Source organism: Sphaerodactylus townsendi, linkage group LG17, assembly GCF_021028975.2.
Source record: "Sphaerodactylus townsendi isolate TG3544 linkage group LG17, MPM_Stown_v2.3, whole genome shotgun sequence".
Lineage (NCBI taxonomy): Eukaryota > Metazoa > Chordata > Lepidosauria > Squamata > Sphaerodactylidae > Sphaerodactylus > Sphaerodactylus townsendi.
Window position 1 is genome coordinate 6,572,680 of NC_059441.1, and position 69,254 is coordinate 6,641,933.

The 69,254-nt window shown below is 60.6% G+C and overlaps 1 protein-coding gene across 1 annotated transcript; it reads right to left on the reverse strand.

Annotated features, from left to right (window-relative positions):
• Window positions 1–21,668: 21,668 nt before the first annotated feature.
• On the reverse strand, window positions 21,669–60,612 carry WDR72 (WD repeat domain 72). The gene is made up of 10 exons (XM_048482110.1): window positions 60,606–60,612; window positions 44,870–45,090; window positions 43,415–43,610; window positions 41,369–41,583; window positions 37,550–38,355; window positions 36,354–36,439; window positions 34,823–34,905; window positions 33,187–33,358; window positions 25,022–25,129; window positions 21,669–21,861 (listed from the first exon to the last, which is right to left on the reverse strand). Exons 1-10 carry the CDS (start codon window positions 60,610–60,612, stop codon window positions 21,806–21,808), a joined length of 1,950 nt encoding a protein of 649 aa, XP_048338067.1. The 3' UTR covers window positions 21,669–21,805.
• Window positions 60,613–69,254: the final 8,642 nt, after the last annotated feature.

The following is a 69,254-nucleotide window of genomic DNA, read 5'->3' on the forward strand; positions in this document are numbered from 1 at the left end:
CCTTATTTGGAATAGCAGGATATTGCAGAGTTGGCAAAAAATACCAAGGAGAGCAACCAAGATGAGTGGGGGTAGAGTCTGGGACCTCACAGTCCAGGGGGCGAAACCCACTAAGAAGAGACATGATAGAGGTTTATAACATGTGTGGGCTGGAGGAGACGGACACCTTTTTCGCCTTGTCCCATGACATTACAGCTCAGGCACACCCAAGGAAATTGTTGGGGAAATAGATTCAAGAGAGACAGATGCTTCTTTACTCAGTGGGTAGGAAAAGCCATCCCCATTCAGGAAGGAGAAGTCCACATGGTGACTGATGGGAACTTCCATCTACAGAGAAAGCAAACCTCTGCTTCCCAGTGCCAGGAGGAGGAGGCGGCAGCAGCAGCAGAGCTGGGCCTTGCCCTTCTGGGCGGCTTCTGTGCAACAGTCTGATCTAGCAGGGTTGGCGTTGCCTATGTTCTCTTATGCCCAGCCAAGATTTGTCCATAGAAGATGCAAGTGGAGCTTGCTGTGGCAAGCCAACTGTCAACACTCTGCCCAGCCCCCACCAAGACCTTTAGAGACGGGGTCACCCAGACACGTGGATCTGACCTGGCCCCACCTCGCAGCACTCTCGGCTAATTGGAGCCCAGCCCAGAAGCCTTTGTTCTGTCTTCTTGACGGATGCCTTTTGCACAAGAAATCGCTGCTTGCAAATGTTTATTAGAAGGTTGAATTCAATCGCTATCCAGTTACAACAAAGTAAACGACAATTTCATTTACAGCCTCAATGGAATTTGTGAACAGAAAATCTGAGTTTGAGAGAGAAAGACTCTGATTCCATCTGATTGAATATAAGAGTTTTCACCACCACAAGATGCAGCCCTTTTTGCATTGGGTCCATGACTGTGTCAGTGCTTAGCCTGTGTAAATGTGTGTGCGTGGGGGGGGGGGAGCGTGAGTCACTATAAATCTCAGCCAGCTTCTGGTGACTTTTGTTCACTTTGGTTGAGGAACATTGAGCCATTCAGCAACATTCGTAGAAAAAGACCAAAATGCAGAGAAATGTCAGTGGGAATTATAGGTGGGAATCCGGGGCTTGGGGGCATTTGGTCCAGGAGTGGGGCTCATACTGAGTCACTCTCAGACCTCTTGCCTTCCCTCAGTGACACATGGGGGCAGTTTTTACAATCAAAGGGGAAATCCTTCAGATACACGGGACTCCAGGTTACGAACGGCAGCAAAGGCAACAGCCGGCAACTCCAGGCTGGACTGCTCCGAGTGCCACCTCGAGGAGGATTATAGAATTAGAAGATCATGCAAAAATTAAACAGTATGATATATAAATAGTGTAATATATACACCAAACAATATATTAAAATATATGTAATAAATACTATATTGATGCAAGCAAAAATACACCATGAAATTATAAAATACAATACATTCAGGAGACTTGCTTTTTACTTTGGGGCTTTCCATGTCTTTAGGACGACTGCTTGGCTACTGGATGATACCTGGAGAGTCCACATAGTCTTGCTCACCCCTTCCAATCTCCACCTGCAGAATGGAGGTAGCTGGTCACCCAGGAAATGGTCTTCTCAGTGGTGGCACCACAATAAAAGTCTACCCAGTAAAATCTTTGTCTGGCACTACAAGGGCATGACGGATGAGTCTGCTGACTCAGCTCCTGCATCTCTCTGACTTGAGGGCAGTCAGTGGCTCTCCAGGACCTCCAGCAGAGTTCTTTCTCATAACGTACTACCTGGACCTTTTAAAAACTGGAGATGCCCAAGTTGAACCTGGGCTTCTATTTCACCTGCATGCACTGAGCCACGACCTTCTCACAAGGCATCCTGAGGCTGTAGAAAAGGTTCGTCGCACTGCAGGAATACCCCCCCCCCCTTCCAATTACATGCTCACTAGTGGCTCCAGTGACACTTGGTCAGGAATGCTGCTGGAGCATATCTAGCTGTATTTCCTCTCTGTTGCCTTTTTGGATCTTGGGGGTGAGATTTCCCATGATGCCCTGTTTCTTTCTCCCCCTGTCAGACTCTCAGAAAGAGGCTGTATTGCTGCTTCCTGAGTGGCTAATGGCTGACCCATCCTTCTCACATTACCACGCTGAGTGGCTATTTTCAAGGGCAAAGGTTATCCCCAACCACATCCCCACGGAGCGTGCGTGTATCAACTCTGCAACCTTTGCCGCAGCAGTTCTTACTTTGCAGATGATCCAGATTTTATAGACGACATCAAAAGGAGGGATGCCGTTTCCTTGGGAACCAAAGATTACTTCACATATATGGATACCCTTGACATCACTCCCATGGAGTAATACCTGTGGTCTCTCTGGACACATTTGCATGTGAGTGATGCACACATGATAGGGGGGAAACCCTCTCTTTGATTTTAATTTGGCCATCAACCAGGCTACCTCCCCCTCCCCCCATGAATACTCAACTCCAGCATTCAGGGTCTTCTGCCTGCGCCTCTGCCAGGGCTTCACAATCTTCTTATGTCGCTAACCTCATTTCCCACCTGATTCACCTCTGCCTTCTGCAGCCGTAGTATTGCAAACACTAGCAATGATGACCTGGTCTCCAGCTCTGCTCAACAGATTTCTAGCTTCACTGGGTTCAGAATGAGGAGCTGAAACAAAAAACGAGTGGAGGGAAATCCTAAGCAGGTCCAGTTTGTATTATATGATTCAGTTGGGCTGACTGATAGTGAGTGGAGACACAATTTACATGGGGCGTGGAGGGAAAGCCCTCAGGAGGCATAAATGCTCCTTGCACTGAGAGAGATGACTCCACGCCGCCCCGGGTGTCAGCCCCAGCCACCAACCACATGACAGGACCCACACTGTGGTGACAAGCATTCTTGCCGCAAAGAGCAGCGGAGACTCTGTTTATTACCTTTGAATGGTGTTAAACTTCAGCACTGATTTCACACATTGTTTAGCATCTGGGTGAACTGCTGGGACTAGTTCAATGTGCAACTGTTTCCCTCTGTACTTGCATCGTTCTTGCTGTGCTGTAATGCAATGCCCTTGGCCCTGCACACATGCCTGTACACATGCCCATTCCAGTTAACACAAGTGGCTGTGGCTGCATCTGACGCCCAGCGCCAGAGCAGCCTTTTGGCATCTGGACTGCTCCTCCCATTCCTGTGCCGGTTGCATGAGGGAGCTCAGCGCACACTGGTTCAGGGGGACATCTGGTTAAGCTTTTCTGTGTTGGCACGCCAGGAAGGACTGGACTCTTCCATGAAAGTACTAGTCCATTTTTAACACTTTGTCATACAATTAGAAAGAGAAACAGACCCACATAAGCAAGCTAGCCAGTCAGTCTCTGTGTTTGGCCCTGGCCTTAAATAACCTGGACAACAAGAGGCCTCTCCATTGGGCCACCGACTGTTCCGGGCCTTCTGATTGAGCCCTGATCCCATGAAGTGCTACCTGCACTCAGGGTGTGACCTGGCTCAGGGGCTAGAGTGTGGACTACCAGCCTGGCATCTCTGAGCTGCCTTCCTGCTAGGCCTGTTGTCTCTCTGGCTCCCGACAGGTGAAGTAGGAGCGTGAGGACTGGCAGTCTGGCCCTGCAAGGCCTGGGAGTCTGGGAAGTTGGCAGCAGGGTCTGCAGTGAAATCTTCAGGCTCCTTCAACTGAGGCCTTGGGGTGCAGGGGCAGTGGGTCCGGTGGGGTTGGGGGTCCCCTGAGCCTCCTGGTCTTTCCTTAGAATGGTCTCTGGCTCCTCCTGGTCTCTGGTCCGGACTGGTGTTTGTGACGGTACAGAAAACATGCAGGGAGTAAACGTTCTCAATGAGTGGCCTCTTGACCCCCGTCTTTGCCAAAACCTGCAGGGGACCAAGGACTCTTGGAAGTTCTTGCTGGTTCCAGAAGATGAGAGCAGGGAGATTTTCTGGGCATCCTTGTGCAGTCTGTGCATGGGTGATTCTGACTTCATGAAGTGCGGGGAAAGAATATATGTGGCCAACCATCGACACAGACGTGCGTTGGCCAACAGCCCAAAGGGCACCAAGGAGCGATGCAAAAGACACATCGGTGACCCTTTCTCCACTGGTGTAATGCCCATTGGGCAAGGTGGGCAGCTACCCAGGGCATCACCTTGGTGGGGGGGCATCAAAATGCTGGGTTCGTTTTTGGGTATTTTAGTGGTTTTCCATTTTTGGCCTGCAGGGGGCGCAGTTTGTAGGCTAGCGGCACCATATTTTCAGCGTATCATCAGGAGACTGTCCTTATGCTACCCCCCAAGTTTGGTGAGGTTTGGTTCAGGGAGTCCAAGACGCCATGGACTCTCCCAAGGAGATTCCCCTATCCCCCATTGAACAGTGGGAGCTGTGGGAGATGGGGGCTACAGTTTGGAGGATGCATAACTTTGGCAGCCCCTGAATGAAACTGCACACCCAAACATGGGGGGTATCGATTAGGGAAAGCTTTGAAGACTGTGCCTTTTAAGTGTGCCCCTCCCCCCCCCACAGCCTGCAGCCCCCATTGGCAGCAAATGCAGAAAACTCAATGCAGAATAAAGGTTAAGGCAGAAGCCTACAGGATAACCTGCAGAATTTTTATTTTCGGATGTATCGGCACCAAAATTTCAGGGTACCATCTGGAGATGATGGCACCCCCCCCCCTTTAAGTTTGGGTTGCCAGTTTGGTTCAGGGGACCAGGTGCCTATGGACCCTCGAAGGGTAAACCATCTCCTTAGCAAAGAATGGTGGGCGGGGCACCCCCTTTATACGAGGGTCTCAACTTTGGACCCCCTAGGCTCCAAAACTGCACCAAACTTGGGGGGTACCATAAGGACAGTTTCCAGATGAAACCCCAAAATTTTGGTGCCGATACATCCAAAAATGCGCCCCCTGCAGGGACATCAAGAAATTTGCCCAAGATGCTTTGTTTCAGGGATCTCTGCTGGAGAGACCTCATCAGGAGACTGCTGTTCTAGTACCCCTTTGGAGTTTGGTGCAGGGGTTGGACCAGGGGAGCCATGGTTATGGACCCTCGAGCTGGCAGCCCCCATCTCCTGTAAACTCCCAGCCAGGAAACCTGGGGGGATGCAGGCACCCCCCAGGAGTCCCTTAACTTGGAACTCCTTGAACCAAACCTCACCAAACGTAGGGAGACAGCATAAGGACAGTCTCCTGATGATATGCTGAAATTGTGGTGCTGATATGTCTAAAAATGCACCCCCTGCAGGCACCAATGTCCTGGTGCCAAAAAAATTGGTCGTGGTGGAGTGGCTGCCCATGGGGGGGGGGGCATCCAACTCAGGTTTTGCCCAGGGCTACAGTTTGCCCAGGTCTGCCTCGTTACGCCCCTGCCTTTCTCACCTGCACCGTCTCGCCAAAGTTCATGTTCAAGAGCAGGCTGCTGGGCTGGATGGTGGCTCTCAAATCCTCCCACTGTCAATCATGGAACGTGTTAGACCTGTCCCCAGGTTGATAGCCTGAAAGCAAATAATGATCAGGCTGCAGCCGCTATGAGGCAAGACGTTCTGCCGTGGGAGAAGATTTCAATCCTACTGCCTCCCCCCCCCCCCCCCCGTTTGCTGTGAGGAGCTCAGGGCAGTAGCAAGGGCCAGCTGGCTGATACTAGGAGTGCCCCCCCCCCCACCAGCATACACATGAGATTTTTTTTAATGGTGTGCTGCCTTTGGTGATGGATGGGGGATAGAAGGTGAGCAGCGTTTCATCAGACAGAAAGCTTTCTGCTGGGTGACACCCAATAAGTCAACAGGCCACAGAAGTGGGGGTTGACAAAGGAGGAAGGTTTGACTTCTTTGGGTCTCTGGTTCTGAGGGGAAGGGCTTGTAAACCAGCCTGATTGTGTGGCCTGCTCTGCTGCACGGTGACACAACACATACCAGATGTTAAACACCCCTACGTGGCCCTCTGTCTTCATGACTCACGTGCAGTGACGCCCCCACTCCCAACAGGCAACTCTCTTCCCACAGCCCAAGATATGCCACCATGATGGCCTGTGTGAGCACAGAAAGGCAGCCAGCTCCAGCTTCTTCGACTGGTAGCTCACAGATGACAGGGGCCCCCCAAGGAAGCCCAAGGAAGCGTGGGCTCCCTCTGCGGCCAAGGGACTTCTGGGACAGCCCATCCAGTCCAAAGGGGGGGGGGTGATTTCTGCTTTTGACAGCAACCTGCTTTTACGAGCCCCCTGAAGTCAGAAAGGGATTAAAGATGGGAAGGAAAGAATCCAACCACAGAAAAGCATTCAATTGACAGAAAGCTATTTTCATGCAAGATCAAATGAAACTTGAAGAATTCCCCACCTGATGTGTTCTTTGCCCCCCCCCCCTCAGATTTCTAGATGGGGAAGTGTTTGTGTCGTAGAAAAGTCTGTAAGCAATCGCCTTCTACTGGGAAGAGCTGACATGCAAATGAACCCACCAGGAAAGTAGCATAAACGCTGAGTGGATTAAGCACCAGAAACGGACAGCAACACATTCCTAAAGTCCACTGCTCATAGCTGGCTTGGATGCCATGTTGGGAAAAGAAAAATCATCCTGTTTGCATGTTTGTATGAAGATGACCATGCTGACTCTGGGCGACACAGGCCCAGTCATACTTCCTTCCTGCCATGCATCTACGACTGAGACAGTTAGGATGAACAAGTGTTTGCATTCTAATCCAAATAAAAACACTCTGCTTGCGTTGATTGGGTAGGGAACGTATAATGTTGGAAAACAGTGCCTGCGGTGGAGCAAATTTCAACCCAGAATTATACTGTGCTTCCAAAACAGTTTGCCAGTCCTTCAAAAGACATGCAGCAGACAAAGAGGCTTTACGCTTATAATCTGGTCAGAAAGGACCTCCTTGCAGCCGACCGGCCAGCGTCCGTTTCCTCCTTTCTCCTGTCCAGTGACACTTCTGTGACTGACTTGGGCTATCTGGCTCTAGTTGCTCAGAAGGGCTTCTGTGTGCTTGTTACCAAAGGGTCAGGATGCCAGGTGCCAGGTATAGGAATGGGGCGGGGTGGCCCATTCTAGGAATACCTGGAAGGTTCACCTATATTCGGTGAAGAGCGGAGTTGATTAGCCCCTCCCTCCAACGATGATTAAGAAGAAATGCCCAGGCGAGTGTGTCATTGCATCGGATAAGTATTTCACAAAGAGCACTTTTGGGAAGCCATGAAGGGACAAGACGATCTTCTGGAGAAGATTTTTCCTTAAAATCTGGCATGTGCAGGTTCGTCGTTTCCATTTGGTGTATTCATTGTGGCCCGAAGCTCCACAGAGGCTCTGGTGCCGTTTTCCCACCTCACGTCTTGCATGATTTACAACAGGAAGTCAGTACATTAATCTCCCCCCCTCCCCAATATTGTGCTGTGGCTTCTAAGTAGGGTGACACTTTCAAATAATTAGATAATCATTATTAATTCATTTGCCTTCATTTCAACGATGGGTAGCGCAGGCTACTTGTGTGGCATTAGGCAGAAATGGTCTATAGGAATTCAAACAGCAGAGAAAGCTCCCGAGACTGGAAGCCAAGACGTGCTGTGGGAACACACACTTCTCTCACCGCTCCCCCACCCCCCCACACACACTTGCCCTCTCCAACAAGGCATTTTAAAACATCCCAGCAGAGGGTCACCAGGTCCTGTTGAGACTCTGAGAGACCTTCAAGGCAGGTGAACCACAATTCTGTCAAGAAACCAAGAGCACACACCAATGATTCTGGCAAATGTTTTGTCGTGTAATTGTGTGTATTGTGTGTAACAGACTTCCCTCTGTGATACACCTCTGAAGATGGCAGCCACAGATGCAGGCGAAACGTTAGGAACAAGATCCACCCGACCACGGCCATCCAGCCCAGAAAACCCACCAGAACCATTCTGGGAAATGTCAGCACATCTTTATAACTATGCAATTTCTGCCCTAACCATGAATTACAAAGAAGACCAGGCATAAAGGAATGAGGGACTCATCCTGCAAAGACCCACCTAGCAAGAGTCAGGGGTTTTCACATCAGAACAAATCACTCTGAGGGTGTGAAGAGTCCCTGTCCAGTATTCTGCACTCTTGTGTATCACACTGGGAAGTGTCATGCTTGGAGCAGCTGTGGCGTAGGAGGTTAAGAGCTCGTGTACCTAATCTGGAGGAACCAGGTTTGATTCCCAGCTCTGCCACCTGAGCTGTGGAGGCTTATCTGGGGAATTCAGATTAGCCTGTGCACTCCCACACACGCCAGCTGGGTGACCTTGGGCTAGTCACAGCTTCTTGGAGCTCTCTCGGCCCCACCCACCTCACGGGGTGTTTGTTGTGAGGGGGGAAGGGCAAGGAGATTATCAACCACTGGAGTCTCCACTGGAGAGAAAGGGGAACAAATCAATATCCTCTTCTTCTTCTTCTTCTGCTTCTTCTTCTTCTTCTTCTGCTTCTGCTTCTGCTTCTTCTTCTGCTGCTGCTGCTGCTGCTGCTGCTGCTTCTTCTTCTTCTTCTTCTTCTTCTTCTTCTGCTTCTGCTTCTGCTTCTGCTTCTGCTTCTTCTGCTTCTTCTGCTTCCTCTGCTGCTGCTGCTGCTGCTGCTTCTTCTTCTTCTTCTTCTGCTTCTTCTTCTTCTTCTTCTTCTTCTTCTTCTTCTTCTTCTTCTTCTTGCTTCTTCTTCTTCTTCTTCCTTTGCTTGAAGCCACTTGGTGTCTTCCCGTTCTTGTCATGCGGAGCCTAGGTCAATCAGGTCTCCTTCAGGATCTGTCCCATTTTTGTTGACGAGGTGGAAGTGTTGAGAAGAGCCACCAGGGCACCTTGTTTCTTGATATGGGGGGGGCATTCTGGAAGGGGGGGTGTTGTCTCCCTCAGGCCCCCTTGGTTCAGGCAGCCACAGCACTAAGGGTTTGTGGTTCTTTCCAGCAGATGGGAGAGAAACACCCACCCAGCTAGGGGTTCACTGTCTTGCAGGCAATTTCATTCACAGATTTTCACTCATCTGTTCACAGCACTTTGGTGACTCAAAGTCAGTTCAGTTGCTTTAAAACCAAAATGAGTAATTTCTGTATTATATTTACGCCACCCGTATAGGGTACAGCCCACCCCCTTTTGTCTGTTTGCTCCTAGGCTCAGGAGGATAGCTTGGAGTGCAAACGGTCCTGTAACCTCGAGACAACCGCTGAACAAGACCACAGGACTGGGATTGCAGAACGAGGGACAATGCCAAGTTGCCACCGACAAACTGCCTAATGTCCGGAATACCCTAAACAAGACTGAACGTGGATGCGTGACAAGAAGACATCACGGCTGCCCTCTATATCTCCAGGGAAATTTTTAGAAGCCTCTTTATACTCAATGTGGGCTTGATACTGTTACCAGCAGGAAAGTAAAATATTTTACAAGGCCCACTTACCGAACTGCTACTGGCTAAGGATCAGGCAAAGGACAGTGTTGTCCAAAGCCTCCCTGGTCTGGAAGAACATGTATATACAAATGTGCTGATATTTCACATGGTTTCATGCTTGCCTTTTCCCCCTTTTTAAGTTGAATTTGTGATGTTTACAGTTTAGGATGTTAGTTTAGTTGGTTCCTTCCAGTTAGTTTAAGGTTTTTTGTTATTGTTAGATTTAAAGAAAGCCATGCCAATAAGTATCTGTAAGGGGGTCTTGCCCATAGGAGTATAAGTACATGTGAACATCGCTGGGTTTCCCTAATGTTTAAGTTTAGAAATGTTATTTTTGAAATTTGTGTCTGATGGCCAAAGCAGTGGCCAGAAAGGTTGATATTAAGGGACAAGGAAACTAGTCCTGGAATTCAGTTTGGACCAACACCCAGGTAATCCCATGCTACCACTTAAAAGATTTTTGACTAACAAGGTCTCACTAAACATTGGACCATTTGAGTTTTACTCTCAGGATCCAGAAGCTCATTGGACTATTGAAGTTTCCAATTCTAGGATCTCAAGACCCATTGGACCATTGAAGTTTCCACTTCCGGGATCTCAAGATTCATTGGCAGCCTTTTCTTTTGGGACTTAATCCCATCAGCAAAAACAGACTGTCTTCCTCCTGCTTTGTTTTAAATTGTCTGTATTATGTGGGGACTGCCCCCCCTTCCTCCCTCTGATTGGGTGAAAAAACTGTATAAAGGGCTGTGTTTCGTTCTACCCAATATCAGTCTCAGTGTCAGTGTCCTCAGTGTGTCTACTGAAATCTGTACCTGAGGGCGTGCCTCCCTTAGCCGCTTCATTCTTCGACGGGACTTGTGGATTCTTTTTTTAGATCCAAGTCAGATTTTTCTACCGCAGCATGAGGTCAGCTTTGTCACGTTGTCTCTTACCTTTGAATGTAACGGGTATGTTTGATGTTCTATATTTGTTTGTATGATATGTGCTTTTTGGGTAAAAGTGCTTTTGGGTAAAATAATTTCAGACTCAAAGGGGCTTACAATCTCCTTGCCCTTCCCCCCTCACAACAAACACCCTGTGGGGTGGGCGGGGCTGAGAGAGCTCCGAGAAGCTGTGACTAGCCCAAGGTCACCCAGCTGGCATGTGTGGGAGTGTACAGGCTAATCTGAATTCCCCAGATAAGCCTCCACAGCTCAGGCGGCAGAGCTGGGAATCAAACCCGGTTCCTCCAGATTAGATACATGAGCTCTTAACCTCCTACGCCACTGCTGCTACTACATGCAGAAGGTCCCAGTTTCGATGCACAGGATCTTCAGGTTGGTGAGTAGGTGATATGAAAAAGTTGTGTCCAACACACTTGAGAGCTGCTGTCAGTCAGAGTACATATGGCCCTTGCTCGACCAATGGTTTGACTCAATAGAAGGGAAACTCATTGGAGGGGCTGAGGCTCATCATCTTAGAAAGCAGAGGTCCCAGGTTCAATCCCGGCATCTCCAGTTAAAACAACCAGATAGGATGATGTGTGAAGGATCTCTACCAGAAACCCTGGAGAATATCTCCACTACTGAGTGAGCAATACTGATTCAGCATAAGTCAGTACCATGTGCTCATGTGTTCAAGACTGATGTGACACTATGAGAAATAAATCTTCTCAAGATGATCCAACACCCCATTTCAGTGATCTAGAGAAGCTAACGACAGCTCTGAGGGTCACAGATGAAGGTCTTTCGCATCACCTGTGACCTTATTCTTTCAACAGGAGAGAACTGGGACCTTCTGTGTGAAAATAATGTGCTCAACCACTGAGCACTGCCCCTTTCCTCCATGCACAACGTGATCCTGGGAATACATGTTCAGTTTCTGCAGTCATACTGCCATATGTTCACTATCTTCATCAAGGCCTGAGGAATGAAACTTACTGTGAAACATTATGCTGTACTAGATAGGCCACTTCTCTGCTATAGCAGGGGTCTTCTTATGTTCTTATCTTTAACACCCACTTTATGGACAAATGTTCTGATTCAGTATAAGGAACCTTTGTGTGTTCAACTCACTCTCTCTCTCTCTCTCTCTCTCTCTCTCTGTGTGTGTGTGTGTGTGTGTGTGTGTGTGTGTGTGTGTGTGTGTGTGTGTGTGTGTGTGTGTGTGTGTGTGTGTGTGTGTGTGTGTGTGTGTGTGTTCATCCTGGTAAGAATTGTCTGAAACTGGGAGCATAATACCCAGTGAGCTGCCCATTGCATGAAAGTCTCAAAACACATCCTTGGAGTTTATCTACCTACGCCAGTGGTGGTGAACCTTTGGCACTCCAGATGTTATGGACTACAATTCCCATCAGCCAATTGGCCATGCTGGAAGGGGCTGATGGGAATTGTAGTCCATAACATCTGGAGTGCCAAAGGTTCGCCACCACGGACCTACGCTGTGCCTTTGTGGTCTCCTGTAGCAGTAAATGAGATGTTCTGTCACAACAAGGTCATCAGAGTAAGCAATGCTCCCCAATCTTAATAAGGCAGTATTGAGGTGCCCTGGCTTCACAGTTGCTGTGCTGCACACAGACACCCACACCACTGAACACTTGTTCTGCGGTGACGCATCCAATTCAGAAAGCAGAGCGTGGCAATTTCCCAGAACCATTTCGCATAATTAAGGATTGGGGGCTATTTGGAAGCAGCTGCTTGTGATTGTTGCTTAACATGGGGCAGAACAACAAAGTTTTAAAGCACAGGGCTTGGGAGAATTTATGGCAGCCCATTTACCAGCCTGGGCAGAGGTCCAGCCAAGAGAACAGCCTGATTCTTGAACGGACATTATTTTCGGCAGTTTTATCTGCTCCCCGAGGGGTAACATGGCTGCACAAAAAAGAGCCTTGTGACATCTTCATGCATCTAACCAGAGCAAGATGCAACTCTTTTCCCTCTGTTTACCTCCAAGGGCGCTTTCTCAATATTCCATACAACGAACGTTGCTGCCGGTACTGTCTCTATACATCGGACTCAATTTCTCATATTTTTGCTGTATTGTTCAAAGTTTAAAAACTTTAGAACTGATTTGTGGGCACTGTTACCAACAGGATTCACACTATTCTCCGATAAAAGAAAAATGTTTAAGCTCCTGAATAGTTCCAATGTAGAAATTTTGGAAGCAGTTGCCGTATTTTTAAGGTGTGTTTTACAATGTAACAAATGAGTGATTTTTTAATGTATCTGGAAATGTTTGACATTTTCTTAGTTATATACCTATTAAAGGTTCTGGACTGGACTGACATCTTCATGCTTAACAAGAGGAATCTAGGGATAGGAGTCTAGATACCAGAACATTTGATGAAATAGGGAGCAGCAGTGGCATAGGAGGTTAAGAACTCGTGAATCTAATCTGGAAGACTTGGGGACTTTGAGATTCACAGCTCTGCCACCCTGAGCTGGGGGGGGGCTTATCTGGGGAATTCGGATTAGCCTGTGCACTCCCACACCCGCCAGCTGGAGGTGACCTTGGAAGTTTAGTCCCAGCTTCTTGGAGCTCTCGGCCCCATTTCCACCTCACAGGGAATTGTTTGTTGTGAGGGGAAGAGCAGGAGGATTATCAGCCACTTTGGAGTCTCCCACTGCAGGAGAGAAAGGGGGGATATAAATCCAAACTCCTCCTCTTCTTCTTCTTCTGCTTCTTCTTCTTCTTCTTCTTCTTCTGCTTCTGCTTCTTCTTCTTCTGCTGCTGCTTCTGCTGCTGCTTCTTCTTCTTCTTCTTCTTCTTCTTCTTCTTCTTCTTCTTCTTCTTCTTCTTCTTCTTCTTCTTCTTCTTCTTGAGAGGCCACCGGAGTGTGTTCCGTTCTTGTGCGGAGCTCGATCCAGTCCAGGTCTATGCAACTTCAGGATCCTCATCATTTTCCTGTTGACAGGTGGAAGTGTTTGGAGAAGACCCACCAGAACACCTTGTTTCTTGATAGGGGGGGGGCATTCTGGAAGGGGGGGTGTTGTCTCCCTCAGGCCCCCTTGGTTCAGGCAGCCACAGCACTAAGGGTTTGTGGTTCTTTCCAGCAGATGGGAGAGAACACCCACCCAGCTAGGGGTTCCACACTACATCTTGCAGACACATTTGTTCACAGATTACCTTCACTCATCTGATATTCCTGACTTTACTTTGGTGACTCAAAGTCAGTTCAGTTGCTTTAAAACCAAAATGAGTAATTTCTGTATTATATTTACGCCACCCGTATAGGGTACAGCCCACCCCCTTTTGTCTGTTTATACTCTGGGGCTCAAGGAGGACAACGGGGTATAAAACAGATCACACCACGCAGCACGAGACAACCGCTGAACAAGACCACAGGACTGGGATTGCAGAACGAGGGACAATGCCAAGTTGCCACCGACAAGCACTGCTGGAACGCGTCCGGAATACTCCTAATGAAAACCGAGGAGACTGGAACGTGGATGCGTGACAAGAAGACATCACGGCTGCCCTCTATATCTCCAGGGAAATTTTTAGAAGCCTCTTTATACTCAATGTGGGCTTGATACTGTTACCAGCAGGAAAATAGGAAAAATATTTTCCTGAGCCTGCCACCGAACTACACTGGCTAAGGATCAGAGCAAAGAGACCAGTGTTGTCCAAAAGCCTCCACAAGTCCTGGAAAGAACATGTATATACAAATGTGCTGATATTTCACATGGTTTCCTTCTTGCCTTTTCCCCCTTTTAAGTTGAATTTGTGATGTGCCTGCAGTTTAGGATGTTAGATTTAGTTAAGGTTCTTCCAGTTAGATTTAAGCTGTTTTGTTATTGTTAGATTTAAGAAAGCCATGCCAATAGAAATTATCTGTAAAGTCTTGCCCATGAAAGTATATAAGTACATGTGTTTATCCTTTAAAGGGTTTCCCTAATGTTTAAGTTTAGGAAATGTTATTCGGACGTTGAAATTTGTGTCCCCGATGCACAAAGCAGTGGCTTCAGAAAGGTTGATATTAAGGGACAAGGAAAAGCTAGTCCTGAATTCAGTTTGGACCAACACCCAGGTAATCCCATCTTCACCAACAAAAGGACCTTTTACGACTAACAAAGGATGTCACCCTGTTTTGCTATTGGACCATTTTCAGAAGTTTTACTCTCCCGTGGATCCAGAAGCTCATTGGACTATTGAAGTTTCCAATTCTAGGATCTCAAGACCCATTGGACTATTAGAAGTTTCCACTTCCAGGATCCTTTCAAGATTCATTGGCAGTGCCTTTTCTTTTGGGACTTAATCCCATCAGCAAAACATAAAAGACTGTCTTCTCTGCCTCTCTTGTTTTAAATTGTTCTGGCTATGTATGCGGCGGGGACTGCCCCCCCTTCCTCCTCTGATTGGGTGAAAAACTGTATAAAAGGGCTGTGTTTCGTTCTGTACTGGGCAGTCTGGCCTGGAAAGAGCTTGAAATCACAATAAAGAACCTCTGCTCTGAAGACAGCCTGCCCCTGCATCCACTCACTGCTGCCAAAGCTGAAATCACTCTGAAATCACTATTGCTCATTGCTGATAAAGCTGAAATCACTCTGAAATCACTTTCTAGTTACCCCTGGCTGTGGGTAACAGTTTTGCAAATCCCCGCATGGGCACACCACAAAACTACTGAAATCTGTACCTGAGACGTACCTCCTTAGCCACACACGCCCTGTTTTGAGACTGTTGCGACAGGACTTGTGCGTTCTTTTTCGTTTAGTATACTTCAAGGATTTTTCTGTGCTTGCCAGATGGCTTGCACATACGTTAATGTCTTCTTGCCTTTGAATGTAACGGGTATGTTTGATGTTCTATATTTGTTGTATGATATGTGCTTTTGGGTAAAGTGCTTTTGGGTAAAGTAATTTCACTAAAAATTCATTATTGACTTTATTGTTTACTTTGTAGCCTGTAGTCTGGCATAGTATGTTTCTGTCTTTTTCTTGCTTTTTTCTGCTACTGCTTTTTTTTGCGGGGGGGGGGGGGTTGGATTTTGGATATACATTTAATGAAATAAAATAAAGAACTGTTGAGAAAGGTATTGCTAGCAAAGTAATAGGCCTGTATCATGGTTCAGGAAGGCACTATACGGACAACAGGACGGTGGATGATTTCACTGAGTAACATGTTTCCTGTGTGTTTTACCCTCTTGCTTCTGCACTATTTCACACTGAGATTGTACCATTTTCCTATATTGTGTGTGCATTCTGTATCATGTTTTAATATTCTATTCCTGTTCCACGTTCCCATAATCCCAGTCCTAGTGCATTGCTCATTAGATATCTCATCCTACTGATTGCATCACACTGTGCAATTGATTTCGAGTCTCAGTGAGAAAGACAGACTATAAATATAATAAAACAATCAATAAATACACTGATTGCCCAGCAGACATTGAAACTCTGACTAGCATGAAATATCCTTCCTAGGAACAAAGAGCAAAGGGTCCAGCGGTGTCCCCTCACCCTTGAACAGAAATGCATACCCTGCCCCTGACTCTCCATTTCCCCCGGAGATGTTTCACTGAGTAGCACCCAGCCGATAAAGACTCCTTCGAGGGAGAAGCAAGCAGCATTAACTCATTAAGTCAATAATTCATGGATTCTTTTATCTAGAGTGGCAACATCACACCATCAATTTGCAAAACAGCCACTTCTCCAAAGTGTGTGATGATCATAATGGATTTCCTAACAGGAGGCTCTCAGAACAAGGTCACCAAATACAGATGTGGCGGACGGGGCAATCTGACCCGGGTAGGCAAAACAAGTGTTATTATTGAACCTAATTATGAACTATCAAGATAATGGCCCTCGTTGAGCTGTTTCCTGGGGGATTATTTAGCAATGCATCAACCCTTGGAGGCTCAAACCTATTGCAAGATCGGGCTCAGGCTTGGGGAACAGGTTATGAGTCTCCAATTAGGGTCCAGGTAAGGAAATGGAGAGTTGTGAAAAACATTAGAAGCACAATTTACAACATGCCAGTGAGACCAGGTGAGACCAGCGAGACCAGGTCAGACAGACCAGGAGACAGCAACAGAAGTCCACGGCCTTTGGAGGAAGTTAGGCAAAGTCATTCTAATCTTCAAGGGACAGGCAGCCATTCCAGCAGGCGCCGGGTCTGCCTCTTCCCCCCCTCTTCTGTGGAGCTTTTGTAAGCTGCCGAGCAAAATACTGGCAAGGAACAAGAGCAGCATTTTTCAGTATTTATACCAAATCTGAGCAACTTGTCTCCTCAAGCAGAAGTTGTTTTGGGGTCTATGTGCCTGGAGCAGATTTTAAAAGGCAGGAGTGCCCTGCAGCCGCCTCTCGGGCACGGGACACGGTCTCGGCCCTGCTGGGCCTCCCGGGGTTGGATCCACTCTGACCCGCTTCTCCAAACAGTGACTGCCTCATGTGGTTTAGAACAGGAAACGTGTTCTTTTGGGCCGAGGCTGCAGTGCCTTTTCAGCCCTACATTTTTGGCCCCCAGTGTGGTGCCCCACATGAAGGTGTTCTGCACCGAACAACACACATTTCCTGTGATCCAAGCAGAGAGAAAGATGTTACATTTTATTTCCATATCTTACATTAGTTTTGTTTCCCTCCTCTGCAGATGCACAGCTATGAACACCTGCCCCATCCCAACCAATCATGGGGCGGGGGAGGGAGGGTCTCCCAAGAGAATAGGCCTCTTTTCTACGGAGTGCACCTTCTATTCCCCCCCCCCCCCCCGCCCACAGAGACCAGCCTGTGAGGAACACTGCGCGTTCAATGCACAGGAGACGAATTGGAATTCCCAATTAGTCACAGATGTTTAATTTAATCACAATTAATGAATTACAGTTCGCCCTAAGGGAAAATTGGCTTTCCTTGCCAAAGGGTGTTTAGTGAAGAGTACTGAAATCCATGACCTATTCCTCCCATGAACAGCCTGCCCATTAAGAATGCATAAGGCTCTTCTCCGTGATGGTCCTTTTAATCGCCTGCAATGCCCGAAAGAAAACCATCAAATGGCAAAATATTACAAATGAAGATTGGAGCCTGTGGCTGTCAAAGGAACATCCCTGTCACAGCAAGGCGACTTCGAGGGCGGCAGCTTCAAAGTGCCAACGGAACAGGGGGGGCACACTGAAATCCAAACAAGAGCCTGCAAAAGCACTTGTAGACTTGGGCCAAGCGGGACTGATGTGCAGACATGCTACACCCAAGGGGTGCTCGACATCTTGTGCTGGGCAGTAGCTGCGCTTGAAATAAACTCTGCCGGCCGGCTGTGCCGTTTAGGGTGAATCGGTCATGGAAGGGCTTTTTAGGTACACGTTTTGCAAAATATGACACATTGCTGAATTGCCCTGGGTAGTTTCTCAACCCCAATTGTGCTACTTTGGGTTGGTTTATTATTTTATCTGATTGCTTTATGTTTTGGAGTGCTACCAACTGAATTACTGCTGATGTATTAAAACTATGCGTATTTTTCCTACCTGGTCTGGCTGGTTTGCATATTTTTGTCTTAGAACCATTGTCTGAGGCTAGCTTTCAATTGAATTGCATTGTTGTCAACTGTCTCCAGCCTTGACAGTGGAAAGGCAGATTACAAAATGCTTTCATGAACATTAATGCCGCCACCTCCCTCCCCCGGCCAGACTTTCTGCTTGGCACCAATTGGTTTTGCATAGGAGGCAGCCCAAACCGTGTCAGCGGCACAGAATTTCCTGGCTGTGTCCAAAACCCAAGCCAGAGGCATGCCTTTCACTCCCATCGGTCGTTCCTCTCTCCTTCCCACAGCGGGCCGAGGTTAGTTCTTCCAGGCTGCTGGTGTACATCAGACCAGAAACTCCTAATGTGGTGCTGTTCATCCAAGCACAGGAAGAAACTAAATTACGTGGTTTAACCCATCAATCTCAGGCCACACCTGGGGCAGATTCATCGCAATCTCGGGTGCCGCTCCGGCACAGTGGCCTTGTGGCCTTCCACTCACAGGCCTAAAACAGAACCCAGAAGAGCCAGGCGCTCGGCTTTGCCAAAAGCTGAAGTTTAGCTTGTCATGTTGCTGCAGCTAAAAAGAGAAAGCAACCAAGAAAATGCCCACGTCCTTTTTTGCCAACTGAATGGTGTGTGAACTAAGAAAACAGGTGGTGTATTTATATCTGATTGAAATCCACAGAATACTTTCCTGGGAGTAGAGTCCCCAGAGAATAGACCTGATCGGGATTCTGAGCAGATCTGCCACCTTCGGCTCCCTGAGAGGTGGAGGTGGAGTCCAGGAGCGCAGCCTGCCAAATCATGGGGAGGTCTACAGGTGCCTGGAAGGGACAGAGGATGCTGCCTGCCTCTTTACCTGTGTCTGTTGATCCTGGACAGGGGGCGGGCGGGCGGGGGGGGGGCTCTTTCTGCCTGTCCTGCCATTGGCTTTGAAGAGCAAAGAGGATCAGAGGATCACCAAGAGGGGAAGTATATGTGGAAAGTGTGCCCAGGTGACAGGTGCTGAGGGGCCAATTTGTGCCCCCTCCCACATGCTGCCTCCCACTGGTCTGGTTCACTGTGATGGTTGAAAACAACCCGATGGCACTGGAGCAGGGAAAGGAGAGGGTGGCTGGCTGGTTTTGGTGCCCCTCTTGGTTCCTACCTCAAGTATATTTTCAAAGGTTTGAAGTCTGACCAGATTCTGCTTCCAGAAACTGCCGGGCGAAAGGGACGGGCGGTCTGGCCAAGTGGCAAGCCGGTGCAATCCAGACCAAAACTGGCACACGGCCTTTCTTCCCTCTTTGGGCCTGACTGACGTGTGCCTGAGGAACTGGCTGAGATGTCAGAAACAGAGGTGGCTCCTTTCAAAATCAAGCGGTCTTTGTTTTCTTCACAAATCAGATCCGCACAACAATTGTGAAAAGAGGAGTTTCCACAATCAGCAGCACATCATCTTTTAGCAGAGATTTCCATTCCGCCGTCTCTTCCGGAAAACAGCCCACTCATTTTGCTGCGGATATAAAATTATGGTCCTGAGAAAACTGACAGCGTCTCTGTTGAGGGAAATCAATGCTCTCACTGCCACATCTGCTCAATATCTTGCAGCCATCACCCAGGTAATGACACCAAACTGCAGGGTAAATGGCCCCAGCACGGAGCAGGGAAACACCTCTCCGATCTGCCGGGAAGACAGGCCGCCTGGGCAAAAAGCTCGCATTTTTACAACGGTTTCCTCTGGTCAAGCATTTCCAAGCACAAAGAGCTGCATTTTTCAAACTGAGCACCAGAAAAGTGACTGATGGGGCTCCAAGATTTGCTCTGAGGCCGTATAGTGGCCACCTCTTCTTCAGCTGCGCGGCAGTGGCGTAGGAGGTTAAGAGCTCCTGTCTCTAATCTGGAGGAACCGGGTTTGATTCCCAGCTCTGCTGCCTGAGCTGTGGAGGCTTATCTGGGGAATTCAGCTTAGCCTGTGCACTCCCACACACACCAGCTGGGTGACCTTGGGCTAGTCACAGCTTCTCGGAGCTCTCTCAGCCCCACCCACCTCACAGGGTGTTTGTTGTGAGGGGGGAAGGGCAAGGAGATTGTCAGCCCCTTTGAGTCTCCTGCAGGAGAGAAAGGGGGATATAAATCCAAACTCTTCTTCTTCTTCTTCTTTATCACAGATCACCATGTTGCAATATTTCCTCAAGTTTTCACCCATCTGCAGTGCTTCATTCCTATAACTGAGATGTCTTTTAAAGGCGAGCAGTAACTTCTTTAAGGACGTGCCGGTGCAGTAGTATTCACAATTCCAGAAGTCTCAAGTCAACATTTAGGCTTATTCTTTCAAAATCCATGCACCTGAGATGCATGTTTAGAATTGGATAAGCAGACCTTATGAACATCCAACACAGCCAGTAAAGACAACTGTCCCTCAATCTTTCATCCTGGTTTTGCACCTTCGATTGCTCCTGACAGTCTGCACAACGTGCACCCACAAATATTTGGCTTTGCTCAGAACAAGAAACCTTCTTGTCTGAAGATGCTTTCCAGCAGGGGGAACAAAGGAAAACTGCTCTCTAGCCTTGAAGGAAATGAGAAAAAGTCTGGGCTTAATGGGAACTATTTTCCTAGCCCAAGTTAAGTCACTGTCACCTAATCAGAAATTAATCTTCCCTAATAAATAAATTTTTTCAGATTAGGAAGAGATTGTTTCCAGGACCATTTACTAACATGTTCATAATGTTATCAAGAATCAAAAAGGAACATTAATCACATATTTACAACTTCCATTAGAACCAAGAACAAACAAGATCCCATTGTCTCATTTTCTTATGTTTTAATAGTTAAAAAAGCGCAAGAATGTTTCACACAGGAGGATCTACACAAAGGCTACAGGAATGCCCCCTTTTCCTGAGAAATTTAGCATATTTAGGGTTATCCACACATTTAAGCTATGATGAAATTTTAGGCATAGTTACAATCTCCCTGATTTTGGCATATCGTTCCAAAATGGTAGCTATTTTTTTATTCTTACTCTTCCTAGCCAATAACAAATAAGAAGCTTTCTGATTAAGTAAATGTTTAATATTATCCATGTATCTCAATAAAACCTTACTTGTAAAGGAAATGATGAATCCATTATATGTGGTATAATTTTGTACTTTTAGATTTAGTACAGCATGTATAGTAAAGGTGTCCCATATGAAGCCTGGTAATAAAACAAGAACTTTACCATATTTGGAGAACGATGTAAATTGCTTTGGACTCCATGAGAGAAAGAGAGGTGGGATACACAGTTAATTAGTAATTTTGGGTATAGTTGTGGTGCAATCAAGAGGCAAACCCCAACACATGACAATGTTACATGAAAGCTGCTGAATGATGTGAACAGAGCAGTGGACAAAGAATGAGACCCGTTATCATGCCAGGTCTGTGTGCCTGGGGCTGCTTGCCCTGTTTTTACCGGGAGAAACAGAAACTCCCTCCTGGTTGTCTGGAGGCCGGACACAGGAACGAGGACAAAGAAGCAGGCAACCTTGTGAGTCTGTGTTTCTGTGTGTGTGTTTGCGCGTGGTGTGTGTGTGTGTGCACGCGCGCGCACGGGGAGGGGGGCTGAGAAAGACTCCTTGGAGCTGAAATAGGTTTTGTATAAAGCTGAAGAGCTTGCTACCATCAGCCAACGAAGGACTTCTATAGCTCCCTTTCTGAGGAGCAGTGGCGTAGTGGCTAAGAGCAGGTGCACCCTGATCTGGAGGAACCGGGTTTGATTCCCAGCTCTGCCGCCTGAGCTGTGGAGGCTTATCTGGGGAATTCAGATTAGCCTGTGCACTCCCACACATGCCAGCTGGGTGACCTTGGGCTAGTCACAGCTTCTCGGAGCTCTCTCAGCCCCACCCACCTCACAGAGTGTTTGTTGTGGGGGGAGGAAGGGAAAGGAGATTGTAAGCCCCTTTGAGTCTCCTATAGGAGAGAAAGGGGGGATATAAATCCAAACTCTTCTTCTTCATCTTCTTCTTCTTCTGTCTTATCTTCACATCTCACTGGCAAAGCAGCACTGTCTGCTAACACACTTTACAGGAACACACCTTGGACATCCAATGATGTGGCTTCTTCTCGTCTGAAAAATAAAAACACACGTTGTGCATTTGACCCCTCTCTGGCCTTCTGGTCACTTTTGCATCTTTTTAAAATGGGTCATCTAATAAGATGCTGGTGACCATCTTGAAGCAAAACGACCAATAAATATTCCACACTTGTGGGCTATCCATCGAGGTCAAGATATGAGTGCACTTTTGCTTAGGTCCTAGTATGCACCATCAACAGCTAGCTACTAAATAACACACCTCTCACATGCACGTAACGGGGAGGGGCGGGGGGACCGGAGGCGGCAGGGGGGAGGGAGGGACAGAAAAGCCTCATTTGTGAACAGTGTTTTTGAGTGACAGGAATGGTTGCTTTCCATTCTGTAGGTCATGACCAGAAATTAGGTCATTCAAAGAGGCAAGAAAAACTCGACATCTGGGTGAGGTGTCGGCTGGAGACGGCACCTTCAGTTGCTTTCCTCTGACTCGTGGGATTGGTGGGAGGCCGGGGGGGGGGGATTGCTACGCTGTGAAGATGTGAAGGGAAGTCTGATCCAAACCCTTATGTCTGAATACTGCCGTCAATTACTGATAATTGATAACTGTGTTTAATTTTTAGAAATCGCTAGAAGCTCCCTGCGTGGCCTGGCAGCTCCAGCCTCCTCAGTGCCCCGCCTTTTGTTCAAGGGGGGGCTGGAGATGGTAGCAGAACCTCCTCCTCCTTGTCCTGGACGACAGTGACCTGGGAGCTGAGCAGCAATCAGGCAGGTCGGTGCACTTCGGACTGGTGCTCCCACAACCAGTTTCGTAGGAGGAGGGATTGTCAGCCCCCGGGGGCTGGAGAGTGGTATGAAGCAGGTGACCCTTCTAGGTTGTGCTTTGTGGCGGGACCAAGCAGACTTGGAGGCAGAGGTTGTGTGCACGGACCTGACCGACCAAAGGCAAGCAGGGAATGACGTGGGAAAGAGGGGATCTGAAAGGCTGTGCAGATCCTTCGCCTGCAGCTGTGCTGGCTTTTGACTGGTGGAAGAGTCCTGAGTGTGTGCCGGAGGTGAGCCCAGCCAGCCAGGGGTTCAAGCGGCCTCTCTAGCTTGCCTGGTCTTGGTGCAGGGAGGCCACCTGACCGCAACCACCGTCGGGCTTCCTCTCTGCCCTTGTGCTGGCCTGCCACGAGGCACTCCAGACCCGCCTGCTCTCCTCCTGTGACTCTTTTCCAAGAAGGGTTTCTGCCAGAGGTGCCTTAGGCTCATTCCGCACATGCAGAATAATGCACTTTCAAACTGCTTTCAGTGCTCTTTGAAGCTGTGCGGAATGGCAAAATCCACTTGCAAACAGTTGTGAAAGTGGTTTGAAAACGCATTATTTTGCGTGTGCGGAAGGGGTCAGAGTGTCTCTACACAGAATCTCCTTCCCCCCACACACACACACAAGCAGCCCTCCCTCACCCATGGCTCTTTGCTGCCGGTGCCCAAACTGCCCAGTCCGGCGAGGCTCGCTGCTCTGCCAGGACAAGCTCAGCAGATCAGATTTTTTCCCCGGTTGCAGAGAGAGAGGACACAAGCCCACAGTGGGGGAAATGAAATCTAGCTCCCCAGTGAAGCCGTTTCTGCCTCTCATGCTTGGAGCTGATGTTCGACCTGTAACCTGGGGTCACATTAGAGTCCACGCCAGCCCGCTTCACTCTTCACACTCGCCTGGCCATTTACGCCTGTCCACGGATCAATATAAGCAATTCTTGCAGAAAAGCGATGTTGCCATGACAACCTGGCCACAAATTCTCAGTGGGAAGATGCGAGATCAGGCAAGGACTCTCTGGAGATTTCCCAGCCGATAAAGGCAGTGAATGGATGGAGGGAAAGCCAGAGGGATTTGTCGTTTGCTGCAAAGATAATGATGGCAGCAAAGACAGATGCTGCTTGGCTCAGATTTCAAGCGTTGAGGACTTATTGATAAGTATTTCCCCCACCACCTTCGTGCTACTTGTGCATTCAAAACCTTCCTGGAATATCTCTGGGTGCATTCGGATTCCACGAAGGGATCTGGATTTCCAAGCCAATATCAGATAAGAGAAGATTCCCTTCAGCTCATCTGAGCTACTTTGGAACAGGCAGGAAATCCTCTTTGCTTCCGTCCAGAAAAGATCAAAAGAGAGAGATGCATTTTTCTCCCAAGGAAACCGGACAGTTGGCCATCATTTGCTTTTTTCAGACAGTGTGAAGCAGGCAAATGAATCTGCCGCAGAAATGACCAAATGGTAATTTCCATTTGGCTCATGCCTGAACACCGGAGAAGCTGCGGCCGCCTCCCTCTCAGGCATTCAGCACAAAGCATGCTGGGCCTCCGTGATCAGGCTGAGAGGGGCACGAGCACGGCTGGAGAAGGTCAGCGACAGCTGTTTCTCACCTCCTCCCCAATCCTCTCAAATCCAGTCAGGCAGCCACAGGCCCAGCTGGGCTCCGAGAGGGCCCTGGGGAGCGGACAAGGATGTTGGGTTGCACCTTTCCCCGGAAAATTAAATCTCAACAGTGTCCCCTGGGAACCATCCAGGAGGCCTTTGTCAGAGCCAGACACGGGAGCAGTTAACTAAGCTGGCAGGACCTAGTCGGGATGAGAAAGCAGCGATATACGCCATTCAGCACACAAAGCTGCAGGAGAAGAAGAAATACCAGGTGAAGACAGCTGGGCAATTTACAGTCCTGGTTCACTGAGAATGTTTCAGCAAATTGCGAACGGGAAGGTTCCGTGGATCTTCCTCCCCACATTCACCGAAGCACGACTGATCAGAAAAACATGGAAATAAACTCATCAAGCCCTCCGTTAGACTTCCTCCGGAGCAACAATCCTGCGCGAGACGGTCCCTCGGCCTTGGCATCATCCTGCTCTCTGCTCAAGGAGTCAGTTGTGGCAGGACTGGTCACAGGGAACTCGCAGGGCATTGCGCTCTTGTTCTGATGGGGGCAGCAACGGGAAGAAAAAAGCAGGAAAGGAAACCCTGCCTGCCTGCCTGCCTTGTACCTGCCTGCCTGCCTTGTGCCTGCCTTGTGCCTGCCTTGTGCCTGCCTGCCTGCCTGCCTGCCTGCCTGCCTGCCTGCCTGCCTGCCTGCCTGCCTGCCTGCCTGCCTGCCTGCCTGCCTGCCTGCCTGCCTGCCTGCCTGCCTGCCTGCCTGCCTGCCTGCCAGGGCACATAGAGCTTACCTTGGTTATCTGCCTCTTCCAAGGTCTTCTGCTCTTCAGAAATGTCCTCTCCTCCTGGTGATATTTCACGGGACAAAGAGCTGTCACACTTGACCACGGAGTCTGCAGCTAGAAAGGAACCCAAGTATTACGCATTATTCTATTCCTTTTCTACACTCAGAATATCGTTTTCATCTGGATTAACATTTATCCTGATTCCACTGGCCCCAGAGGGTTACAAAAAAATGAAGCATACAGACCAAACCCACAAAGTCCTCTAATTCCACCCTCAAATTGAAACCACTTCAGGCAAAAATTGTGCCACAAACCAACATGACACCCAAATCAGTATCAGCTAACAAAAAAGCCAGGCAAGTGGCGGGAGAAACATCAGAGGCAAGCACTTGCTGAATCCAGAAATCTCTCAAAAGAGCCACCGGCACGCAGTAAAAAAACCCCAACATTTCAAGTGTACCAGACCATCGAGGGCACAGCCTGTCAGAAGAAGCTACTCCCCAGAATTTACCCAGCAAAACAGCAGAGGGGGAAACATTTCCTCTTGCCAAAAGAAAAGCCCTCTCTTGTTGCTGTTTTTGACATGATGTCACAGCCAAATTATGGCAACGTCATAGGGTGCTCAAGGCCAGAGACATTCAGAGGTATTTTCATCATTATCTGCCTCTACGTAGCAGCCCTGGCCTTCCTTGTTGGTCTCTCTTCTGTCCAAGTGCCAGCTAGGCCTAATTCTGGATGGTTTCCAAGATTTGATGACATCAAGCTAGCCTATCCAACTTAGAGCCTGAATAGCTGGGGACAGTAAAAAAAAGGAAAAGGAAAAAAAGGAAGTGTAAAGGAAGTGTAATACCCCCAAAAAAGTAGAGAGCAAGCCCTAGCAAGGACCGTCTGATGACCTCAGAGACCATGCTCTGTCAAGGCCAACAGATAATGAAAATGTGAGACACAGCCCCCCAAAATGGAGTTTATATTCAAATTTGAGTCTCCATTGTGAAACGAGGAGGAGACTGAGGAGGAGGAGGAGTTTGGATTTATACCCCACCTAAGAAGTGTGACTAGCCCAAAATCACTCAACAGGAATGTAGGAATAGGGAAACAGATTTGATTCACCAGAGAAGAGTCTGCCGCTCATGTGGAGGAGTGGGGAATTGAACACGGTTCTCCAGATTAGTGCCCACTGCTCTTAACCTCCTCACACTGGCTCTCCCCAGAAAACAGAGCCTAGTTCTGGTAAAGGTGGAAAGCCAGCTTCCAGCTTCACAATGTGGGGTTGTGGGCTACTGTTTTGGAATGTAACTGTTTTAAATTGTTATTTTATGATGTTTTATATTGTTCACCGCCCTGAGCCCTGTTGGGATAGGGCGGTATATTAAATCTAATAAATCATCATCATCATCATCATCATCATCATCATCATCATCATCATCATCATCATCATCATCATCATCATCATCTATGGCCCAATTCCAATCAGAGGCCCATAAAGGCGCAAACTGGCCCATTCAAAGCGGGGCCTTGTCCTTCAGAGCCTTAAATACTTGGGACTGGGGTCTCTGAAGGGCCACTGACCCCTGTATATTCCTGCATGGCAGGCCCTGTTTCATCCCCCAGTTGTAGCAGAGGCCAGTCTGACTGGGCCTCTTCAGGTGTGGAGCTCCAACTTCGGAATGACCTCGGCACAGCCAGCTGCCTGCTGTTGACCCCCTTGACTTTTCAGCTTCGGGTCCAGGTGTCCAAGTTTATCTGAGATTTTAACACATCTATTCTGTGCTCAGTGACGTGGAGTTAAGGTCGGGTGACGGGTTCACCATTGCAGCTGCTGTGCCCTTTGAGCAGCCCCTTGGCCAGTTTGCCGGAAAGAAGAGCGCGTGTGCTTCACTTGTTGCCTTGGCAGGTAGATGCCTGTTAAATTTGAGGGGCAGAGCAAACGTGTTGAGACAAGACGGGTTCTCTTTCCACGCCGGCAAAAGCTGCAAGCTGTTCCAGCAGGTAATGATTGCGCTGGAGCTGCCAGAATTGCGGCAGGGCCCAAGTAGCAGCGGTGCTCTGTCTCTTGCGGTCCTCTTGCAGTGGCTTGCTTGGGAATCGGGAACAGAATCACTTTCTAAATGGGTGTTGAGTGGCATCTTAAAAGCTCTTGGGGAGAGCTGCTCTCATTTCCATGCATGTCTTTGTTGAACCGCTTCTGTTCCCCATTTTCAAAACAACACAGATACACTAGAATACGGGATGTGTAATGACATTGCTGCAATTAGATTAAATGAAGTGGCAAGAATTAAAAACCGCCAGAGGAGCCCACAGAGTAATTTGAAGGCTCGGCAGTAGCTGGTGCACAGCAGCCCCTGCCAAGCAGAGTCGAAACAAACACTGAGACGATCCCTCAGTGTCAACCAGAAGCGTACCAGGGGCAAATGGCGCCCGGAGACAAATTGTCTCCAGGACGCCCCCCAGGCTCTGCCCCCACCACCCTAGCTCCACCCCTGATGCCCCCAGGCTCCACCCCCACTGCACCTCAACCCTGCCCATGTCACCATGGACACGGGCATCTAGGGTGCCCACCTCCCCCCAGACTCCCCCTGCTGGCTGGGTTCCCAGCGGCAGCCTGCAGTCTCTTCTGAAGAGAGGGGGGAGTCCAGGGTGGGGTTGAGGGTACTTGGAGGCAGCAGGAAGTCCTGCTGCCTCGTCATTTTTTGTGTGCCTCGGATGGGGTCGACAGCAGGACAGCAGGACTTCCTGGTCACGTGGGGGGCTGATTTTGCACCCCCATGTGACCAGAAGAGTGGCGCCCGGGGACAAGGGGTATCCCTTGTCCCTAGGCAGATACGCCACTGGTGTCAACTCTGGAGGTCGCAAGTGTGCTGGTAGGGGCAAGAAGACCCCAAACCAGGCCAAAACTAGTCTCGAATTGTATTGGCCAGGTCCTGTTGCTCAGCAATAAAGACTGGCTGTGGACTCCTGAGATACCACCACTGTCTGCCAGACCAGATACAAATCATCTGTGAAATACAGACCCAGTTTGTGTGTATGCCAGCGGGTGAGGAGAAACTAGATCCAGGTAACCCCCCTGTATCCAAGGGCAGACTGGACAGGGAAAGTGGATGTGCCATGAGCCAAGTGGAGAGCCTCCCTGCCCCTGCCATATGGGACTACAAGGGTTAGGGCAGACAAGGACCACGAGCGCACCCCCTGCTCCCTCATGAAAACGGGCAGCGGTTCCCATTGCCAAGGAAGGTTCTGAGCCAAGGGGCACTGTTGCCCATGGAGAACCAACAAGGACAGCGGACGCTTCCCAAGAACACCATTCTGACCCTCCGACTTTTTACAAGTTCCAGTATGGAAAACAGAGAGATTATTTGGGTGACTGCTCTGAAACAAGTTATGGAGAAAGTTTTCTCAATTTAAGCATTGATTTCAAAGGTGAAAATTAATTTAAGCACAAATGAATTTGGAGTCTCCAAAATGTCCTTTACTGCACCTCACCCCGGCTCCTCCACACACACACCCCACACACCCCTCTTGAGTTGCCGGTGGCAGGCAGAGCCTTCTTCCATGTGGCCTGGCCGGCTGAGGCTTCCAGAGGGTTCGGAGCTCCCCCCAGCCTTGGCTGGCGGCACAGCGCACTCCTAGGCAGCAGCCAAAGAAGCAGGTGTGTTTCCTCTGCCACGGACTGTACACCTGCTTGGAAAGAGGTGCTTCCTTTTCAAGGGAAAAGTGACTCATTAATCAGAACAGCCTCTAGAACCTCCCCCACTTGTGCCCTGATATGGCTCCACGGAGTTTCTCGCTCCAGAACCAGAAGGGATACAGACAACCGCCAGCTCCAACACTCCAAAAACGGGGGCTGTGGTGCAGCTTGAGATGAAAAATGGCTCTGTGTGCACGAGAGAGAGAGACAGAGACAGAGACAGAGACTTAGCAACAAGAATCTGACCCATCTCTCTCCCATTAGCCATTCAGGGGGGAACTAGCCTCTTTGGGAAACGGACGGGGAATCTGCATAGAAATGCTCCAGCACTTCCCCTCGTGAGCATAAAGCACTGGAATGGTTGGGCTGAGCCAGCTGAACCGCATCCCTGCTTGTAAAGCACAGAGGGCATTTATCACCTCTCCCAGACAAGTTATTGAACTTGTCTGGGAGGGTTCCCGCAGAGGTAGTGGATGAGCCCTCTATGGAGAGAGCGAGGTGGGGCACAGCAGCCCGACGGCCTCTCTGTGAATTCAGCCAGAGGAACCTCCTAAGGCCTTCTGTGATGCTGGCGGCCACTTCATGGCAGCCCAGAGAAAGGGGGGCCCTCATTCCCGGCTCTCCAGCGGTGCACTCTGCTGAGCTTCTGAGGGTGCAGCAAGATGGCAGACAGGTCTGCCAGAAATGGCAGAGGCCCAAAAAAGGCCAAGCCACCCAGGAATGTCACGACCAGAGTGTTTGAGGAGGGAGGGAGGGAGGGAGGGAGGGAGGGGCCAGGGAAAAGAGCCCCGCCCCAGTCACTGCACAAACTCCTCCAGAAATCCACGTGGCCGGTCGAAATGCAGGGCAAGGCTTTGCCTGGCAACCACTTTCTGACAAGTCCTTGTGTCTGAACGGCACAGAAAGGTGTTGAGCCCCTGTGCGTGAGTTCCACGGAATAATTCTCCAAGTCAGTTTGTCCCCAGAGATTCTGCGAGGAACACAGCCAGGGGCATGCTTGGGCCAGCAGGAAGGGGGTCAAGAGATACCTGCAGCTGGGCTCATCTGATGTTCTCATGTAAACAGAGAAGCACAGAGCACAGCAAAGCCAGCAACTCCAGGGAAATTCTCAAGAGAAAGAGAAAGAATCGCTGTACCCTCCCCACCCGCCCCGCCCCGCTTTGATGTTTTGTTTTCCCAGGCCTTCACATTTCTATGCAAAACCAGTTTTTACAATGGTGAAAGTTCTGCAGTGGAATTCAACATGTTTGGTTTCTTAGCGTGGTTTGAACCACGAGAGCCCTGCAGAACCCTATCCTTTGCGATCTTTGGGATGAAGCTCGTGTGGCTCCTGCACTACTGAATGTTGTGTAAAAATACACAACACATCTGATTTCTGCTGCATTAAGGAGCTCTAGGGTAAAATACATGAACAAAAGAATGAAGTAAGGGGCAGGTTTACAGACTCTTCCAGTTTGCTTCCTTCCGTACTTGACCGCTAATATCAGAATATTTGATCTAAGTGAATGTCTACAAGACGATACAGTAGCCAAGTTAAGCCACAGGTTAGATAGTACGATACAAAATTGAGTTGTATCCCTTTACAGGAAAGAGATATACTATGAGGCATGAATACGTGAGGGTGTCATGAGGTGCAAATCCCACAGGGCCTCCGTCCAAAGTGCGCAACGTTCAGCTGGCCTGCGAAGTGCAGCGGACAGACCTCTCTTCCCCTTGACTTGGAATGCTGTCTAAGAGCCGCACCCTGAAGGGACCTCTGAGCACTCAGGCAAGATTCCAAAAATGTCCATGTCAAACAGGTCTGCAGAAAAGCAGAACTCACAGGGTCTGCTGGAAAGGTTGGAAGAGGGAGGAGGAGGCTGCAGCCAGGTGAGCTGATCTTGCCAGCTAGCTGTCATGTTCCTTAGAGAATTCCCAGGGAAAGAAAGACAGCCCAGCTTTACCTCCCGCTGACTGGATGCAATGAACAATTAAGCATAAGCATAAGCATTTTATTGTCATTGTGCACGCACAACGAAATTTACAGCAGCATTCCTCGATGCACACAATTTCAGACTCATACCCCACCCTCACTTTCCCCTTCCTCCACCCATCCCTACACAGCCCCAAATACATCAATATGAAGCAGCGGAGTTTAGCATAGCCACAGCTCTAGAGTAGAAGCTGTCTCTAAGCCTCTTTGTCCTAGTTCTGAGGGCCCTGTATCGTCTGCCAGATGGTAACAGTTTAAAAAGAGAGTGTGCTGGATGAGACGGGTCCCTCAGAATATTTTGGGCTTTATTTAGGCTTCGGGAATTATAGATTTCTTCCAAGGAGGGAAGAGGGCAGCCGATAATCCTTTGTGCAGTAGTGATCACCCTTTGGAGCGCCTTCCTATTCGCCACTGTGTTCCTCCACTTCTTCCCACACTCAAATATCAGAGACTTTCTGTCCAGCCTGCGATCTGCAGCTGTGTTTGAGAAGATGGCATCTTTATAAGAGTGGAACTCCCAGGATTCCCATGCAGGGTGCCTTACTAGCACTCAAGAGACCAAGGCCATCTCTTTTGGAATCTGAGAAACATCCAAATGCTCCAGCAAACACTGGGTGTAATAATGGCAAGACACAGCACCACGGGCCTCTCCATGCATGCGCAGGCATTCCAACATCCATTCAAAACTAGCCACAGAAATTCCTGAGCCATGTACAGATGTGCCAACAGAATCTCTGAAATGTGAAGCCACTTCGTCCCAAAGGGAACTGAATTAGAAACACACAGAAGCCACAATCCTATTGTGTTTACTTAGCGTCCAATCCGAGTTGCAATCCGCATTGACTTCAAGTAAATGTGTGCAAGAGTGAAGTGGAAGAGAGCAAAAGGGGGGAGGATCCGATGTAAACAAGAGATTGTCACACACAAAGCTTCCAGTCTGGCACCGTGGCAAGCAACAATCTCACTGGCTGATGTCAATGTCGTTTATGGCTTTTAAAAAAGGAACCCTTTTTAGATTCCAGGAAAAAGCAGAGGCTGGAAACCAGTTTTCCTGACAGACATCTATATAGCCACACCACGAGATTATAAATTAGCTGCCACAGAGAAGGCTCTCGACGAAGGGTGAACATAAACCTCAGGTCACTGACTTCCAGGGATCCACTAATGGGCTAAAGAAAACTGGATATCACTTCATAGCATAAATTCAGAATCAGACTTTCTTGCTCATAAACATGAGCCCATTAAAAGTTACAGCAACGTAGTCTGTTGTAAAATGAGACGATCCAACTGTAAAACTCATTTCCACTATGTGGATTTTTTTGACCACGAGCACATGACGGTATAAAACAGGAACAATACAAGTACAAGTGTGATCTCATTTAAAAAATATAAACCTGAGGACACAGGCTCATTTTCATCTGATCTGTAGTTCACTGACGTAGGGCCTTTCCCCACTCCCTTCCATCCCTTTACCTATGCAGCAAGCGCTAACCTGTTCCTCAGTAAAGGGCGGCGGAAAGAGCATCCCAGGCACGCGCCCAGGCGTCCCCACGCCTTCAGCGGCTCGCAATGTGCGAGGAATCGATCAAGACCGCTGCCGCTGCCTCAAGAGCGCCTGGGATGCGCTGGCCAGCTAAGGGGGCGCGACAGCGGCAGCGTCGGGGCGGCTGCACTGTGGCCGCCCCTGCCGTGGGGAGGGAGGAGGAACCCCGCGCTACTCTCCTCAAGTAGCGCGGGGCTTACGGTAAGTGGGGAAAGGCCCATTGTCTATGAAGAGATAGGAAACAGCTGCTTCCAACATGACCCCTGGCATCCAGTAGAGAATGAAGTCCTGGGCCCGTTTTGAACACAGGCAAAGTAACATTGGAGCAACTTCCTTATGAGGAGAGGCTGCAACGTTTGGGACTCTTTAGTTTGGAGAGGAGACGTCTGAGGGGGGATATGATTGAAGTCTATAAAATTATGCATGGGGTAGAAAATGTTGACAGAGAGAAATTTTTCTCTCTTTCTCACAATACTAGAACCAGGGGGCATCCATTGAAAATGCTGGGGGGAAGAATTAGGACTAATCAAAGGAAACACTTCTTCACGCAACGCGTGATTGGTGTTTGGAATATGCTGCCACAGGAGGTGGTGATGGCCACTAACCTGGATAGCTTTAAAAGGGGCTTGGACAGATTGATGGAGGAGACGTCGATCTATGGCTACCAATCTTGATCCTCTTTGATCTGAGATTGCAAATGCCTTAGCAGACCAGGTGCTTGGGAGCAACAGCCGCAGCAGAAGGCCATTGCTTTCACCTCCTGCACGTGAGCTCCCAAAGGCACCTGGTGGGCCACTGCGAGTAGCAGAGTGCTGGACTAGATGGACTCTGGTCTGATCCAGCAGGCTAGTTCTTATGTTCTTATGTTCTTAACATCCCATGATGTGTTCATCTCTTGAATGGGGAGATAATCAACAGCAGCCCCAAAGGATGATTTCAGGAAGGAGGGTGAGAGAGGCGCACGCACTTACCCAGCAACAGGTGGCTCTTGGCCAGCCCCGGCAGCAGGCCTTTGGGGTCCTCCTGGCTAGCCCTTGCTAGAGCGGCTGGCCCCAGCCCACGGCCATTGGCCAGTGCGCTCTGGAGGCTCCTCGTGCTCCGCTGAACTTCAGCCAACAGTACAGCTTGCATGGCCTCCACAACCTGTCAGATCAAGACTGTATTAGTGAGACTAGTGAGCTGCTGCTGGCAGAGAAGTCATAGCATGACAGAGTTGGAATGGGCCATGCAGGACTTCTGGTCCAACCCTCTGATCAACGTGGGGTCAGCCTAGAGCAGCCCTGGCTAGTGTTGTCCAGCAGCCCCTGCTTGAACGTGAGCCCCACACCACCTCCCTCAAACACCGTTCATTTATCTAAAAATGCACAACCTGCTTCCTGGCAGGCTGAGGCAACTGACCATAACCAGGAATGGACAGTCTGGAGGCACCCAGAACACAGAAGCAAAGCGATTCACTAAGACCTCTCAGTGGGAAGAAGAGAAGAACTCCTGCCCTCGGTGTGGGGAACTGCAGCAGCGGTCAAAATGATGCCAGGATGGTGAGGCCACGGAGGTGAGGGGCGCAGACCAGAGGTGGGATCCAACCAGTTCTCACCACTTCTCTAGAAGTGGTTTCTGAGTGCCAAGAAGGGGTTACTAAAGCAACCTCCCTGCCCAATAGGGACTGGAGGTGCGTGTGTGCGGCGGCATCACTGTTTGAATCCCACCACCATCGGAACCTGTTATTAACATTTTTGGATCCCACCACTGGTGCAGACCCAGGATAGGGTGGGAATGGGGGAGGGCTTGTGTTCCCTTTCCTGTCAGACCTTTCAGACACGCACAACAGCCAGGGTCAAAGGTTATCTGCCAGAAACGCTCTCCACACAGCACAGGGATCACACTGGGTGGGGTTTGGGGGAAGGAGACTGAAACCCCCTCCTGCGTGTCTTTGTTGTCTGACTTGGAGCTGCGCCACCTTGGGGCATTTTGTTGCAGCCCCAAAGAAACCCCACTGCTCCCTCCTGTGCCACTGAAGCCATCTACGTCAACCTTGCTGTGCCACCCTGAGCAATCACTTACCGGGAGGGGTGGGGCTGGATGGATGGAAAGCCAACCCCTGTGTCTGCAGTGAAGAAGGTCTGCAAGGGAGCAGTGCGGTGCCCTCAGGGGGGCAGCAGCAAGCCAAGAGCCCCCTGCATCCGCTGAGACAAGAGCCTGGCTCTTTCTGCTCTGCTCCTGCTAAGGGCAGCCAAGTAGAAAGGCTGGCCACGTAACCCATGATCACGCCTGCCGGAGCCTGACTGCCCTTGGAGTCAGGAGAGACAGGGAAACAGGCTTCACTCCTTCACTTCCACACCCCAAGGCCACTGGGAAGGCCCCCGGGGGGGAGGGGGGCTTGATCAGCATTCAACTGCATGGCCCTCCTCCCATCAAGGTGGTGGTGCTGGACACCTTGGCCTCTTTGACTGGAGGAAGGGGAGGGCAGGCAGGCCTTGTCTTCCCAGAGGAGCCTGGCCAGGGCCGTGCAATACAGAGGAGCAACAGGCAACTCTGCAGCCAAGAGCCCTTCCTGCTCGGCACAGCAGTGATGGAGTCCCCAACGGCTGAAATACCTCCATTCCCTACCTCAATGGACTGGTCTCTCCAACAAAAAATCAGCTTTACAAGTGAAATATTCTCAGCATCATGAACGGGAAATCCGAAGGGGCCTGAAAACACACCAAGCAAAGCTGGTAAGAAACCAGATCCAAGCACAAGAAAACCTCCAGCACGGAGCCCCTTCTCCGGAAGGGCCGACCAGAAAGGGCGGCCGGGGGCAGGGGACTAAGTGGGGGCATTAAAGAGCTCGTGTGGCCACCACTGGCACTGAGCTCATTGAAACCCCACATGCTGGTGTCGTTTAGTATACTCCATCCCACCAAACACAAGTCATGGGGGGATCGCTAAGTCCGGGGAGGCGGGGTCGCAAGTCCTTGCTTCTCAGGCATGATTCTGAGGAGACCCGCTGTGCGAGGTGTTGGAAGTGAAGGACTTTACACTGTTACGCTGTTTCCTGCCTCAGCCTACAGGGGGGGTTTTACTAGAGAGCCAGTGGCTAGATAGGGACCTAGGAATTGACACCTTTACTCTATCATGTTGGCGCTATCCCCTTTGATGTTAGACTGATACGCTCAGGGACTTCCTTCCTTCCGGCTTCCTCCTCGACATCTCTCCATCTTATTCCTACCATGCCTAGAGGAGAGATGGATGCTCCGTGCATCCATCCCCATCCAGCTAGATCAGGATAGAATAGTGAACCTGTCTCTCCATCTTTCTATCCAGAACGGAGTTCACTAATAAATACTCTTTTTATTAGATTAGAAACTACAACTGACTCCGACTTTCTTTTGTGCAAGCTTGCTGCACCTTGGGATCCATCACGCACGCGCATGCACACGAGGTCAGGCTTCTGATGTTCTAGCCACCCGTGCCACTCTGCTAGCTCTTATTCCCAACACAAGGAACAAGGGGTCCTCCCCACAGCCATTTTCCAGACCTGCACTCCCCTGGCCGAGAATGTGAGCAGTGTGACTGCCTCAGGGAAAGACCTCTTGACAGTCAGCTGTGCCACTGTCACCGCTGGCTGATTATCTCCTTAAAGGGGGAAATCCCTTCTCCAGCCAGCAAATTAAAGGTTAAGTGTTGAATTCTGATGGTTAGCCCAGGACCCTCCTGAAATCCAGCCCCCCCCCCCCCCCCCACACACACACACACGTTATTCAGCATACAGAACGTCTTCCCTCTTCTGGGGGTGGAAACTGCCATCCAGCCAGAACTGACTTATGGTGACTTGTAACTACCCTGTTTCCCCTAATATAAGACATCCCCGGAAAATAAGACGTAGCAGAGGTTTTGCTGAAGTGCGAAATATAAGGCATCTCCCGAAAGTAAGACGTAGCCAAGTTTTTGTTTGGAAGCATGCCCGACGAACAGAACACGGAAAAATAAGACATCCCCTGAAAATAAGACATCGCGCATCTTTGGGAGCAAAAATTAATATACGACACTGTCTTATTTTCGGGGAAACACGGTAAGTACCACCTGGGGCTGACCCTGTGGCCATCCAGGCCAGGGCTTTCCATGTCTGCAAAAGTCCCGCTGCGTCCCCGACACTCACCGTCAAAGGGCTCCTCGTGAGCACTGCTGGTCCCACCAGACTGGCTGGCTCTCCATTTGGCGCGGACGGACTCTGCTTTCTGCAGGCTGGACAGAAAGGGTACCAGGAATGAGTGTCCGCTGCAGAGGGTTCTCTGGGGGGGCGGGGGGGGGGGCAAACGCACTCGGCATGGCTGTTTGCAGAGCATCTGTCTGTCACTTAAGGGCAAAGCCAATCGGCTGCACTGTCGGGGATGGGGGCAAAGGGCACAGGCTCTATCTACTCTGCTGGAGAAGGGGACGGGGCAAAGACCCCCATAGCGCCTCAGAAATGGTTGCTTCTGCCCTCAGGCTCTCAGGAGAGGGCCCCCGCAGGTCAGGATAATCTGCCAAGCTGCTGCCAGCCCCACCAGCTGCCTCCCCAGACAGCATCCCAGCAACTTAAGGCGAGATGAAGGGCCGTGGGGGCAGTCGCAGGGCCCTCAGCAACGGGCTCCCCTTTTTTGCAGGTAACTCTTGCCCAGAGGCCAAATCAGGGGAGACTCTGCCCATGAAACGCTGAGCTGGAATTTATCTGCAGATCATTTGACACTTTGAGGTATGAACTCAGTAGACCCTTGGGGTGATCAGCTCACTCACTTCTCAGAGTCATCTGACGAAGGGAGCACCGACTCTTGAAAGCTAACATCCCAAAATCTTATTTGGTTCTCCTGGACTCAATCTAGCTGTTCTGCTGCGGGCCCCACTTGGCCAACTAAGAGTGGTCCACAGCTGTTCCGAGCAGGTCAGAAGCTTCTGATGGGCTCTTGATTACGGCATCGCTTTGCAATGAAAGGAAACGCATCTCTGCGGTGAGGGGGGGAGCCCTCCCAGTTTGCAGCTCTGAATGGGCACATGCTGTGTATCATCAACTTCATTTATAGCCCACGTTTCCTGCTGAGGCCGAAGGCACACATCCGTCCACTGAATGCACCCATCTGGCCACCAGCTCACAAACGTTTCTGCCAGCAGAAATCCAGTTGTCTTCAAAGCGCTTTTGGCAAACTAAGATACCACAGAGTGGATGACAGTGTGGCAAAGACTCTTAGAAGGGCCTGGCCCTTCCTCCCGCCCCCCCCCCCCCAGGATTCCCATGACGGACAAGCCCAAGAATGAGGGGGGGGTGAACATTCACTGCATGTGCTGCTGAGGAAAGCATCAGGAGGGGGAAAGGCTCACCTGCTCTTCTCTAGAGGCATGCTGAGGATCTTCTTCACTAAGCATATTCTGTTCAGCAGGGAGAGTAGAGTCGGGGGTCCCTCTGGGTCCTTTCTACATCCGTGGGTCTTTCCTGGGGGCTCCTGGGCTGCACTCAGGTACTTGTTCCGCAAATCCAGCACTCTGCTGGGAAGCCCCTGAACGGACTGGCCGGGCTGGTTCCGCAGAGGGCAGTGAGTGCGGCTCCATCCTGGCAACGTCAGAGAGAGGTGGCTCTCCTGGGATACCAGCCCAAAGGAGACTGGCAAGAGGAGCCTCGAGAGGCCTAAATGCTGGACAGAGAGGCTGTCGGTCTCTCTGTCTGCCCCCCAAGGCAAGAGGCACGCTAAGAGGAGCTTGGCTGCCTCTGTGGCAACATGCAGGCTGGCCTTCCCCGGGGGCTGATGCCTCCTCGTCTTTTTGGAACTCTTGGCCTTCTTCTGCCACCTGAGGCCTCCTCCGCCTTGTTCCAGACTTTCAGCAGCAGGGCCGTCCCCAAAGCCATGCTCCTCCGCAGGGCCACTGAGGGGGGCGAGGGCACCCGTGGTCTTGTTTCTTCTCAGCAGCAGAGCCCCTTTCTCAGCTGTGCTTTTGGCCCTCTCAAGAGCCGCGTCGCAGCTGTGGAGCGAGCGGGAGTTGGGGGACTTCAGCCCCTGGAGGTCGGACGGGCAGAGCAGTTCCCTCAGGATTTCCAGATCGAACAGAAGAATGTGGAAGTTTCTATTCTCCCATTTGGTCTTAACGGGCAAGATGGTGAAAGGCCACAGGGCATGGCAGGCTGACGAGAGCTGGGGGGGGGAATAAACACGGTGTCACAAACAAAATGCCAAAGCATTGCCTAGAAACGGGTCCCTCTGGGGCACTCCAGAGACTGCTCCTGTCCAGGAACGCCATTTTTCCCACATCTGCCCCTATCGCTGCCCCTGTTGCAAGGGGGGCCTCCATGAATAACAGCAACAGCACAGGGAAAGGGGGGTTTGCACTGAGAGGAGAGGCGAGCTAGGACTGGCAGTAAACAAAGGTATAGTTAGCTGTGGTGGGCATTCCGGGCTGTGTGGCCGTGGTCTGGCAGATCTTGTTCCTAACGTTTCAGCTGCATCTTTGGCTGGCACGCCTCTGTGATCCACCTCTGAAGTTGCCAGCCACAGATGCAGGCAAAACATTAGGAACAAGATCTACCAGACCACGGCCACACAGCCCAGAAAACCACCAGAACCAGTTGAGTCCAGCCATGACAAAACAAAGGCATAGTTCTTGCGCTGCAGTTTGGAGATGGTGACAATTTGGGATGCACACAAGGCCCCCACCGGCTGAACAGGAGAAACAAGATTTATCTTTAGCTCTTTTTATTCTGCCAACTTCCCTCACTCAGTGTTTCATAATTTTAACTAAGCCTTTCTGCAAATTCAGTCAGTCTCCTGTAGAGAAAGAAATAAGAGTCCCAGTGAAAACCCAGCAGAGATAGAAAGCTAAAGTCCCTATTTGGGGGGCTGGAGGGGGTAATAATGGTCACCCTTTCCTCTCCTTAACCCCCAACTACATCAATACATCCTATTAACCTTAAACGGTTTAAGTCAGATGTGCAGCATAAACATTTTATAGAAAGTACAATTGAATTGCTATTTTACCGGGTGACCTTTTCATCACCAAAGACTCTACCTCTGGGATTCACCTGCTTCAAAAAAACTCTTCCTCGTCCACTTACAGCACACTCATCCATTAGGAAGCCACGGAGCATCTGAATTCTCCCCATGCAAAGGCATCCGGGGGAAGGATTAGTGCCGAACAAAAGGAGGACGGAGAGGGGGTGAGGAGGGGGTGGGGAGAGAGAACCGAGGCTTTCATTTTCCACAAGGGAAGAAAGAAATGGAATTGTGCGGTGGATTTGCACAGGAAAACCCCATTAGAGGGAGAGGTCACCACGCACATCACTCTCCAAATAAAGGACTGGATTCCCAGTAGCACTGACATGGCTATTTATACCTATAAGAGGGGAATGGAAAGCTACGCAATCCACATGCCTTTATACCTATTTTTATTATGCCCAAGGGTGAGAAACTGATGGTAAGGAAGATAAGCCAGACCAGAGAACTCTGAGTACCACCCGAGGTTTTGCCACAGTCTTTAATGAACTGTGTGGATCCAGCCTCGTGGACTTCATGAAGCGTGTCGATCAAGCCCACCCCTCCTGTTACCCTAAAGAGGATCTCTCCTTCTGACAGAGTGACCAACCCAACAGGGATGCGTGGGACTCTTTAGGTGGGGCTGCTATGGTCAGCACAAGGCCCACTGTCCTCGCTGTCCCCCTGAATAGGTGTGTACAACAATCCTTCAAAGAGGGAATCCATTCTACAAGTCTCTTTAGCTGTTGGCGCCTGATCTCTGCATGCTGACCTTAAACTGTGTCTCCAGATGGCAGCGTCATCTGGCAAGATTTCCAGAGTTGGAGGCATGCAGTTTGGTTCTTTCTGGAAAGATTAGAGGGCATCCGCAGGTGAGGGGGAGGTGAAACAGGAATGGTCTGCCCTGGGAGGGCACCCTGAGGAGGTGACTGGGAAAAGTTGGGCAGATTCAGAAAGTCCCCAGTTGAAGAGACAAGCCACACCCAAAGCAGGGCCAGGAGGGCTGCAAGTTCTGAGACTGAATGCCAGTGATATAAAAATCATAAAGATATGCTGGTTGCAAGACCACAGTTGAGAAATATTCATCACTGAAAATACATTTTGCGGTTGCACTCAAGAAACCAGTGACTGAGTGCTATTGGAACCGCTGCGTTTGCTATTTTGCAAGAACCAGCAGACACTTGTTTATGAGTGAAAGGGCAACAGTGAGCGCTGACCTAGGAGTCTGAAGTATACGGAGATGGTTCACCCAACTGGTTAGGCTTTATTGCTGATCATGCTTGCTGGACAGAAAATATACGTAGCCCCACACGTCACCAAGTCAGATGATGCTGAATGTATTCTTTTAAAAATATATCTTGGAATGTGCTGATTTGAACAAGTCAAGATTGTGAGCCTGCGTGGACGGACAGCCAGGATTGGCCAGAAGTGGTCAGGAGGGTCTGTTCAGAAACGCCTTAAAATGAGCTGTATTGCGATGCAGACTTCAGAGAGTTGGGACCACGGTATCACTCTCTCCATGTCTGCAGACATGTCAATAAACCTAGCTTGCTATTAGCCACCCTTGTGTGGAGTTTTTAATGGGTAAAAACTTCCATAACACCAGAAAGCTTCCTTAGGAAAAAGGGGGAGAGAGAGAGAGAGAGAGAGAGAGAGAGAGAGCAGGGCCCAGGCCCTGGCCCAACTGGCCTCCCCAAGAGGGACGCCTGTGACAGGCAGTCCTTTCCGCAGGCAGGGGCCTCCAGCAGCCCCACCAGCTCCGGCAGCTCAGAACACGTTCCCTGGCATTCATTTGACGCCAATGCAATTGCTGAGGGCCGTAAGAACAGAGCAGAACGGCACCAACTCGGCCTCCCCCTCTGCCCCCTTAGATGCCTGAGGAATTCTAAAGAGGAAGGAGTTGGGGTTTGATCCGGCCCGTAGGGAGGGTGTCCAGGGCACGTCTTCCCTCCCAGCCATGCCCGTGGTCCTTGCCCCTCTGACCTCTACGCCTCTCCCAGTGGGCTAACACTAACTCTGGCCTCGAAGAAGTGTCCTGCAGGAGGGGGGCTTGGGGGGAGATGGCAAAGGGCAGGAACAGCTGGCAACCAGGCTCGGTCCCAGAACAGGCCCCCTGCCCCCGCCCCACCTGTGGCCAGGAAGAAGGCAAAGGAGCCCACTGTCCTTCCTCAGAACTCACCTGGGGGGAAGGCTTTTCTTGGTGAGAGTCGCTGCTATGGGGAACTGCCCCCATCCGGCAGGAGCTGGAGGGGTGGGAGCCGCCGGCATCCTTCTGCTTGTGTGTGTTGCCCTCGAGGATGGGGAGCAGCAAATCAGCCGTGGGAAGAGGGGAGTCTTCGCAGCCAGCAAGGACCGCTCTGGCCGCCTCCCCAGTTTCATGCCGTTCGAGGATTCCTTTGCAAACAACAGACAGGGATCGGGAAGCTGTTCCAAAGGAAAATCCCCAAGCAAAACCCAAGCCCTTGAGGCAGACCCACTGCAATGATTCAAAACGTGTGCAGGCTTTGCAGTTCTCAAGAACTCTTCGTCAGTCTGGATGTTACCCAAGAACAAAACGGGGAGTGGGAAGGGAATTAGTTTGCTTTCTTCACACTGTGCAATCTTGAAGCCACTCGTCTGTTTTTGTGGGGAAGTTTGGCAGCATTGTCATCAGGCACCCACCATTGGGGCCAGACTCTGAGCATCCGTGGTTGGAGACTCCCTTTCAACCAGCAGGCTTCATACTCCTGGTCCAGGAAGGCCAGTCAGCCACTCCGTCCCCTACGCACCCACCCCTGCCACCCCCCACCCCCAAACAGCCTTGTACAATACAATACAACAACCTTTATTAGGCATATTAAAATGGGCTCCAGAGCATTACAGACATTTCTGAAGTACAAATCAAAAGTACGTTCAAAACACAGACAAACTGTATCTAGCACTGGACGTTACTTAGAAAGTTCTGTCACTTGTAAAAGAAATGTTGCTACTTTTCCCAAGAGCACGGCCTCTGTGTTATTTAACAAAAGCTCCACAACAGAGTTGTCAGAGTCTCCTTCAGGTGTGTCTAAGACCAGCCCAGGAGAGAAATTCCTAATACCCACATATCTCGGACAGTCAAGTATAACGTGAGCAGGAGTCTCCACTTGGTTTTTACAGTGGGGACAGACCCGATCCAGGAGAGGGATAGATAGGTAGCGACCCTTTGTAATGGCCGATGGAAAAGTATTGCATCTGGCCCTTGTAATAATCCATCTCTGTTGGGGTGACAGCCCTGTAGTGCTGCCTGACCATGTGGGCTCCCCAGATGCAGGTTCCCTCCCACCCCCAAGCGTCTTTTCTGCTGCTCTGGAGTCGTGGATTCGAAGTACAGGAAGAGAGATTCTACCTAAGTGCTAGGAAGAACTTCCTGACAGTCGGGGCTGTTCGGCAGGGAAACGCACTGCCTCGGAGTGGGGCGGAGTCTCCTTCTTTGGAGGTTTTTAAAGAGAGGCTGGGTGGCCACCTGTCAGGAGTGCTTTGATTGTGTGTTCCTGCATGGCAGGGGGTTGGACTTGATGGCCCTTGGGGGTCTCTTCCAACTTCATGATTCTATACTGTTGGAAGTGAAGGACTTTGTTACGCTGTTTCCTGCCTCAACCTACAGAGGGGGTTTTTACTAGAGAGCTAGTGGCTAGATAGGGACCTAAGGATTTGACACCTTTACTCTATCATGCTGGTTCTATCCCTTTGATGTTAGACTGATACTCTCAGGGACTTCCTTCCTTCCGGCTTCTTCCTCGAACCCCTTCTCACCCACTCTTCTTCCTGCCATGCCTAGAGAGAGGATGGATGCTCCTCGCATCCATCTCCATCCAGCTAGATTAAGATAGCATAGTGACTCTATCTACCTACCTTTCTATCCAGAATGGAGTTCACTAATAAATACTCTTTTTATTAGATAAGAAACTATAACTGACTCCGACTTTCTTTTGTGTAAGCTTGCCACACATTGGGATTCATCACGCACACGCACGCACACGAGGTAAGGCTTCTGCTGTGTTCTAGCCACCCGTGCCGCTCTGCTAACTACGATAAAGAGATAATCTCCAACTACCAGGAGCACTTATCCCAACATATACTACAGGAGCTCACCCAGTCCAGCCCTTGGGAGATAACTCTGCAGGGGCCCTGGGCAAGCAACAGAAGGCACCATGGAAAAGATGGCGGGGGAAGGGAAAGAGAAGGGAAGCCTGCAGGTGGTTACCTGTCTCGATGTCCCAAATGGAAACAGAATCATCTTCACATCCCACAACCAGCAGGTTTTCCAGCAGGCGCCATCCGAGCATCCTCACGGGGGACAGATGCTTCCGGGCGTGCAAGATGCAGGCCCGCTCTTGCAAGTGCAGCAGCGCCACCGAGTGGTCACTGCACAGGCAGCACACGATCCTCTGGCCGTTGAACTGCAAGGACAGAGAACCAGTGAGGCACGCAATGAGAGGGCTGGACGGGGAGCAGAGAGAGCCAGGCTCAGGCTCAAGCTTGCCAAGGGCCCGATGGATCCAGTCACCCCCCCCCCCCCGTCTAAGCGTCTTTCCTGGTGCCAGAAAGTGCTATCAGTCACAGACCAGGAAAGGGATTTGGGCGTCTGAGTTGATAGTTCCATGGGAATGTCAACTCAATGCCTGGCAGCTGTGAAAAAGGCAAACTCTATGCTGGGGATCATTAGGAAAGGAGTTGATAATAAAACTGCAAAGATTGTCATGCCCTTATATAAAGCAGTGGTGCGACCGCACTTGGAGTACTGTGTCCAGTTCTGGTCGCCACATCTCAAAAAGGATATTGAAGGGATAGAAACAGTGCAGAGAAGGGCAACGAGGATGATTGAGGGACTGGAGCACCTTCCCTATGAGGAGAGGCTGCAGCATTTGGGACTCTTTAGTTTGGAGAGGAGGCGTCTGAGGGGGGATATGATTGAAGTCTATAAAATTATGCCTGGGGTAGAAAATGTCGACAGAGAGAAATGTTTCTCTCTTTCTCACAATACTAGAACCAGGGGGCATCCATTGAAAATGCTGGGGGGAAGAATTAGGACTAATAAAAGGAAACACTTCTTCACACAATGTGTGATTGGTGTTTGGAATATGCTGCCCCAGGAGGTAGTGATGGCCACTCACCTGGATAGCTTTAAAAGGGGCTTGGGCAGATTTATGGAGGCGAAGTCGATCTATGGCTACCAGTCTTGATCCTCTTTGATCTGAGATTCAAATGCCTTAACAGTCCAGGTGCTCGGGAGCAGCAGCAGCAGCAGCAGGCCATTGCTTTCACCTCCTGCCTGTGAGCTCCCAAAGGCACCTGGTGGGCCACTGCGAGTAGCTGGACTAGATGGACTCTGGTCTGATCCAGCTGGCTTGTTCTTATGTTCTGATGTTCTTAAAGGAGGGAGGGAGGGAGGGAGGGAGGGGGGGGCAGACTCTCCACACCCCGTCTGACCTTCTCTTGGGGGAAAGGGACTGGGCGGACCCTCAAGCCAGCCCCATAAGGGAACTGGACAGGGGGTCACAGCTGCTTCCGAATGCGATGCTGTGTGGCCCTCCGGAAGAGTGGGGCTCCCTCAGCCAACCATCTGCCCTCCAGCCAAGCCTCACCAGGGAAAAGGGACACTGCAGCCCGAACTAGGGGGCTAAAAACCTCTCCCAACACACTGACGCTCTGGACGCACTCTGTAGTTTTCTGAAGACAGCAGCAGGTTCGTGACAGGTCCAGCCTGCAGAGAAAACTGATGTAAAATCTCTCCGGTAAACATGTCCCACCAGATCACACAAGAATCCCGGCTCCCTGACACCAGCCAGCTCGGGTCAAAGCGGGCCGACCAGAGTGGCAGGTACAGCAAAGAAGTGACGCTCTGGCTGTGGCCGGTGAGGATCCTGTGAGGCGGCGAGTCTGCAGGGAGGGAAAACAAGGACCACTAAGACCAGAGCCCCCCGGGGCGGGGGGGGGGGGGGGGGGGGGGGGAGGGGGGGGGGGGGGGGGGGGGGGGGGGGGGGGGGGGGGGGGGGGGGGGGGGGGGGGGGGGGGGAGGGGGGGGGGGGGAGAGGGGGGGAGGGGGGGGGGGGAGGGGGGAGGGAGGGGGGGGGGGGGGGTGGGAGGGGGGGGGGGAGGGGGGGGGGGGGGGGGGGGGGGGGGGGGGGAGGAGGGGAGGGGAGGAGGGGGGGGGGAGGGGAGGGCGGGGGGGGGGGGAGGGGGGGGGGGGGGGGGGGGGTCGGGGAGGGCGGGGGGGGGGGGGGGTGGGGGGGGGGGGGGGGGGGGGGGGGGGGGGGGGGGGGGGGGGGGGGGTGGGGGGGGGGGGGGGTGGGGGGGGGGGGGGGTGGGGGGGGGGGGGGGTGGGGGGGGGGGGGGGTGGGGGGGGGGGGGGGTGGGGGGGGGGGGGGGTGGGGGGGGGGGGGGGTGGGGGGGGGGGGGGGTGGGGGGGGGGGGGGGTGGGGGGGGGGGGGGGTGGGGGGGGGGGGGGGTGGGGGGGGGGGGGGGTGGGGGGGGGGGGGGGTGGGGGGGGGGGGGGGTGGGGGGGGGGGGGGGTGGGGGGGGGGGGGGGTGGGGGGGGGGGGGGGTGGGGGGGGGGGGGGGTGGGGGGGGGGGGGGGTGGGGGGGGGGGGGGGTGGGGGGGGGGGGGGGTGGGGGGGGGGGGGGGTGGGGGGGGGGGGGGGTGGGGGGGGGGGGGGGTGGGGGGGGGGGGGGGTGGGGGGGGGGGGGGGTGGGGGGGGGGGGGGGTGGGGGGGGGGGGGGGTGGGGGGGGGGGGGGGTGGGGGGGGGGGGGGGTGGGGGGGGGGGGGGGTGGGGGGGGGGGGGGGTGGGGGGGGGGGGGGGTGGGGGGGGGGGGGGGTGGGGGGGGGGGGGGGTGGGGGGGGGGGGGGGTGGGGGGGGGGGGGGGTGGGGGGGGGGGGGGGTGGGGGGGGGGGGGGGTGGGGGGGGGGGGGGGTGGGGGGGGGGGGGGGTGGGGGGGGGGGGGGGTGGGGGGGGGGGGGGGTGGGGGGGGGGGGGGGTGGGGGGGGGGGGGGGTGGGGGGGGGGGGGGGTGGGGGGGGGGGGGGGTGGGGGGGGGGGGGGGTGGGGGGGGGGGGGGGTGGGGGGGGGGGGGGGTGGGGGGGGGGGGGGGTGGGGGGGGGGGGGGGTGGGGGGGGGGGGGGGTGGGGGGGGGGGGGGGTGGGGGGGGGGGGGGGTGGGGGGGGGGGGGGGTGGGGGGGGGGGGGGGTGGGGGGGGGGGGGGGTGGGGGGGGGGGGGGGTGGGGGGGGGGGGGGGTGGGGGGGGGGGGGGGTGGGGGGGGGGGGGGGTGGGGGGGGGGGGGGGTGGGGGGGGGGGGGGGTGGGGGGGGGGGGGGGTGGGGGGGGGGGGGGGTGGGGGGGGGGGGGGGTGGGGGGGGGGGGGGGTGGGGGGGGGGGGGGGTGGGGGGGGGGGGGGGTGGGGGGGGGGGGGGGTGGGGGGGGGGGGGGGTGGGGGGGGGGGGGGGTGGGGGGGGGGGGGGGTGGGGGGGGGGGGGGGTGGGGGGGGGGGGGGGTGGGGGGGGGGGGGGGTGGGGGGGGGGGGGGGTGGGGGGGGGGGGGGGTGGGGGGGGGGGGGGGTGGGGGGGGGGGGGGGTGGGGGGGGGGGGGGGTGGGGGGGGGGGGGGGTGGGGGGGGGGGGGGGTGGGGGGGGGGGGGGGTGGGGGGGGGGGGGGGTGGGGGGGGGGGGGGGTGGGGGGGGGGGGGGGTGGGGGGGGGGGGGGGTGGGGGGGGGGGGGGGTGGGGGGGGGGGGGGGTGGGGGGGGGGGGGGGTGGGGGGGGGGGGGGGTGGGGGGGGGGGGGGGTGGGGGGGGGGGGGGGTGGGGGGGGGGGGGGGTGGGGGGGGGGGGGGGTGGGGGGGGGGGGGGGTGGGGGGGGGGGGGGGTGGGGGGGGGGGGGGGTGGGGGGGGGGGGGGGTGGGGGGGGGGGGGGGTGGGGGGGGGGGGGGGTGGGGGGGGGGGGGGGTGGGGGGGGGGGGGGGTGGGGGGGGGGGGGGGTGGGGGGGGGGGGGGGTGGGGGGGGGGGGGGGTGGGGGGGGGGGGGGGTGGGGGGGGGGGGGGGTGGGGGGGGGGGGGGGTGGGGGGGGGGGGGGGTGGGGGGGGGGGGGGGTGGGGGGGGGGGGGGGTGGGGGGGGGGGGGGGTGGGGGGGGGGGGGGGTGGGGGGGGGGGGGGGTGGGGGGGGGGGGGGGTGGGGGGGGGGGGGGGTGGGGGGGGGGGGGGGTGGGGGGGGGGGGGGGTGGGGGGGGGGGGGGGTGGGGGGGGGGGGGGGTGGGGGGGGGGGGGGGTGGGGGGGGGGGGGGGTGGGGGGGGGGGGGGGTGGGGGGGGGGGGGGGTGGGGGGGGGGGGGGGTGGGGGGGGGGGGGGGTGGGGGGGGGGGGGGGTGGGGGGGGGGGGGGGTGGGGGGGGGGGGGGGTGGGGGGGGGGGGGGGTGGGGGGGGGGGGGGGTGGGGGGGGGGGGGGGTGGGGGGGGGGGGGGGTGGGGGGGGGGGGGGGTGGGGGGGGGGGGGGGTGGGGGGGGGGGGGGGTGGGGGGGGGGGGGGGTGGGGGGGGGGGGGGGTGGGGGGGGGGGGGGGTGGGGGGGGGGGGGGGTGGGGGGGGGGGGGGGTGGGGGGGGGGGGGGGTGGGGGGGGGGGGGGGTGGGGGGGGGGGGGGGTGGGGGGGGGGGGGGGTGGGGGGGGGGGGGGGTGGGGGGGGGGGGGGGTGGGGGGGGGGGGGGGTGGGGGGGGGGGGGGGTGGGGGGGGGGGGGGGTGGGGGGGGGGGGGGGTGGGGGGGGGGGGGGGTGGGGGGGGGGGGGGGTGGGGGGGGGGGGGGGTGGGGGGGGGGGGGGGTGGGGGGGGGGGGGGGTGGGGGGGGGGGGGGGTGGGGGGGGGGGGGGGTGGGGGGGGGGGGGGGTGGGGGGGGGGGGGGGTGGGGGGGGGGGGGGGTGGGGGGGGGGGGGGGTGGGGGGGGGGGGGGGTGGGGGGGGGGGGGGGTGGGGGGGGGGGGGGGTGGGGGGGGGGGGGGGTGGGGGGGGGGGGGGGTGGGGGGGGGGGGGGGTGGGGGGGGGGGGGGGTGGGGGGGGGGGGGGGTGGGGGGGGGGGGGGGTGGGGGGGGGGGGGGGTGGGGGGGGGGGGGGGTGGGGGGGGGGGGGGGTGGGGGGGGGGGGGGGTGGGGGGGGGGGGGGGTGGGGGGGGGGGGGGGTGGGGGGGGGGGGGGGTGGGGGGGGGGGGGGGTGGGGGGGGGGGGGGGTGGGGGGGGGGGGGGGTGGGGGGGGGGGGGGGTGGGGGGGGGGGGGGGTGGGGGGGGGGGGGGGTGGGGGGGGGGGGGGGTGGGGGGGGGGGGGGGTGGGGGGGGGGGGGGGTGGGGGGGGGGGGGGGTGGGGGGGGGGGGGGGTGGGGGGGGGGGGGGGTGGGGGGGGGGGGGGGTGGGGGGGGGGGGGGGTGGGGGGGGGGGGGGGTGGGGGGGGGGGGGGGTGGGGGGGGGGGGGGGTGGGGGGGGGGGGGGGTGGGGGGGGGGGGGGGTGGGGGGGGGGGGGGGTGGGGGGGGGGGGGGGTGGGGGGGGGGGGGGGTGGGGGGGGGGGGGGGTGGGGGGGGGGGGGGGTGGGGGGGGGGGGGGGTGGGGGGGGGGGGGGGTGGGGGGGGGGGGGGGTGGGGGGGGGGGGGGGTGGGGGGGGGGGGGGGTGGGGGGGGGGGGGGGTGGGGGGGGGGGGGGGTGGGGGGGGGGGGGGGTGGGGGGGGGGGGGGGTGGGGGGGGGGGGGGGTGGGGGGGGGGGGGGGTGGGGGGGGGGGGGGGTGGGGGGGGGGGGGGGTGGGGGGGGGGGGGGGTGGGGGGGGGGGGGGGTGGGGGGGGGGGGGGGTGGGGGGGGGGGGGGGTGGGGGGGGGGGGGGGTGGGGGGGGGGGGGGGTGGGGGGGGGGGGGGGTGGGGGGGGGGGGGGGTGGGGGGGGGGGGGGGTGGGGGGGGGGGGGGGTGGGGGGGGGGGGGGGTGGGGGGGGGGGGGGGTGGGGGGGGGGGGGGGTGGGGGGGGGGGGGGGTGGGGGGGGGGGGGGGTGGGGGGGGGGGGGGGTGGGGGGGGGGGGGGGTGGGGGGGGGGGGGGGTGGGGGGGGGGGGGGGTGGGGGGGGGGGGGGGTGGGGGGGGGGGGGGGTGGGGGGGGGGGGGGGTGGGGGGGGGGGGGGGTGGGGGGGGGGGGGGGTGGGGGGGGGGGGGGGTGGGGGGGGGGGGGGGTGGGGGGGGGGGGGGGTGGGGGGGGGGGGGGGTGGGGGGGGGGGGGGGTGGGGGGGGGGGGGGGTGGGGGGGGGGGGGGGTGGGGGGGGGGGGGGGTGGGGGGGGGGGGGGGTGGGGGGGGGGGGGGGTGGGGGGGGGGGGGGGTGGGGGGGGGGGGGGGTGGGGGGGGGGGGGGGTGGGGGGGGGGGGGGGTGGGGGGGGGGGGGGGTGGGGGGGGGGGGGGGTGGGGGGGGGGGGGGGTGGGGGGGGGGGGGGGTGGGGGGGGGGGGGGGTGGGGGGGGGGGGGGGTGGGGGGGGGGGGGGGTGGGGGGGGGGGGGGGTGGGGGGGGGGGGGGGTGGGGGGGGGGGGGGGTGGGGGGGGGGGGGGGTGGGGGGGGGGGGGGGTGGGGGGGGGGGGGGGTGGGGGGGGGGGGGGGTGGGGGGGGGGGGGGGTGGGGGGGGGGGGGGGTGGGGGGGGGGGGGGGTGGGGGGGGGGGGGGGTGGGGGGGGGGGGGGGTGGGGGGGGGGGGGGGTGGGGGGGGGGGGGGGTGGGGGGGGGGGGGGGTGGGGGGGGGGGGGGGTGGGGGGGGGGGGGGGTGGGGGGGGGGGGGGGTGGGGGGGGGGGGGGGTGGGGGGGGGGGGGGGTGGGGGGGGGGGGGGGTGGGGGGGGGGGGGGGTGGGGGGGGGGGGGGGTGGGGGGGGGGGGGGGTGGGGGGGGGGGGGGGTGGGGGGGGGGGGGGGTGGGGGGGGGGGGGGGTGGGGGGGGGGGGGGGTGGGGGGGGGGGGGGGTGGGGGGGGGGGGGGGTGGGGGGGGGGGGGGGTGGGGGGGGGGGGGGGTGGGGGGGGGGGGGGGTGGGGGGGGGGGGGGGTGGGGGGGGGGGGGGGTGGGGGGGGGGGGGGGTGGGGGGGGGGGGGGGTGGGGGGGGGGGGGGGTGGGGGGGGGGGGGGGTGGGGGGGGGGGGGGGTGGGGGGGGGGGGGGGTGGGGGGGGGGGGGGGTGGGGGGGGGGGGGGGTGGGGGGGGGGGGGGGTGGGGGGGGGGGGGGGTGGGGGGGGGGGGGGGTGGGGGGGGGGGGGGGTGGGGGGGGGGGGGGGTGGGGGGGGGGGGGGGTGGGGGGGGGGGGGGGTGGGGGGGGGGGGGGGTGGGGGGGGGGGGGGGTGGGGGGGGGGGGGGGTGGGGGGGGGGGGGGGTGGGGGGGGGGGGGGGTGGGGGGGGGGGGGGGTGGGGGGGGGGGGGGGTGGGGGGGGGGGGGGGTGGGGGGGGGGGGGGGTGGGGGGGGGGGGGGGTGGGGGGGGGGGGGGGTGGGGGGGGGGGGGGGTGGGGGGGGGGGGGGGTGGGGGGGGGGGGGGGTGGGGGGGGGGGGGGGTGGGGGGGGGGGGGGGTGGGGGGGGGGGGGGGTGGGGGGGGGGGGGGGTGGGGGGGGGGGGGGGTGGGGGGGGGGGGGGGTGGGGGGGGGGGGGGGTGGGGGGGGGGGGGGGTGGGGGGGGGGGGGGGTGGGGGGGGGGGGGGGTGGGGGGGGGGGGGGGTGGGGGGGGGGGGGGGTGGGGGGGGGGGGGGGTGGGGGGGGGGGGGGGTGGGGGGGGGGGGGGGTGGGGGGGGGGGGGGGTGGGGGGGGGGGGGGGTGGGGGGGGGGGGGGGTGGGGGGGGGGGGGGGTGGGGGGGGGGGGGGGTGGGGGGGGGGGGGGGTGGGGGGGGGGGGGGGTGGGGGGGGGGGGGGGTGGGGGGGGGGGGGGGTGGGGGGGGGGGGGGGTGGGGGGGGGGGGGGGTGGGGGGGGGGGGGGGTGGGGGGGGGGGGGGGTGGGGGGGGGGGGGGGTGGGGGGGGGGGGGGGTGGGGGGGGGGGGGGGTGGGGGGGGGGGGGGGTGGGGGGGGGGGGGGGTGGGGGGGGGGGGGGGTGGGGGGGGGGGGGGGTGGGGGGGGGGGGGGGTGGGGGGGGGGGGGGGTGGGGGGGGGGGGGGGTGGGGGGGGGGGGGGGTGGGGGGGGGGGGGGGTGGGGGGGGGGGGGGGTGGGGGGGGGGGGGGGTGGGGGGGGGGGGGGGTGGGGGGGGGGGGGGGTGGGGGGGGGGGGGGGTGGGGGGGGGGGGGGGTGGGGGGGGGGGGGGGTGGGGGGGGGGGGGGGTGGGGGGGGGGGGGGGTGGGGGGGGGGGGGGGTGGGGGGGGGGGGGGGTGGGGGGGGGGGGGGGTGGGGGGGGGGGGGGGTGGGGGGGGGGGGGGGTGGGGGGGGGGGGGGGTGGGGGGGGGGGGGGGTGGGGGGGGGGGGGGGTGGGGGGGGGGGGGGGTGGGGGGGGGGGGGGGTGGGGGGGGGGGGGGGTGGGGGGGGGGGGGGGTGGGGGGGGGGGGGGGTGGGGGGGGGGGGGGGTGGGGGGGGGGGGGGGTGGGGGGGGGGGGGGGTGGGGGGGGGGGGGGGTGGGGGGGGGGGGGGGTGGGGGGGGGGGGGGGTGGGGGGGGGGGGGGGTGGGGGGGGGGGGGGGTGGGGGGGGGGGGGGGTGGGGGGGGGGGGGGGTGGGGGGGGGGGGGGGTGGGGGGGGGGGGGGGTGGGGGGGGGGGGGGGTGGGGGGGGGGGGGGGTGGGGGGGGGGGGGGGTGGGGGGGGGGGGGGGTGGGGGGGGGGGGGGGTGGGGGGGGGGGGGGGTGGGGGGGGGGGGGGGTGGGGGGGGGGGGGGGTGGGGGGGGGGGGGGGTGGGGGGGGGGGGGGGTGGGGGGGGGGGGGGGTGGGGGGGGGGGGGGGTGGGGGGGGGGGGGGGTGGGGGGGGGGGGGGGTGGGGGGGGGGGGGGGTGGGGGGGGGGGGGGGTGGGGGGGGGGGGGGGTGGGGGGGGGGGGGGGTGGGGGGGGGGGGGGGTGGGGGGGGGGGGGGGTGGGGGGGGGGGGGGGTGGGGGGGGGGGGGGGTGGGGGGGGGGGGGGGTGGGGGGGGGGGGGGGTGGGGGGGGGGGGGGGTGGGGGGGGGGGGGGGTGGGGGGGGGGGGGGGTGGGGGGGGGGGGGGGTGGGGGGGGGGGGGGGTGGGGGGGGGGGGGGGTGGGGGGGGGGGGGGGTGGGGGGGGGGGGGGGTGGGGGGGGGGGGGGGTGGGGGGGGGGGGGGGTGGGGGGGGGGGGGGGTGGGGGGGGGGGGGGGTGGGGGGGGGGGGGGGTGGGGGGGGGGGGGGGTGGGGGGGGGGGGGGGTGGGGGGGGGGGGGGGTGGGGGGGGGGGGGGGTGGGGGGGGGGGGGGGTGGGGGGGGGGGGGGGTGGGGGGGGGGGGGGGTGGGGGGGGGGGGGGGTGGGGGGGGGGGGGGGTGGGGGGGGGGGGGGGTGGGGGGGGGGGGGGGTGGGGGGGGGGGGGGGTGGGGGGGGGGGGGGGTGGGGGGGGGGGGGGGTGGGGGGGGGGGGGGGTGGGGGGGGGGGGGGGTGGGGGGGGGGGGGGGTGGGGGGGGGGGGGGGTGGGGGGGGGGGGGGGTGGGGGGGGGGGGGGGTGGGGGGGGGGGGGGGTGGGGGGGGGGGGGGGTGGGGGGGGGGGGGGGTGGGGGGGGGGGGGGGTGGGGGGGGGGGGGGGTGGGGGGGGGGGGGGGTGGGGGGGGGGGGGGGTGGGGGGGGGGGGGGGTGGGGGGGGGGGGGGGTGGGGGGGGGGGGGGGTGGGGGGGGGGGGGGGTGGGGGGGGGGGGGGGTGGGGGGGGGGGGGGGTGGGGGGGGGGGGGGGTGGGGGGGGGGGGGGGTGGGGGGGGGGGGGGGTGGGGGGGGGGGGGGGTGGGGGGGGGGGGGGGTGGGGGGGGGGGGGGGTGGGGGGGGGGGGGGGTGGGGGGGGGGGGGGGTGGGGGGGGGGGGGGGTGGGGGGGGGGGGGGGTGGGGGGGGGGGGGGGTGGGGGGGGGGGGGGGTGGGGGGGGGGGGGGGTGGGGGGGGGGGGGGGTGGGGGGGGGGGGGGGTGGGGGGGGGGGGGGGTGGGGGGGGGGGGGGGTGGGGGGGGGGGGGGGTGGGGGGGGGGGGGGGTGGGGGGGGGGGGGGGTGGGGGGGGGGGGGGGTGGGGGGGGGGGGGGGTGGGGGGGGGGGGGGGTGGGGGGGGGGGGGGGTGGGGGGGGGGGGGGGTGGGGGGGGGGGGGGGTGGGGGGGGGGGGGGGTGGGGGGGGGGGGGGGTGGGGGGGGGGGGGGGTGGGGGGGGGGGGGGGTGGGGGGGGGGGGGGGTGGGGGGGGGGGGGGGTGGGGGGGGGGGGGGGTGGGGGGGGGGGGGGGTGGGGGGGGGGGGGGGTGGGGGGGGGGGGGGGTGGGGGGGGGGGGGGGTGGGGGGGGGGGGGGGTGGGGGGGGGGGGGGGTGGGGGGGGGGGGGGGTGGGGGGGGGGGGGGGTGGGGGGGGGGGGGGGTGGGGGGGGGGGGGGGTGGGGGGGGGGGGGGGTGGGGGGGGGGGGGGGTGGGGGGGGGGGGGGGTGGGGGGGGGGGGGGGTGGGGGGGGGGGGGGGTGGGGGGGGGGGGGGGTGGGGGGGGGGGGGGGTGGGGGGGGGGGGGGGTGGGGGGGGGGGGGGGTGGGGGGGGGGGGGGGTGGGGGGGGGGGGGGGTGGGGGGGGGGGGGGGTGGGGGGGGGGGGGGGTGGGGGGGGGGGGGGGTGGGGGGGGGGGGGGGTGGGGGGGGGGGGGGGTGGGGGGGGGGGGGGGTGGGGGGGGGGGGGGGTGGGGGGGGGGGGGGGTGGGGGGGGGGGGGGGTGGGGGGGGGGGGGGGTGGGGGGGGGGGGGGGTGGGGGGGGGGGGGGGTGGGGGGGGGGGGGGGTGGGGGGGGGGGGGGGTGGGGGGGGGGGGGGGTGGGGGGGGGGGGGGGTGGGGGGGGGGGGGGGTGGGGGGGGGGGGGGGTGGGGGGGGGGGGGGGTGGGGGGGGGGGGGGGTGGGGGGGGGGGGGGGTGGGGGGGGGGGGGGGTGGGGGGGGGGGGGGGTGGGGGGGGGGGGGGGTGGGGGGGGGGGGGGGTGGGGGGGGGGGGGGGTGGGGGGGGGGGGGGGTGGGGGGGGGGGGGGGTGGGGGGGGGGGGGGGTGGGGGGGGGGGGGGGTGGGGGGGGGGGGGGGTGGGGGGGGGGGGGGGTGGGGGGGGGGGGGGGTGGGGGGGGGGGGGGGTGGGGGGGGGGGGGGGTGGGGGGGGGGGGGGGTGGGGGGGGGGGGGGGTGGGGGGGGGGGGGGGTGGGGGGGGGGGGGGGTGGGGGGGGGGGGGGGTGGGGGGGGGGGGGGGTGGGGGGGGGGGGGGGTGGGGGGGGGGGGGGGTGGGGGGGGGGGGGGGTGGGGGGGGGGGGGGGTGGGGGGGGGGGGGGGTGGGGGGGGGGGGGGGTGGGGGGGGGGGGGGGTGGGGGGGGGGGGGGGTGGGGGGGGGGGGGGGTGGGGGGGGGGGGGGGTGGGGGGGGGGGGGGGTGGGGGGGGGGGGGGGTGGGGGGGGGGGGGGGTGGGGGGGGGGGGGGGTGGGGGGGGGGGGGGGTGGGGGGGGGGGGGGGTGGGGGGGGGGGGGGGTGGGGGGGGGGGGGGGTGGGGGGGGGGGGGGGTGGGGGGGGGGGGGGGTGGGGGGGGGGGGGGGTGGGGGGGGGGGGGGGTGGGGGGGGGGGGGGGTGGGGGGGGGGGGGGGTGGGGGGGGGGGGGGGTGGGGGGGGGGGGGGGTGGGGGGGGGGGGGGGTGGGGGGGGGGGGGGGTGGGGGGGGGGGGGGGTGGGGGGGGGGGGGGGTGGGGGGGGGGGGGGGTGGGGGGGGGGGGGGGTGGGGGGGGGGGGGGGTGGGGGGGGGGGGGGGTGGGGGGGGGGGGGGGTGGGGGGGGGGGGGGGTGGGGGGGGGGGGGGGTGGGGGGGGGGGGGGGTGGGGGGGGGGGGGGGTGGGGGGGGGGGGGGGTGGGGGGGGGGGGGGGTGGGGGGGGGGGGGGGTGGGGGGGGGGGGGGGTGGGGGGGGGGGGGGGTGGGGGGGGGGGGGGGTGGGGGGGGGGGGGGGTGGGGGGGGGGGGGGGTGGGGGGGGGGGGGGGTGGGGGGGGGGGGGGGTGGGGGGGGGGGGGGGTGGGGGGGGGGGGGGGTGGGGGGGGGGGGGGGTGGGGGGGGGGGGGGGTGGGGGGGGGGGGGGGTGGGGGGGGGGGGGGGTGGGGGGGGGGGGGGGTGGGGGGGGGGGGGGGTGGGGGGGGGGGGGGGTGGGGGGGGGGGGGGGTGGGGGGGGGGGGGGGTGGGGGGGGGGGGGGGTGGGGGGGGGGGGGGGTGGGGGGGGGGGGGGGTGGGGGGGGGGGGGGGTGGGGGGGGGGGGGGGTGGGGGGGGGGGGGGGTGGGGGGGGGGGGGGGTGGGGGGGGGGGGGGGTGGGGGGGGGGGGGGGTGGGGGGGGGGGGGGGTGGGGGGGGGGGGGGGTGGGGGGGGGGGGGGGTGGGGGGGGGGGGGGGTGGGGGGGGGGGGGGGTGGGGGGGGGGGGGGGTGGGGGGGGGGGGGGGTGGGGGGGGGGGGGGGTGGGGGGGGGGGGGGGTGGGGGGGGGGGGGGGTGGGGGGGGGGGGGGGTGGGGGGGGGGGGGGGTGGGGGGGGGGGGGGGTGGGGGGGGGGGGGGGTGGGGGGGGGGGGGGGTGGGGGGGGGGGGGGGTGGGGGGGGGGGGGGGTGGGGGGGGGGGGGGGTGGGGGGGGGGGGGGGTGGGGGGGGGGGGGGGTGGGGGGGGGGGGGGGTGGGGGGGGGGGGGGGTGGGGGGGGGGGGGGGTGGGGGGGGGGGGGGGTGGGGGGGGGGGGGGGTGGGGGGGGGGGGGGGTGGGGGGGGGGGGGGGTGGGGGGGGGGGGGGGTGGGGGGGGGGGGGGGTGGGGGGGGGGGGGGGTGGGGGGGGGGGGGGGTGGGGGGGGGGGGGGGTGGGGGGGGGGGGGGGTGGGGGGGGGGGGGGGTGGGGGGGGGGGGGGGTGGGGGGGGGGGGGGGTGGGGGGGGGGGGGGGTGGGGGGGGGGGGGGGTGGGGGGGGGGGGGGGTGGGGGGGGGGGGGGGTGGGGGGGGGGGGGGGTGGGGGGGGGGGGGGGTGGGGGGGGGGGGGGGTGGGGGGGGGGGGGGGTGGGGGGGGGGGGGGGTGGGGGGGGGGGGGGGTGGGGGGGGGGGGGGGTGGGGGGGGGGGGGGGTGGGGGGGGGGGGGGGTGGGGGGGGGGGGGGGTGGGGGGGGGGGGGGGTGGGGGGGGGGGGGGGTGGGGGGGGGGGGGGGTGGGGGGGGGGGGGGGTGGGGGGGGGGGGGGGTGGGGGGGGGGGGGGGTGGGGGGGGGGGGGGGTGGGGGGGGGGGGGGGTGGGGGGGGGGGGGGGTGGGGGGGGGGGGGGGTGGGGGGGGGGGGGGGTGGGGGGGGGGGGGGGTGGGGGGGGGGGGGGGTGGGGGGGGGGGGGGGTGGGGGGGGGGGGGGGTGGGGGGGGGGGGGGGTGGGGGGGGGGGGGGGTGGGGGGGGGGGGGGGTGGGGGGGGGGGGGGGTGGGGGGGGGGGGGGGTGGGGGGGGGGGGGGGTGGGGGGGGGGGGGGGTGGGGGGGGGGGGGGGTGGGGGGGGGGGGGGGTGGGGGGGGGGGGGGGTGGGGGGGGGGGGGGGTGGGGGGGGGGGGGGGTGGGGGGGGGGGGGGGTGGGGGGGGGGGGGGGTGGGGGGGGGGGGGGGTGGGGGGGGGGGGGGGTGGGGGGGGGGGGGGGTGGGGGGGGGGGGGGGTGGGGGGGGGGGGGGGTGGGGGGGGGGGGGGGTGGGGGGGGGGGGGGGTGGGGGGGGGGGGGGGTGGGGGGGGGGGGGGGTGGGGGGGGGGGGGGGTGGGGGGGGGGGGGGGTGGGGGGGGGGGGGGGTGGGGGGGGGGGGGGGTGGGGGGGGGGGGGGGTGGGGGGGGGGGGGGGTGGGGGGGGGGGGGGGTGGGGGGGGGGGGGGGTGGGGGGGGGGGGGGGTGGGGGGGGGGGGGGGTGGGGGGGGGGGGGGGTGGGGGGGGGGGGGGGTGGGGGGGGGGGGGGGTGGGGGGGGGGGGGGGTGGGGGGGGGGGGGGGTGGGGGGGGGGGGGGGTGGGGGGGGGGGGGGGTGGGGGGGGGGGGGGGTGGGGGGGGGGGGGGGTGGGGGGGGGGGGGGGTGGGGGGGGGGGGGGGTGGGGGGGGGGGGGGGTGGGGGGGGGGGGGGGTGGGGGGGGGGGGGGGTGGGGGGGGGGGGGGGTGGGGGGGGGGGGGGGTGGGGGGGGGGGGGGGTGGGGGGGGGGGGGGGTGGGGGGGGGGGGGGGTGGGGGGGGGGGGGGGTGGGGGGGGGGGGGGGTGGGGGGGGGGGGGGGTGGGGGGGGGGGGGGGTGGGGGGGGGGGGGGGTGGGGGGGGGGGGGGGTGGGGGGGGGGGGGGGTGGGGGGGGGGGGGGGTGGGGGGGGGGGGGGGTGGGGGGGGGGGGGGGTGGGGGGGGGGGGGGGTGGGGGGGGGGGGGGGTGGGGGGGGGGGGGGGTGGGGGGGGGGGGGGGTGGGGGGGGGGGGGGGTGGGGGGGGGGGGGGGTGGGGGGGGGGGGGGGTGGGGGGGGGGGGGGGTGGGGGGGGGGGGGGGTGGGGGGGGGGGGGGGTGGGGGGGGGGGGGGGTGGGGGGGGGGGGGGGTGGGGGGGGGGGGGGGTGGGGGGGGGGGGGGGTGGGGGGGGGGGGGGGTGGGGGGGGGGGGGGGTGGGGGGGGGGGGGGGTGGGGGGGGGGGGGGGTGGGGGGGGGGGGGGGTGGGGGGGGGGGGGGGTGGGGGGGGGGGGGGGTGGGGGGGGGGGGGGGTGGGGGGGGGGGGGGGTGGGGGGGGGGGGGGGTGGGGGGGGGGGGGGGTGGGGGGGGGGGGGGGTGGGGGGGGGGGGGGGTGGGGGGGGGGGGGGGTGGGGGGGGGGGGGGGTGGGGGGGGGGGGGGGTGGGGGGGGGGGGGGGTGGGGGGGGGGGGGGGTGGGGGGGGGGGGGGGTGGGGGGGGGGGGGGGTGGGGGGGGGGGGGGGTGGGGGGGGGGGGGGGTGGGGGGGGGGGGGGGTGGGGGGGGGGGGGGGTGGGGGGGGGGGGGGGTGGGGGGGGGGGGGGGTGGGGGGGGGGGGGGGTGGGGGGGGGGGGGGGTGGGGGGGGGGGGGGGTGGGGGGGGGGGGGGGTGGGGGGGGGGGGGGGTGGGGGGGGGGGGGGGTGGGGGGGGGGGGGGGTGGGGGGGGGGGGGGGTGGGGGGGGGGGGGGGTGGGGGGGGGGGGGGGTGGGGGGGGGGGGGGGTGGGGGGGGGGGGGGGTGGGGGGGGGGGGGGGTGGGGGGGGGGGGGGGTGGGGGGGGGGGGGGGTGGGGGGGGGGGGGGGTGGGGGGGGGGGGGGGTGGGGGGGGGGGGGGGTGGGGGGGGGGGGGGGTGGGGGGGGGGGGGGGTGGGGGGGGGGGGGGGTGGGGGGGGGGGGGGGTGGGGGGGGGGGGGGGTGGGGGGGGGGGGGGGTGGGGGGGGGGGGGGGTGGGGGGGGGGGGGGGTGGGGGGGGGGGGGGGTGGGGGGGGGGGGGGGTGGGGGGGGGGGGGGGTGGGGGGGGGGGGGGGTGGGGGGGGGGGGGGGTGGGGGGGGGGGGGGGTGGGGGGGGGGGGGGGTGGGGGGGGGGGGGGGTGGGGGGGGGGGGGGGTGGGGGGGGGGGGGGGTGGGGGGGGGGGGGGGTGGGGGGGGGGGGGGGTGGGGGGGGGGGGGGGTGGGGGGGGGGGGGGGTGGGGGGGGGGGGGGGTGGGGGGGGGGGGGGGTGGGGGGGGGGGGGGGTGGGGGGGGGGGGGGGTGGGGGGGGGGGGGGGTGGGGGGGGGGGGGGGTGGGGGGGGGGGGGGGTGGGGGGGGGGGGGGGTGGGGGGGGGGGGGGGTGGGGGGGGGGGGGGGTGGGGGGGGGGGGGGGTGGGGGGGGGGGGGGGTGGGGGGGGGGGGGGGTGGGGGGGGGGGGGGGTGGGGGGGGGGGGGGGTGGGGGGGGGGGGGGGTGGGGGGGGGGGGGGGTGGGGGGGGGGGGGGGTGGGGGGGGGGGGGGGTGGGGGGGGGGGGGGGTGGGGGGGGGGGGGGGTGGGGGGGGGGGGGGGTGGGGGGGGGGGGGGGTGGGGGGGGGGGGGGGTGGGGGGGGGGGGGGGTGGGGGGGGGGGGGGGTGGGGGGGGGGGGGGGTGGGGGGGGGGGGGGGTGGGGGGGGGGGGGGGTGGGGGGGGGGGGGGGTGGGGGGGGGGGGGGGTGGGGGGGGGGGGGGGTGGGGGGGGGGGGGGGTGGGGGGGGGGGGGGGTGGGGGGGGGGGGGGGTGGGGGGGGGGGGGGGTGGGGGGGGGGGGGGGTGGGGGGGGGGGGGGGTGGGGGGGGGGGGGGGTGGGGGGGGGGGGGGGTGGGGGGGGGGGGGGGTGGGGGGGGGGGGGGGTGGGGGGGGGGGGGGGTGGGGGGGGGGGGGGGTGGGGGGGGGGGGGGGTGGGGGGGGGGGGGGGTGGGGGGGGGGGGGGGTGGGGGGGGGGGGGGGTGGGGGGGGGGGGGGGTGGGGGGGGGGGGGGGTGGGGGGGGGGGGGGGTGGGGGGGGGGGGGGGTGGGGGGGGGGGGGGGTGGGGGGGGGGGGGGGTGGGGGGGGGGGGGGGTGGGGGGGGGGGGGGGTGGGGGGGGGGGGGGGTGGGGGGGGGGGGGGGTGGGGGGGGGGGGGGGTGGGGGGGGGGGGGGGTGGGGGGGGGGGGGGGTGGGGGGGGGGGGGGGTGGGGGGGGGGGGGGGTGGGGGGGGGGGGGGGTGGGGGGGGGGGGGGGTGGGGGGGGGGGGGGGTGGGGGGGGGGGGGGGTGGGGGGGGGGGGGGGTGGGGGGGGGGGGGGGTGGGGGGGGGGGGGGGTGGGGGGGGGGGGGGGTGGGGGGGGGGGGGGGTGGGGGGGGGGGGGGGTGGGGGGGGACAAGCCCCCCCTAAAGCTATCCAGGTTAGTGGCCCTCACCACCTCCTGTGGCAGCATATTCCAAACACCCATCACACGTTGCATGGAAGAAGTGTTTCCTTTTATTAGTCCTAATTCTTCCCCCCAGCATTTTCAATGGATGCCCCCTGGTTCTAGTATTGTGAGAAAGAGAGAAAAAATTCTCTCTGTCCACATTTTCTACCCCATGCATAATTTTGTAGACTTCAATCATATCCCCCCTCAGCCGCCTCCTCTCCAAACTAAAGAGTCCCAAACGCTGCAGCCTCTCCTCATAAGGAAGGTGCTCCAGTCCCTCAGTCATCCTCGTTGCCCTTCTCTGCACTTTTTTTGCTGGCATCTGGACTAGCAAAAGGCTAGACTTGAGGCAGAACGTTCCCATCAAGGGAGGCATGGATGGTTTAAAGCTGTGGGGCCCCAGAGAACGTTCTTCTTGCGTGGCATGCCTCCCTACTCTGCATGGTGACACATGCACTTCCGCCCGGTCCCTTGCATCCATGCTTCCCCCCCTCCCAAAGAGCTCCCAGGAGCCCCTGCTGAACGACAGCCCCCCCCCTCCCCCATCAGGCAGGTACAGCAGGCATCAAGCCATTTCAATGGTCAAGAAGAGTGGGCCTGAAATCCCTGGAACGGGTCGCCTCAAAACGCTCATTTCATTCCGCACCCAGCCCAGGAGTGCAACCAGGGCGGGGTGATGTCCCCCTGCCTGCAGCTGCTGGTTCCCTCCGAGGGTGGAGAACAAATTCAATTTGATGATGTTGATGTCAGCCTCCGGCCACTCTGCAATTGTCTCAGGGGGATGTGATGTTACTCTGGATTTCATTTTAAGAATGATTTCCTTCTTTGACAATCAATAAAGATAACTTTTCATCGCAATGTTCTCTTAGTAGAATGCAGCTGGCCCTCTCCAAACCACTCTCACGAAACTAGTCAAAGTAGCCGGTGTTGCTCCTAAACGGAAAAACGGAGGCCTCCCCCGCTCTGGCACCGCAGCTTCCGTGAACATGGCAGGAGGGCCTTCCCCCCCACTTTGAAAGGTACCCCCTGAAAGGTACCCCCGAAACACCAAAAAGAGGTGGAACCCAGACAGGTGAATCCAACCTCCCGGGGGCGGCAGCAGCAGGCAGGTGTGTGGCTCTCCTGGAGTCACCATCCACACTTCTCTGCCATCAACATTGTAGCCAAATGCGAGGAAGGAGGAGGACAGCAGGTGAGTGCCCCCCAGGAGCAGGTGAGTGCCCCCCCAGGAGCAGGTGAGTGCCCCCAGGAGCAGGTGAGTGGTCCCCCAGGAGCAGGTGAGTGGTCCCCCAGGAGCAGGTGAGTGGCCCCCCAGGAGCAGGTGAGTGGCCCCCCAGGAGCAGGTGAGTGGCCCCCCAGGAGCAGGTGAGTGGCCCCCCAGGAGCAGGTGAGTGGCCCCCCAGGAGCAGGTGAGTGCCCCCCAGGAGCAGGTGAGTGCCCCCCAGGAGCAGGTGAGTGCCCCCCAGGAGCAGGTGAGTGGCCCCCAGGAGCAGGTGAGTGGCCCCCCAGGAGCAGGGGAGTGCCCCCCAGGAGCAGGTGAGTGCCCCCCAGGAGCAGGTGAGTGCCCCCCAGGAGCAGGTGTGAGTGCCCCCAGAGCAGCGTGAGTGCCCCCAGGAGCAGGTGTGAGTGCCCCCCCCAGGAGCAGGTGAGTGCCCCCCGGAGCAGGTGAGTTCCCCGAGCAGTGGAGTGCCCCCCAGGAGCAGGTGGTGTGAGTCTGCAGTGAGTGGCCCCCAGGAAGCAGGGGTGAGTGGCCCCCCAGGAGCAGGTGAGTGGCCCCCCAGGAGCAGGTGAGTGCCCCCCAGGAGCAGGTGAGTGGCCCCCCAGGAGCAGGTGAGTGCCCCCCAGGAGCAGGTGAGTGCCCCCCCAGGAGCAGGTGAGTGCCCCCCCAGGAGCAGGTGAGTGGCCCCCCAGGAGCAGGTGAGTGCCCCCCAGGAGCAGGTGAGTGCCCCCCCAGGAGCAGGTGAGTGCCCCCCAGGCCAGCACAATCCCCAGAGAAGCCAGCAGAGTTGGTAGAAGCCGGGAGCCCTCCTCGAGATGGGGCAGGCCCAGGGACCCCACCCTGCCTGCCACACTCTGACCCTGGGCCTTTGCGTCGTCCCCCCGCCCCCCCCCCCACACACGCGGGGGACAAGTCCTCCCCCAGCCTTGCAGGCGTCCACAGCCTCTGTCCCGCCAGTGGAGGGTCCCGGGCAGCCCCGGCAAGAGCCGGCAGAGAGGAGCCCGGGGAGGGGGGGGCTCAGTTTCAGGGGAGGGAAGCCTGGGCAGCCCCCTCCCCCGTTCCCCTTCCGCTGCCCTTGACCTGGCCGTGCCCCGAGCGCGGTGGTGCTTCCTGATGCGGAGAGGCATCTGCTCGTGTTGACACCGTCCACACCGCCACTGGCCACAGCCGCCCCGCGAGGAAGCCCCGCCCCGCCCCCACCGCTGCTCTCGCTGCAGCCGCCGGACCCCACCTGCTCGCCCCGACGGCGGCACCGAGCGCCCCTCCCGCGTCTGTCCGGTCCTAGAAGCCACGACAGCCACCCCCATGGCGGGGGGGGGGTGCTTGGGGGAGACCCCCCCGCGCGCTTGCCCCCTGGGGTCGGGGAGGGGCGGCTTCAACCTGCCTCTCGGCATCGCTCTCGGGGGGAGGGAGGGAGGGGGAGTCCTTTGGGCCCCAGCTCCCCCCCCGTCCCGGGGCCCGGCCAAGAAGGACCCCCAGCAGCCCCATCTCCCCGCGACAGGCGGCGCTGCCCTGGGACACCCGCCGCGATCGGCCGCCAAAGCTCCGCGCCCGCAGCCCCGGCCAAACCGCCCCTAAGCCCCCCCCCCAGAAGCCCCCCGCTGGGCCCAGGCGACACTCACCCGACAAGCCACCAGCCGGCCGGCCACCTGCCCCCTGGCTCGCCCGCCCCGTCGCTTCTCGAGCCGCCCCAAGGCGGACGGGGCGGGCGGACGGGCGGGCGAGCGAGCGAGCGAGGGGGCGGGCCGGCCTCTGGAGCCTCCCTTCCACCCTCCCTCCCCGGGGCCCGCCGCCGGCCCCAGCAGGAGCAAACTGGCCCTCCCCTGCCGCCGCCGCCGCCGCCGCCCTCCCGGAGCCCCAGGATTGGCGGCCCGCGCCCGCCCAGGAGGACTCGCAGCAGCCAGTGCCGCCGGACAGGCCAGGCCGGGGCTGGGGGCGACAGTCCGTCAGGCGGGCTTGTTCCACCCCCCCCCCCCCCCGCAGCCCTGTGCAAAGAGCTGCCGCCGGTCTCTGCCGCTCCGCCTCCCCTGCCGCCCTCCCGGAGGCCCCGGGAGCCAGCCTGGCATGCAGCTGCACCGGCTCCCAGCCCACCAGGAAGCCCCGGCCGAAGCCCCGGTTCTCCTCTGGGGGGTCCAGCACAGGCTGAGGGTGATGAAGAAGAAGAAGAAGAAGAAGAAGAAGAAGAAGAAGAAGAAGAAGAAGAAGAAGAAGAAGAAGAAGAAGAAGAAGAAGAAGAAGAAGAAGAAGAAGAAGAAGAAGAAGAAGAAGAAGAAGAAGAAGAAGAAGCCCGACTGCGGGTCCCCCCACCCCTCCCCTCCCTACCCCACCCCACCCCACCCCACCCCACCCCTGTAGCCAGGAAGCTCCGCCAGCATTATGACACAGGGGTCATTTCACCTGTGGACAGAGGACAGCTGGCAGAGAGGGAGGCACCTCCCTCCCGTTGTGGGGGCCTTTTACCCAGGACAGCTGACCTGTGCCAAACCCAGAACCAGCCCTGGCCCTCTGCTGGGCTGACTAGGCCAAAGTGGAGGAAAAGACAATGGAGGGTGCCTTCGCCTTTCCTCCTGTGGCAGCAACTCCACCAGCCCCCCCTCCCTCCCTCCCTCCCTTCCTCCCTTCCTTCAAGCCAAGAGCCAGGAGGACTGGGAGCCCCCCAACCCCAACCCCTCCTTCTGGTCCTGATCTAAATCACCTGGTACCGGGCCTGAGCTAAGCTCCTACACTGTCCTCCTGGCTGCCCAGGGTGGCTATCTGACCGCTGGCGTTTCCCACTCCGCCAGTTTCTACACATCCTCCCCATAAGACAGCCCGTTTTGACCCTCTGATGCTAGAAGGGCAGACAGACAGCACCAGAACTGAACAAAGAGGGGGGCCACCACAGAGCAGCCACTCCTCCCCACTCACAAGCCGACAGCACCCCCACCCTTCCTGCTTGGCCCAACCTGCCCCTCCCGTGCTGCTCTCCCCAAGAGTCAAATGCTGGCCCAGAGGCTTCGGCAGAAGGAAAACTCTTGCATTTTTCTGTTTCTTCGCATAAACACGGCAAAGATATTGAATAGCAGAATTTGCACCAGTCTAAGCAGAAACAGTGAGAGCAGCAGCAGGCCCGTCTCTTTGACCTCATATTGCAGAGACACAGGAAGAAGAACAATACATTAATTAAAAAGCGCAAGCAAATAGAAACAGAAATGACTGGATCCTGCTGTTCTTCCAAGGAATGAAGCCCTTGGCTACACCTTGAACAAAAAACTGTGTATTCAACAACTGATTGTCTTGTTGCCGTAAACAGTTACGTTTGCATGCACTGTTCTGCCGCCGCCCCCCCAGCATATCTGCTTTATTTTGTCTTACAAAGAATCTTTGCTGTTAGATTTAAACGTCATCAAATCTTGTAATTTGTTTGCTGGTTGATCGGATTTTATCATATATATGTAATCTGGAATTCGCTGAGAATTGTGGACTATAAATGACAGCAATAATACTAATCATAGCAATCGTCATGCTGATGCCTCCGCAAGTGCAGCACAGATAGCAGCATCGGCGTGCAGATTCCTGGCACGAGAAACCAGGGCCTGCCTCCGTTTGCCTGGGCCCCAGAAAAACCGACCCTGCGCAGAAGGGAAACGAGTGTTCCCACAGAGGGCACGCTTGCACCATGCTGGGCACAACATCTCGCATACTCAGAGTGGGACAGGAAAGGCTTGTTAGAGATTGAGCACAATGAACGAGCAGTCAGGCCCCAAGACTCACCTTCGCCCTCAAAGCAGTCTCTTTGTCAGTGGAAAGAGCAAGGCTGTGAGATCCAGAAGGTGAGTTTCGGTGTTCTTTCCTTGACTTTAAAGAGCAAAGAGACCAGGTGTTAAAACAAATCCATCTGAACATGGTGTTCCTTGTGCATCATCAGGCGAAAGAAATAAGGAAGCACAGATTGGTATTCAAAAAACTAACAGGAAGCATTTTCCAACACTGATAGAAAACAAATTGGCCTGCGACTCATTACTAAAGAAAGCCAAAGGGCAAAAGACCCACCCAGACATCCCCGGGTCCGATAATGTGCTTGCCACCCAGGTATTCTTTTGGAGCTTAATCTAGGAAGTCAACTACAAAAAACCCTTCAAAATAACTCCTCACCTCTGGATCGAGAGGGGTGAAGGAATCCTGGCTCCCAGTGGCTTGCTGCTCTTTGTTTATCTATTGAGATGTACCCGATATTCCTCGCCAAAAAGGCTCCCACGCAGCCTGCAATGCCTCTCTCTCCCCTCCTCCATCCCACCCTGACAACAACCACCCTGCGAGGTGAGTCTAAGCGGAGGGGCTGGCCCAGGGTTGGGAATTCAAACCCTTCTCACGGCGGGTCTCCAGAGTCTTGGCACAAACACATCCCTGCCCGTTCCTCCTAGTGCAGCAAACGCTTGTTAAGGAGTTGTGTGGCTGACATTTGGTTGTCGTGTTCACAGTCAGCAGCAGCACCTCTGAAAACCGCCAGGGGGCACTATGGCCTTAAGAGCAGCCTTCCTGCTTGGAAGTTTGCCAGTGGTGCCAACCCTCCGCACATGATATGGGCTGATCGTAGACTCGAGTACATCTAATGTGATTCCTCCTCATTCATTATCTTCCCATTATTTGGGAATCAATTGCAGAACACCTACTATGTTGTCCGTGGCTTGCCTGGGTATGTAGGTACACAATATCCAGATGCTCTGCGATGAGAATAAAGTTGCAGGTGAGGACAGCTCAAATGAGACCCATAATATTTACTTCTCAGTCCTTCTGCTCCCTCTCCCATCAGGCTGTCCCCGGTCGCTCCTCAGAGTCGGCACATTCCCTGTTGTGAGCATAGGCACAGAGCCCTGAGTTCCAGCTCCTGGATTCCCTGCTGGACAGAGTGCCATTGGGAGGGGTTTTGGAGACGCTGAACACACCCTTGTGCACCCACAGGGGAGGCACGCAGAGCTCAGTGGTGCTGATAACCTGGGCGGGCACTCATGTTTCAGGGAAGAGGACCAAGCCGCTGCCAGCGGAACCGAGGAAGTGTGTCCGCCCACACATTTAATAGGATGTATTTATTTGGGAATGGGCCATGGCTCAGTGGAAGAGCACCAGCTTGGGACACAGAAGGTCCTGGGTTCCGTCCCCGCCCTCTCCAGCTCCAAGACGCTGGAGAGCAGCTCTGCCAGTCTGCATAGGCCAGGCTGACCTCGACAAACCGAGGGCCCGATTCAGGAGGAGGGCAGCTTCACGTGTTCGTCATCCATGTGGTTCACGTCCTTCATCAGTACCTCCAACGGGACTCCAAGTAGTTCGCGTCATTCTCCTCTCCACCATTTTATCCTCATAAGGACCCTGTGAGACCATTTAGGCGGACAGCGTGTCACTGCCCCAGGGGCATCCAGCAGCCTTCCACGGCAGAGTAGGATTCAAATCCAGGTCTTCCGGGTCCTAGTTTGACACTCTACTCCAGGACCCCAACTTGTGGGTGGCTATGGGAGCTACGGAGCCCAAGTGTGGGAGCTACGGAGCCCAAGTGTGGGAGCTACAGAGTCCAAGTATTTCTAAGAAGTGGGCAGGGCAAAGTGGGGCTTTTGCCTAGCAAGGTATCTGATTGGCTGCACAGATTTTTACAGACTTGGCAGCAGCTGCCTCCACAGGCCAAGGGCCTTCGCTGTGTGACTGAGGCCAGTGGTGGCAGCCTCTGTGTGACGGGTTCCTCTTCCTGGGTGGCCATTTTGTGTTCATGCTCGTGAGACTGTTTCAGTATTCCAAAAGTGCCTGCAGATTCAGAAAGATCAGGGGCTGCTGCTTTAACCACTATACCCACTGACTCTCTTTAAAGAGGCTCTGAAAATGGTTGCATCTCAAGCTGAAGGGGGGAGAGAGTGGCCCCTCCCACAAGGCAGCTTTTAAAGGCGGGCGGGGGGGGAGGTCTTCATTGAGGATAACTCAGCTGGCCTCCATCACCCCCTCCTCCCGGGCTCAGTCTCCCTGAGAACCTCGGCGGGTGTAAAGGTCCAAAGTGCAGAGAGCATTGCCAGAGGCAGAGCAGAAGACAAGAGCCATGCCGGGAGCAGCCCTCTGCGTGGCCAGACAGTCAAAGGACAGCTCTTCTACCGGGTCTGTGTTTCCAAAACCCCAAGAAGATCACAAAATGGGAGCAGGAGAACAGGAGGCCGGCCCTAGTTGGCCCCCACGACGGGGTTGAAGCCAAAGTCTTCAAAAGTCACACAACAGACCTCAGGGAAGGTGCATCAAAATGGCAAGGTAGGACTAGCCCCCCTGGACGCAGCACCAATTCCAGCCTCCGGGTGGGGTTGCCAGCCGGGCATCAACTGGGCATCACAGAGGAGTTCGAAGGGCACAGATCATTCAGCTGAGGAGTGCCAGGCGGAGGTCCTCAGAAGCAGCCCCCCCATGGTGGCAACCTCTGAGCCAGGCTTCCCTCAGCCTCTAGGAACATTTGTAGCTCAAATGCACTTCACGTGGAGTCAAGGAGATCCTGGCTGGGACGGAGCTACCCGGCCCCTCTGCCAGGCAATTTGGCCCTCCTGTGGCCTTGTGTTCAGCGTGCCAAACTACGGCTGGGGTGACTGGGTTTGAACCCATGTTGTGCCATGGAAGCCTGCCATCATGTGACCCTTCAGTATCCATATCCTACTTTTCCTAGGGATGCCAGCGTAGTCCTTTTCCTTGGGACTTTCTCCAGGGCAGCCTTCTTTAAGAGCAGGAGGGCAAACCACAGCAGGTGGCTGACCTGGATAACCATCTGATGAGGGGGGGGGGGTTCTTCAGAAGAGCCAGAGTGGCTCAGCTACTCGGAGAAGGCTTGCCTTAGGGCAAACCTGGAGGCTTCCCAGTAACAGGAGCTTCCAAGCTTATCTTCTGCACTCCCGGCTTCTTGATTAAGCCCAGGCGGCAGCGGCGGCGGCGGCGGCGGCAGCGGCAGCAGCAGCAGCAGCAGCAGCAGCAGCAGCAGCAGCTCTGTCTGCACGGGCCAGATCCCCGCGTCGGGCATGCAGAGTAATTGGCAGAAAGGGACTGCGGGGTGGGGCGGGATGTTATGGTTAAGAGTAGACAGGCTCTAATCTGGAGAACTGGGTTTGCTTCCCCGCTCCTCCACCTCAGCAGCAGACTCTGATCTGGTGAACCAGATTTGTTTCCCCACTCCTACACATTCTTGCTGGGTGACCCTGGGACAGTCACAGTTCTTCGGAATTGCCTCAGCCCCACCTACCCAACAAGCGTGGGAGGGGGGGAGGGAGGGGAGGAGAATGTTTTTTCCATTCTGTTTGATTTCTGTTTGTTGATTTCTTTACAGATCGCTCACCAGTCCCTCTCCCCTCCATCTTTTCCTGATTTCTATTTATGTTCTCTTTTTAATAAAGATTTGTGGGGTGTTATTTATTACTGGTTTTATGGTCAGCCGGTGTGTTAGAGAGTTGTATGGCTCCCCAGGCACATCTATAATTGAATTACTGTCTGACTAGTGGAGGTTCTGGATGGCTGAAACTCCTGAAGCTCAGCCTTCCCCCAGAAGTCTCTGAGTCTGCACTTCTGCAAGAGCAGACCCTGCCGGAGGTCTTGTGATGCTAGGATCAGTGCTGGCAAAGAAGTCCAACCACAGAAACTCACCCTTTCCCCTGACAGCTCATATCCCCCCCCCCCCCCACCTCGCTGCTGCTGCCGCCGCCGCCACCATGGAACTCTTAGCCAGAGATGCTTCTTAGGTTTCCGGCTCCTCCCGTCCTTAAAATGTTGTTCACAATTCATCCTGTTTCTGTACTCTTGTATTTGGGCTTCTGCCAGACGGCTCCAAAAGCACCTTTTTCATGCCCGTGTGCCTCATCTGTACTAGTCTTTTGTCACTAG

Bases quoted from the DNA above. Each gene is read 5' to 3' on its own strand.
- WDR72 (XM_048482110.1), bottom strand. The intron at 34,906-36,353 runs GTGAGTGTCGGG...GTGTGTTTTCAG, and splicing joins TCACGAGGAGCCCTTTGACG to GCCCCTTCGGATTTCCCGTT. The intron at 21,862-25,021 runs GTAAGCTCTATG...TTTATTTTTCAG, and splicing joins GGAAGAGGCAGATAACCAAG to ACGAGAAGAAGCCACATCAT.